This window comes from Phaenicophaeus curvirostris, chromosome 3 (genome assembly GCF_032191515.1).
Source record: "Phaenicophaeus curvirostris isolate KB17595 chromosome 3, BPBGC_Pcur_1.0, whole genome shotgun sequence".
Classification (NCBI taxonomy): domain Eukaryota; kingdom Metazoa; phylum Chordata; class Aves; order Cuculiformes; family Cuculidae; genus Phaenicophaeus; species Phaenicophaeus curvirostris.
The window spans coordinates 74,797,857-74,868,638 of NC_091394.1; the positions used below are offsets into that span (position 1 = coordinate 74,797,857).

At 43.6% G+C, this 70,782-nt stretch overlaps 3 protein-coding genes across 8 annotated transcripts in view; 2 read left to right on the top strand and 1 right to left on the bottom strand.

Moving 5' to 3' along the window:
- NDUFAF6 (NADH:ubiquinone oxidoreductase complex assembly factor 6) overlaps positions 1–9,714 on the top strand; it is an 18,873-nt gene extending 9,159 nt beyond the window's left edge. For 2 of the 3 annotated variants that reach the window (XM_069854381.1, XM_069854379.1), the window contains exons 5-9: positions 292–394; positions 3,367–3,500; positions 5,283–5,384; positions 9,001–9,057; positions 9,569–9,714. In XM_069854381.1, coding sequence (XP_069710482.1) covers positions 292–394; positions 3,367–3,500; positions 5,283–5,384; positions 9,001–9,057; positions 9,569–9,697 — 525 coding nt within the window. In that variant the 3' untranslated portion in view covers positions 9,698–9,714. The remainder of the gene's footprint in view (positions 1–291; positions 395–3,366; positions 3,501–5,282; positions 5,385–9,000; positions 9,058–9,568) is intronic. The other variant, XM_069854380.1, reaches the window with a different exon arrangement.
- An 11,085-nt stretch (positions 9,715–20,799) lies between these two features.
- On the bottom strand, positions 20,800–22,359 carry LOC138718680 (uncharacterized). The gene has a single exon (XM_069853180.1). The coding sequence runs from the start codon at positions 22,357–22,359 to the stop codon at positions 20,800–20,802; it is 1,560 nt and encodes a 519-aa protein (XP_069709281.1).
- Positions 22,360–22,887: 528 nt separating this feature from the next.
- PLEKHF2 (pleckstrin homology and FYVE domain containing 2) lies at positions 22,888–44,915 on the top strand. Of its 4 annotated transcripts, none has more exons than XM_069854393.1 (2): positions 22,888–22,904; positions 41,509–44,915. In XM_069854393.1, exon 2 carries the CDS (start codon positions 41,523–41,525, stop codon positions 42,270–42,272), a length of 750 nt encoding a protein of 249 aa, XP_069710494.1. In that variant the 5' UTR covers positions 22,888–22,904; positions 41,509–41,522; the 3' UTR covers positions 42,273–44,915. The 4 variants fall into 4 exon arrangements, with proteins under 4 accessions (XP_069710494.1, XP_069710493.1, XP_069710495.1 ...); XM_069854392.1 differs by having other exon boundaries at positions 22,903–22,920; XM_069854394.1 differs by lacking the exon at positions 22,888–22,904 and adding an exon at positions 37,014–37,042.
- Positions 44,916–70,782: the final 25,867 nt, after the last annotated feature.

A 70,782-nucleotide genomic window follows, 5' to 3' on the forward strand; every position in this document is an offset into this window, starting at 1 on the left:
TATCACATGATGTTTTGTCTGTATTTATTTTCTGAAGAATTTTGATTTCTTATTATTGCAAAAGGTTATATTTATTCCAGTAACCAAACTTGGCTGCAGTTACTTGTAGTTGTTTGGTTATGTTAGACTTAAATGACTACTTCTATCCAAGTTCATACTCTCTTTCTGTCTCTTAATTTTGTTCTTTTCTTTTTTTCCAACAGCAGATTGAGCTGACATGACTGCAGTAATAAACTTGTACTAATAGCAATTATATTTACATTTTACTGAAGTTCTGTGCTTGTGTTACAGGAGAAGAATTTGGATGACAGAGCATATCATAACATCCAGGAGCTTGAAACGTACTCTGAGAACACTCAGAGTGCTCTTTTGTACCTCACCTTGGAAATGCTGGGTAGGTGTTTTCCCCTTTTTAGACTTTTTTGATGACTTGTTAGTGCAAGTACAATATTTACTGACATTTCAAAAAGCCCACACATTTTCCACTAGAGTTTAATTTCAGTAGAAGTTGTCTCCAATAATACTTCAGATGCCTGCTGAATGCTCAGCCATAAATCTGGTATCTTATTGCACCTGTCATAGGGCTACGTACTTTTCTAAGAAGCTGTTCAGTGGAACGCTCGTTGAAGTGCAGTTTCCTACTCCTCTGTTCTTTCTTTCTTTGTCTTTTCTTGCTCCTATTACAGGGTGTGGTAAACTCAGCTCTTCACCATATCTTCCGATAGTTCCACTGGTCAGAATACAAAGCGTTGTGGTTATTCTGCAGCTGTTGCTTTATATTGCAGTGACGTACACTGGTTATCTTGAAACAGCTGACTTCCAACCTATAAAATTCTCTTGGTAATTTGAATTTGGGTCTGGATCCACTCCTCTTCCTAAAAGCAGGTTAACTATCAATAACTGAATAGCAAGAGAAGGTGCAACAAAGACAATACAATCCTTGTTGTTAAGAGCTAGTAGTATTTGGGTCATGTCTAAGATATTAGAGTCATACATTGGGAAAGAACTGTTCATATGCACTGAAGAAAGGGGTAGTTTTCTTGTAGGTGTCTGTTGCATTATGGAAGTACTCAGATGTAAAAGAAGGGCAAGAATTATTGTTTAGTAATGTTTAGCATCGTAGCAGCAATATTTTCCTCTTGCATATCAGAGTAGTATGATGGAAGGCCAATGAAGAGGTTGAAAGTTTAAAAAGAAAAAAGAGAGAAGTAAAAAGAGAGATAGGGTGAGTAGGAAGAAATGAGGAACCTCTCTTTAACGTGTCATGTTTACTTCCTTGATAGGAAATCAGTGAAATATTGCAAGTGTCTCTGAACTTCTGATTGAAGAAATGTGGTAATATGAGAAATATCTTCCATTCTGAGATATGTCTTTGATCCTGAAGGAGTTCAGTCATGCATGAGTCACTCCTGATATAAGTCAGATGATCCTGTTCTTGAAAATCTGTTACTGGGGGCTCTGGATTTTCCAGGTGCCCTGTTGTTGTGTATAACATCCCTTAAATATACCAGAATGGTCAGGGTTTGAAGGGATGTCTGGAGACCACCTAATCCATCTACCCTGGTAAAATGTTACAGAACAACTCTGCAAGTCTCCTTTGCTGTGTGTTGAAGAGTTATGTGAGTTTTTTCCACAGATGGAGAAATTATTTGAATATAGCCTTTTTCTTGCTATTTCTGATCAGCAGTCTTTTATCTATGATATGGTTTTTTTTTTGATATATTTTTTGATATATTTTTTTCTCTGTTCACCATAAAAAAGATGGTGAAAATGAGTTCTTTCCACTCACTGCAGAAGCAGATAATTTAAAAAAGGGTCATTGGGCACTGGAACAGGCTGCCCAGGGAGGTGGTTGAGTCACCTTCCCTGGAGGTGTTTAAGGCACGGGTGGACGAGGTGCTGAGGGATATGGTTTAGTGTTTGGTAGGAACGGTTGGACTCGGTGATCCGGTGGGTCTCTTCCAACCTGGTTATTCTGTGATTCTGTGATTCATTACCGGTCATATTTGTTAAATTTCTTGTGCTTTTTAGCTTCTTCATTCCTGACCTATATCCAGTTTGTTTATCTCTCCTGGTAGGAGCGCTGCTTTATTCTTACCGATTTGGGGTTACTTCTTTTGTCAAGCTCATTTTGACTGGTAATCTTTTTTCCAAAGTCCAAGTTCTTCTTCCCAGATCCTGTCATTTAAAAATACTAGTGTTGTGCTCTGTGATTCACTGCCTAAGTAGTTAGGAGTCTGGTAGTACTCAATAATTTTGTTAAACCTTTTCAGAACCTCGCTTTTGGGATATATTCCCAGGTTGAGCATGAGTCATTGCCAACTCTTACTCTCTGAACCTTTTTCTTTTTTAATTCCTTGCTATATGTAAAACCTGATCTAACCAGTCAGTATCAGTTAGTTTTATCCATTGATTCCCCCAGGCCACACACTGCCTTCTGCTGCTGTTGCCAAAGTAAGTCCATGCAGTCTACCTGTAGCCACTGTTGCTCAAAGGCATCTCTGAGGCTCATGCAAGGCTTAGGCAGTGAATCTGGTACACCCAGTATCTTTCTCAGGTGTCAGTTAGGCTCTTTTGATCTGCCATTCTTGTATCCTCATTTCTTTCTTTGCACAATGCTGCTTCTGTTAGAGCTTTGTGAATTTTAACTTCCATTTTCCTTTACGTTTTGATTTTGTCTGAGGTCAGACCTGTGAAAGCATTACGGCTTTGTGATCAGCCTAAGCCAACCTTGTACGGTCTTGCCATGAGGGGCAGTGCCCCATTCATCTTCCTCTTCTTTCATTTCTCATAGCCATGTGACCATGCAGTACCTAGAGTTAGTTTTCCTTTGTGTTTGTGATCTGATTCAGTTTGCCGTGTTACTGCCTTCTTGCCCATAGCAGCACAAGGGAGGTGACAGAAACAGGGGTTTAGGGGGAAGTGTAGGACCATTCTCTTTGGCTTCAGTATGCAGCTGATCGTGCTGTAAGCATTAGTGCTTGTCAGGAATCTCACACTTCAATGATTTTTCTGACAGGAAAAACAATTCTTGGAAGACTGTGATCCTGGGAGAGGGCATGCCGATGAAAATAGGTTTGTGTACTGATGTGTTGGGTCTGAATAGGTGCTGTTCCACTAAGCATACCCTTTGCAGAACCTGTGACAAGCTGAGGCATCTTGCTTCTAAATGTAGAAATCAATGAATTTGCCTGCTGCTTTGCACTTCTGAGATGAGATCTCAAGGCAATTTGTGAACATAGATATCTCTATTGTGAACCAATTCACTTAGCTTTGCTTAAATATGACTGATACACATCAGGGAAGTCTGTACCCCTCAAAAGGCCTGACAGAATGTTTCTAAACCTATTATTTCTGCAATTTTAGGTGTGAAGGACATCCATGCTGACCATGCAGCCAGTCACATTGGGAAAGCGCAAGGCATAGTTACATGTCTGAGAGCAACACCGTATCATAGTACAAGACAAAAGGTCTTTCTCCCCATGGACATTTGTATGTTGGTAAGAGAAGCAAATTATCTGGAATTGAACAGTATAGAGTTTCTAACTGCCTCTCAGTGCTAGATATAGGATTGTAATTTATTAGGCCAGAAATTGAACACCTTTTCTGTTTATTTTAACTCTTTCTGCTGTGGCCTAGGGGTATACCATGGTTGTGGTTTTATATCTTTTGCCAGGTGAGAGGAATGAACTTCATAACACTCTTGCATTTCTGGTTGTTGTTGTTATTTTATTAAATGTAGCGGTATTTTAGCTTCCAGGATTTTTTCCATTAATGTGTAGAAATGCACATATGGAATGATGCCTGGGTTTGGGTTTTGTTTCTTGTTTTCCTTTTTTTCTTTGCCTCTCCTCGTAAAGGAAGCACTGTGAGAAACTTTGCTTCTGAAAAACTTCCTTGGATTTCTCTTTAGTACCTCTTCATAAATGTGCTGGTGGGTTTGGTTTTTGGGGTGGGTTTTTTTGTTCAATATTTGATAGCTATAAGCCTGAATTCCGTACATTGCTGCAGGAGATGGTGTAGTCCTTCAGTTTAAACCGAACACCTGATTTGTGCTGGAATTTAGCAGATCTTGCAGTTTGGGTAAAATGGGATTAAAGCTCAAATTTTTTCATTTATGTTCTCTGACTAGATCTGCAGGCATCACAGCTGTTATTCCTTCATCTCCAGTCTTTATTTTTAAATGATAATGCTGCTCTTTTTATACTCAACAAAAATTCATGTAATTATGGTGACGCTTAAGACAGTAGTGTTAGTATTTTCTGAATATCATTTCAATACAATCGAAGGGTTTGATTTGAAGTTTTAATAATTTAGGTAGTTGCAAAAAGCTTAGATATTAATACAGGTCGGGCTTCTAAGACTGCAGAAAGGAGCTGCACCCTGCTTTCAGCTCTTCTGGGACTGGGTGGTATGGGAAGCCTTCCAAGTTTTTGGCTTTTCAAACATAGCCTGAAAATTCACAATCATGCCTTGCCACAGAAAGTGTTTTACAGTGAAACTGTAAAAACAGCTTGTGTCCCGTCTGTGCAGACTGAGCGCCTTGTAAGGATTTTAGCTGCTGGCGAGTACTGCAGAGTTCGACTGGAGTCTCTTATTTTCTGTGAAGCCTGCCTGCTTGGCTTTATACAACTTCCACGTGTCTGAGTGTTGTGGAGAAGAAACGGTGCAATTCTTAATATAGCAAATCATGTCTTACATTAACCACTATAGTCAAAGAATAATTTTGGGTTTGGGGTTTTGGGGTGAGTTTTTTGGTAGTTTTGCTTTTTTCGTTTGATTTTGGGTTTTTGGGGGGGAAGGATAGGAGGCGTTGGTTTGGTTTTTGTTGTTTTTTTTTTCAAGCCTGGTGGTACACAGCAGTCCCAAGATAGTCACTGACTTGATAAGCCAGCATGGCTTCTGTGTTTGCTGCTGCTGTCTTTCTTCTACCTGATATCGATTCTTGAATTATGATTTTTAAAACTGAGTGTCCAACCTGATCTGAATTCCCAAAACTTTAAAATCTGACTCGGTTGTCTGACTGACCACAAAGTCGTTAGGGATTGAGTTCATGCAGAGGGAGTCTGTACCAATGGTTTTCTTTGTTATCTTGAACTTTTTTTCCAAACGACTGACAAAAAGAAGGGAAATAAAAAAGGATGGAGCAGTGGCAAAACATTTAGGCTGCTTCAGTCTTCTCTCATTAGTTTGGTTGCTGGAACAGATTTTTTAAAAGCTGAAATGGAAACTTGATATTTACTGAGGGTTTTTCTCTTTTTGATTTTCCTTCCTACGTCTAGCATGGAGTTTCACAAGAGGATTTCATAAGAGGCAAGCAAGAGAAAAATGTGAGAGATGTAATTTATGACATTGCCAGCCAGGCTCATATACATCTAGAACATGTGAGATTCTTTCCCTTTTATTTATGTATATAAACGTAATTGATGTTAATCTTCACAAAGCGCTGTGCATGTGTTAGAAGGCTTAGAGCTGCATGCTTATTTTTAAATATTTTATCTTTAATTACTTCGGGAGTGTTAATTTAAAAAAAAACAAACACACCACACAAACTCTTTATATATTACAACTACTTCTGTATGAATATTATATTTGTCTATATGTATGGGAAGCAGTTTACTCACAGCCAGATCCAATTGTATGTATGTAAATACTGCCTAAAAGTCTTATTACTGGAAGAGAAACTTCAAGCAGACTTTTATAAATGCGACTATATACCAGCATGGAATCCACACCATAGAAATCACTTCTGCATATGGTACTTCACAGTGGAATAGCTGCCAGGGAAGCAGAGCATGTTGCTCTTAACTGCTGGTTAGTGTGTGTGGGAGGGGGAGATTCGTTCCCTAACATGACCAGCCATGCTCAAAGCTATATTGGGAAAGGTACTTTCTGTTTATTTTGTTTCTGGCTCACAGCCAAATGAATTAGGAAAGACGCTTATTTGCTTGGGATAGTGGATAATAAATCCTGAAGAACGGCAGAGTCCTAGTCTATTTTTCTTTTATGTTCTTATTTTTGCAACACGCTGAATTGCTTGTTGGTACAGAATACAAAAGCAAAAAAATGTTTCATCAGCTGTACTGTGTCTGTCTTTATCTGGAAAACAAAGCTTGCAAGAAGCACTGTACAGAGTTTCTTACATCTACAAGTACATGTACACATATACTTTTGAGTATTGCACCCAATACTTCCAATCAAGGTAGTCTGAAAAGATAACACTTAAAAGTAAAGAAGTGCCAGGTTTATCTCTGCATTTACACCATTAATATAATCCTCAATTACAGTGTTACCTATGATCGCAGTATTTTATGTAGCAGAGATAGAAGAGTCCTTCATTTTTCTGAAGGTAAAATGAGGCATGCCTGGTTTGTTCAGTCAGTGGTTAGTTAGCTGATGAATGTTTCTATTTTCTTTTAATAATATGTAGCCTTGGGCTTTATTTTTAGTACTGACTATTTATAATTTGCATTTAATGCATTCCTGCTCATGTGGTTTTACCTGATGTCTAATTTTTTGTTGTCACACGCCCAAGGAAGCCATTTATTCAATTTATAAGCAGGGAACAGAGACAAAGAAAATGCAAGGTCAAAACTATCTGCTCTGTTTGTTCAAGCTGAAATACTTCGATTTTTCTTTTTTTCATTTCCATAATGCACAGTGTATAAAAGCCATTGACTTTGGTCACAATTGTGTCTTACAAAAATGGCCTGAAATGCCTCGTATCAGGAATGGGAAGCATGAAAAGCAAGCAATGTGTATTTATTGTCCAGCTGTTTAAAATCTGGTTGCTGGTATTGCATGGAAACTTTGGGACAGAAGCAGGAAGACGATTCAGTTTTTCAGAGCCTTTCCAATAATTTGATAATTCTTAGTGCATTGGTCCCTGGCTACCAACATGCCAACTAGCTTCTGAAGAGAAGAGGCAGAACCTTATCCTTGTCTTCCTTTCCCCTCCATTCCTAGAGCCCTGCCCATGGTAGGCACTGGGAGGATCCTATGGAAAATATGCAGTGGGATCGTGTAATTGGAGACCATACAGAAAAGTATAAACACAAGGAAACCAGATTGGGGGCACCATTAGCATTTTATTCAGTTGAATGCTGATCTTGGCATTCCCGCTTCCCCCTTTTTTTTAAAAAACACATGGATTACATCTGAATTCTTGCTTCCGTGCTCCATCATCATAAGTGAAGAATAATTGACAGTGCAGGATCTCTAGAGTGTTGAAATCACTTGAACTGGCAATAACTGGCAGTAATAACAGGGTGTTAGCCTCCTTGATAATCAGATGGTCTTTGTTAATGCAAGGATAAAGATACCTTCTCCCCTAATGGATTAAATGGGCTTTGGCTAGCAATGTTTGCTGGGTATTTCAGGACTTTAGGTGAATGTAATGGGCTGGTGCCTTTAAATGCATCTGTTCTCCTGTATAAAATCACCATTTTGTTTTGCCTGAGGGTCTTTTCAGCCACTTACACTCTGTCTTAGTTGGAATTACAGAGCAGGGTAAAGTTTAAACATGCAGAGGTTTCAACAATCTCAGCATTTGTTACACAAACCACATATTTTGGAGGATGAGGATACCAGTTACTAGTCCTGTTTCACAGTGAGAAGAAACATAATTCTCAAATGCTAAATTAAGTCTCAGTAATATTACATGAACCGTATTGTAATAATGTGGCACTTCATCTTGGGGGAGAAGTTTCTGAAGTGTGGTCCACTCGTCTTGATGCTGCAGGTGATGACCAGCAGAGGGCAAAATAAGTTAATGAAGATAACAGTTTTCTTTAGGAATTGTGTATTTTGTTAGAACAAAAGCATACAATAGGAGTGCTCTGTCAGTCCCACCAGGGAGCCTTTCCAAAGCCTGCAAGTACATTTACATATTCCCCCTCTTTCTCTGAAGCACTCCCTCTCCCATTCCTCCATGAAAAGGTCTCCTTTTGGCTTTTTGCATTACCTTAATTATGCTGGATCATTATGGACTCAGTTTACCAAGGAAGATAGCATGCTTTCTAAATGACATGAAACCCATTCTGGGTTAAGAAGGTCAAGCAGGGTTACTTTGTTTTTCCATTTCGCAATTAATAATAGTGAGGCAGAGCATTAGATCAGAGGAGAGTATTTTAGACACACACACACGTACATCTCAAAGTTTTAAAATAATTTGTGAAAAGCTTCAGTATTTTTCCCTCCTAAAGTTTCAGCCTGATTTTCTCATTTGTCTGGAAAGATCCATGGAAAACTAACTCATGTGTACTCATCAGTATTCCTAAAGGGTGGTTTAGTTGGTTGATTGTTTCTTTTAATCAATAAGAGAAGGCAAACCAAGGAAGGATCATTTATATATGAATAAGCATTACAGGAAAATTTGCTTCAGCTCTGTTAGATGTGCCTGAGTTGTACATAGGTTTAAATTGTGGATTTGATCCAGCCATGATTTAGACTCTGTTTATACATATGTACTCGAGGACTTGAGGCATTAAGATCCTTTCAGAGTCCCATAAATATAAATGGAGCATAACTGGACTACTGGGACTGATGGGAACAGTGGACCAAAAAGATGCACTCAGAGAAATGCATTTCTGGTCTTCCATAATTTCTGTCTCTTGGGACTGGCAGGGAAAAAATGTACTAAACTGTATTCATTAAATCAGATGTAACTTGGAACTTGCTGGAGCAAGGGATGCTAATTTACATTGGTTTATTATATGTGAACTGTAATGTTGTCAAAACATGTAAGAATTTTAGCAGTCTCTCCCAGTGTTACACACTTGCTGTGTAATTAGTTTTGTGAACGGTGAGGGATGGTGCTCGCTTGCACGTAAGGAAAAATTATAGTTTCAAGATGTCAAAATAAAAAGGGACAAAGCTTGTACTATAGTCTGTTGGCTCTAGCCATTATATACAGCACTTGATGTTTAATCTGAAGTGTTAAATTCTTCTGATAAGTATGTTCTTTTTTTTTTCTCCCCCCCTTAACCCATTTACTTTCAGGCTAGATCTTTCCGTAAGAAAGTTCCTGTGAAGGCATACCCTGCTTTTTTCTGTACGGTGGGTGTGATATCACGCACTCCTTAAGTGATGGAGTCATTTCTGTGCTAATATGTTTGTGAAGAGTAGAGTATCAAATTAAGCATGGTCAACTAAAGCTTCGTGTGTCTGTTTTAGGAGGATGTAATACCTAAAAATTGTGAGCATGACTGTTGAACCTCATAGTTTTGATCAACGCTTCTAATCCTTCTTCTTTAACTGTATCATTTGCCTAAGATGCCTGTAAAATAGACTATTGTTCTGATGCAAAGGCCTAAAATCTTTTCTATTTTTATAATTTGCTGTTTGGTCTAGCAAAAGATACTGCTTCTCTTCACAAAAGCTACCTTTTTTATATCTTTTCATTGTGGTGGTTAATAAAAAAAACCTACTTAATAATAATAAAAATCTACTTAATAAAACAGGCAAACTGCCTAGCAGTTCCTCATTCAGTTTCATATATTGCTTTTTAAACTTGATGCCCAATTATTTGTGTGGACCATATGGACTAAGCTTTTTTCTTCTTTTCTAGGTTGCTTTAGATGATTACTTACACAAGATACGAAAAGTGGACTTCAATATATTTCATCCGAGCTTACAAAAGAAGAGGACATTATTGCCATTGCATTTATATACTAGATCTTGGAAAAACACATATTAAAGCTTTTTTTAATATGGGTTTAGAGTGCTGAGTCCTTTTTGTAACACTTTAATTGATAGAATTGTTAAGTATCTAACTTTACGCTTCGGCGAAGTACAGTTCATGGGAAACAGCAGATGTGCATGAACCGTAGCTGTCAGCTTGCTGGCAGTAGTGAAGTTTGTTCTTGGAACATTAGGCTGATATCTCTGCTTCACATGTCTGCCAAGTCATATGTCCTTGTCTGAGATTACTTTTCTTGTCTTTCCTATAATAACAGCAATATGATAGAATTCTTCTTGGGCAAATGTTGTGCTAATGGGTACTTCTGACAGTTTTGACACTTGGCTGAAAAAAAAAAAAGACTACTTTGTGCCCAACAGCAGTTACAATAAATGTGTTATAAATCAGCTAAGCAATTCTGTTTAGTGCAAGGAGCAGACTTCTTGCAAGTACTAATGATGCTTCATAGTTGGAAGAATGAGCACATACATTTGAATGCAAGAAAACTGTCAGCAAAAGCTTTATCTGGTTTAGTTATCTAGTGTTTGTTGGAATTTCAGAATGGTGAGATAGAGCTGTAGTACAGAAATTAACTGCGTGTTGAGATTGAACATTGAAGTGACTACAGGTAGTGGGAAGACAGCTTTGCAACATATGAGGAGAACCTGTATGCAGTTTTTATCTTCAACTCAAACAAAGATTTTTTCACTCAGCTCTCTGCGTGGCTCTATCTTCCTCCTGGCCTCTCATCTCTCTGTTGTTGCCCACAACTGTCATTGCTAGATGGGTTCTGCTGCCCTTTGTTCATATTCACCGTGCCTCTCGGGACCCCTTCCCACGTGGCTTTCCTGAATTCCTTTTCTTCAGTACTGTGAAGAAACATAGTCCTGAATGTTCCAGGTCATTTTAGTCCTCCCTGTCTGTAAAGATACTGCTCTGTTTTTTTTAGTGGGAAATTACCAGGACCTTTGTACTCAACATATCTTAGGATCAAGGTAAATATTTCTGTTTGATTTGTTGTTTGGTAAAATAATGCTTCCTAACATCCAGCTTGATTCAACTGCACAAATCCGGTAGTTTATTCTGTCGTCATCCTTGTTCTATTAAATAGCTGTTTTTTCCAGAGATTTTTTTTTTAATCGGGGTTAATCTCCCCAGATGCTTGGTTGTATAACAGCATCCTGTATTTTAGTGTGCAATGCTACATAATGAATTCCTGAGAACAGAATTCATGGCTTTTTTAATCACAGAAACTGTCAGAATGGTAGAACTCTTAGGACCCCAACATTAAATCCTTCATTTGGTGATTTTATTTTACGTGTTTGAAGTCAGTTTCTGATAACAGGTCTCGGTTAATTCTGCAGTTTCCTATTCCCGAGTAAGACATTTCTCTTTGAATTTGTTCAGCTCAGGAACCTGGTTTCTGTCTTACTAAAGATGTAATAATCAAGGTTGATACAACTCTAGAAAAATCCGTGTATACTGGATCAGGATACTGGCTGTTTTCTAACAGTAAAATCTTAACAGGCCCCATCCACTTCTTGAGTCAGTGGCTGTATCTTATCATGGGTGTTCTTGAATGTGGCAAAGAGGTCTGGTGAAAAGAAAATATTTCCTTCCTATGCAGGCACCACAGCTCTTCCTGCCAAACGAAAAGGAAAGGCTCGGGCTCTGTTGCTGCTCCCAGGCCAGCTGCACATTCTCCCTGTTTATTTTGTATTCTGGAGAAAGCATCACAAATATCTCTTTCTGCAATTGGTCCTCGTTTTGCTCTGAGCGTGCTGAGTCAGGACAATAGTGGCAGCCCTGTCTACCCTCTCAAAGGGGATTGCTTTCCTGTGAAGTTAACATTTGCCAGGAGTGCAGTACAGTAAGGAGGAAGAGAAGAGAAATGGTGCAGTATCACCTGTACCTTGAGTTGCTACAGTGCTATCTTGCTTCCCGGCCACAAGGCTGGTGCTTTGCTTTTTTGCTGGTGTTGGAAGTGGAACAAATCTTGAAAACGTGCTTTCAAAGGCATCAATGGAAGGGCTGATTTGTTCTAGTGTTGAAAAGAAGCTATGTGATGCAGTGAATGCTTAGCATGGTGAGTGGGGTTTATCAGCGAATTAGTGAACAGGATATGGAATAAGAAAATTCAAGTTATGACTTCAGTCACAAGAGAGTTTTAAGTGACCTCAGAAAATATAGCAGCACTTTGAATTGCAAATGACTGGAGGTTGCTTGAATAAGCAATCCATGTCTCCTTTGTATCCCCCAGGGGCTCTCTGGGATGATGGATGCCTTATTCTGCCCTTAGGGACAATGTTGTGAATGGAGGCATTAAATACCTGTCAAACAAGGTAGTCTTAATTTGTCTGCTTTCACTGGTATTCTCATTTTATTTCTTGGTAGCATTTGGTGCCATAGACGAAATTCTGTTAATCGGTTCTGATAATTTATAGTTCTACATCATACAGAAACTTGTCTTATTTCTCCTTTTTAGTGTGGAGGATTTTTTATATATTTTTCTCAGACTGGTGCTAACGTACAGGTTGTTCCTCTCAGAAAAGCAACCAGCAAATCTATTCCTAGCTGCTAATTACATGTTTGAAAATTTCCATGTCTAGTTAGCCTGGTCCATGTAAAGCAGCAGTCTAGCGGGTGTCCTCCTCAGTGACCTTATGTGTTTTGTGTATGTTTGATCTCCGGTCTTACTTGGTTTTGGCTAAGCACAGAATTATATCTCCATCTTACTCTTCAGAGCAGTTCACTGGAGTGTGTTCCAGAGTCTGATTCCACTCAGACTTGCAGGTTTGGGCTAGCAAAACATAAGAATTGTATTAGTCCTGTAACAGATCAATCATATTTTGTCCATGGTCAGTAACAGGTATGGGATTAAAAGTCGTGAATGAATTGAAACATACCAACCATCATTTGCATAGCGATCCTATTGGTTTCCCACTTTGCCATGTTATAGTCTCAGAAAAAGCAAAGAAAATAATTTTCAAGGAAAAATGCAAAAACCTCAACCATCACTTCTGAGAAATGCATCCTCCAGATTGTCCCTGTTTCCCTCACAGTTTAGCCTTTGAATATCTGCATCTTATTTTGGTTCTCTTCAGTGTCAAAATGTTCAGTGGTACGAAAAAGTGCTTCCCAGCCATAAACACAGGAACTGCTATACTGCAGGAGGGGAGGGTCACGCACTTCTGTCTTTGTCTCTTTTAAAAACACATTTGCCTCTGTGTTTTTCAGTGGAAGACACCAGAGGAACCAATTACATTATTATGAGCAGTATGCCATATTAATGAGGATTTTCTTTTCTTATTGCTCTGATGCTGGGATAAGAACTACAAAGGTTCAGTTATAAAAGGATTTAGAAGAGATATGGTGTTATGCAATGTTCTCAGGGCCTATTTTCCATTACGTTTGCTGGTGGTGGTTGTGCATTCTCAGGACTACATTTGTCTTTCTACCTCAAAACATCCCCATCTTTTTTCAGCTTTCACAAGTCTTCCTCTAAATCTGCAGATTATTTTTTTCTGAATGTGGCTGACCCTCAACCACTTTGAATCCACTCACATTAATCCAGTAATAGACTGTGATAACTGACATCTATAGGCACAAATTACAACAAAATATACACAGTTTATGGTTCAGGCTATACATTGGTTGGCATTTGCCTTTATAGATATGCAACAATTTGTAGCTAATAATTCACTGATTTATGTTCTTAGCTGAAGCAAACAGTGTTCAGCATTCTGCTCCAATAGGGGCAAGTTACATATTCAGTGGGTTAACCTATGGATATGTTAGATTCCCTGTGCTAGGATAGGCCCCTCTATATCCAGTCAGAAAAGCAGCATAGATGTGCATTTCTGTTTTGTGGATAAAAACAAGCTTGGAGTCTTTAAAGAAGGATGCTGGTTTTCCTTCTTCATACAAGGGGAAGGACTTCTGAAACCTTTAACTGTGCAGTAGTAAGTGGTGTCAACAGTAGAAGACAACTTGTAAGTAGTAGCTGTTCCTGTATAACCTGCTGTAAGGTCAAGGAACAACTACCCAGGAGCCACTGCCTGGAGTTTAGGATTGTTTTGCTCAGTGCATCTCAGGCTGAGCACAATCCCTTCTTACTCAGGCTATTCAAACTTTCTATTTTATAAATCTGAAGACTCCAAAGGAATAAAAAAAAAGTATGTAAAGCTGTAACTGTTAGTCACTATCCAGAAAGCTGGAATTTGGCTGAAAACAGAAATCTTTTTGGTTTTGTTGTACATAATGCAAAAACCCTGCAGTTTATTTCAAATTGCAGGTAGGCCACATGTGACAAGAGAGGGTGTTTTTGTTAGTTTCGCTCTAATTGATTTGTCCTTTTACTAAATTAGCTCTGTTATGAGCCTGAACGTATTTTCTTTAAGCACTGAATCGGTCTGCTCACTTAACCTTCATGTTCAGTTACGACTTGCTCCAAGAGGTTGAAAGATCTCCTTTTCGCAAATAGCCGCAAATGCACGTCTTCTATTTGCTTTTCCCTATGGGCAGTATCTTAGCAGGAACAAATTAGGTCAATTTGGCATACAGATCTGTTATGCAAACATCTTGATGAATTCACTGAGATATTCAGTACAGCATCATAAAAATAGGACCGAAAGGGACCCTGGGAAGTAAGTAAAGTACCAGACCATCTACTAGAAGAATCAAGTATAGCCGTAGCATTTAGTTACCCACTTTATGGATGAAATGTTATGCATAAATGGATTATGTTGTGCATTAAATAACAGGATTTTTTTTTTTTATTGTCAGAGATTTGGAATTCATAATTTATTATAGTTTAGGAAGATGGCAGAAGGGACTCAAATATTATTTCTCTTTTATGTTTTTCAGGATTTACATCTATTCTCCAGGATTATTTTAAAGCAAAATAAAGGAGAATGTTTTAAATTATATTGAGTTGCCGGTGGAGCAAGAAGGGTAACACATCCACAGGTGATTCAGTCATATAGTGACTGTCACCATGTTTGCTGCCTACTGCTGCTTGGTCTTTAATCTGTGCCAGCGGGGAAGTGCTGTAATAGGGAGGAGAAATTTTGTATGCTGATCTGTCTCGTATTGTTTTCTACATCAGAATCATAGTGCTTTGGAGAATCAAAGCCAAAATGTTGAGGCTAGGATGGGGAGATTGTTTAGGTTTCTCTCAGTGTATAGCTTTTTAAAAAAACAAAATGTAAAACACTTGAAAATTCAGAGCGCGTGTCTGGTTTTGCCAGAGTGTATCTTGATGCCGTCCCTGGACATATTACTGCGTTCTGTGTAATCAGTTAAGGCTGAAGCGTGAAAGCTTAGGTTTTGTAATTTCACACCTTCTATAGTTACCCCAGGCACAGCAAAACATTGTGGTCTAGGACATCCATGCCTATTTAGATTGCCATGCTTCAACAAGCGTTAAATTGAATGAAGAGGAAAGAAAAATAGTTAAGACATAACTCTTGGGCTTCTACAGTGCCAGAAAGACCCTGTTCCTTCAACAAAGTCTGGTGTTCTGGTTTAGAAGAGTGCTCTCAAGTTTTAACCAAAAAGTCCAGGCAAAAGTTGGCTGCTGTTTTCACTATACAAATCTAGAGATGCCCAGATTCAGTCCAACAGATATTTTCACTCTGACTAAAATAAACCTTCAACACCACCACATTCCTCCCATAAACCCCACCCCATACTCCATGAGGCAAAGCTGGGTGTGCGTAACTGGCTTCATAGCTGATGCAGTGTTTCGAAACGAGTGGTCTGAACTGTAGCTGCAGAAGTTGCATGAAATCTGCCTGTCTGCCCACAAACACTGCTTTTTGTGTAGCGTAAGTGAAGGACAGAAACAACTACTCTGACGCAGAGGAGAAATTCACTCCATAAATCTAAATTCACAGTGAAATTAACTCTGCTGCCCAACAGCTGCCACCAATCTTTATGGAGTTCTGCCTTTAAAGTTCTTGAGGTGCCTGCAGCCATGTCTCTGGGCTGGCTCAGAGCTGTCTCAGGAAGGGCTGTTCGATATTTATTTCACTACCACATCATACAGGCTCTGGATACATAGTGTCCCCCTGCTGAGGCCTCTTGATGTGACTGCATGGCTGGGCTTTCACTGAATACAGCCATGGCTGTGGTCCTTCACAGGCACCCCAGGAACTCAGACCCCAGCTCAGCTTCTCTTTAGCTTGTAGCACTTCCGAGGCCTAGCTGAAGGGTGCCGTGTCCACCAGGAGATAGCTGACCTGAAGCTATGGGAGATGCAAATACGCTGCTCTGTGTGACCCAGTTTTTTCCGTGGGAGCTATTGCACAATAGAGCACAGGGTTCATGATGCATTTGGAAAGAGGTGAGAGGAACTGTAACCATACAGGTTTAGTGTTTGTGTTTGTCACCTCTGAGAGGAGAACAAGTGCTGGTGTCTGCTTCTCAGCCTGAGAACTAGGCATTTATGTACCTTTTAGATGTGGATTTGGGCCTCTGTCCTTTGGGAAGCTTCATTGCAAGTGACTCATGGAGGGATAGAGGTCTGACACTCCTTCCCTGTCAGCCCATGGTCAGACACTGTCATCTTTGTTTAAAAATCCCCAGAGGTTCAAATACAGCATGACATCAGTTTGTTGCCTTCTAATGTCACGATACATAAAAGCACTCTAAAGATTTGTCCATCCACATTCTCTTAATTGAGTTATTGGCCTGATTCTGGGCCCCTCGCTATAAGAAGAATGTTGAGGCTCTGGAGCGAGTCCAGAGAAGAGCAACGAAGCTGGTGAAGGGGCTGGAGAACAAGTCTTACGAGGAGCGGCTGAGGGAACTGGGGTTGTTTAGCCTAGAGAAGAGGAGGCTGAGGGGAGACCTCATTGCTCTCTATAACTACCTGAAAGGAGGTTGTAGAGAGGAGGGAGCTGGCTTCTTCTCCCAAGTGACAGGGGACAGGACAAGGGCCTCAAGCTCCACCAGGGGAGGTTCAGACTGGATATCAGGAAAAAAAATTTCACAGAAGGTGTCATTGGGCACTGGCAGAGGCTGCCCAGGGAGGTGGTTGAGTCTCCATCCCTGGAGGTGTTTAAGGGATGGGTGGACAAGGTGCTCAGGGACATAGTTTAGTGGCAGAAAGGAATGGTTGGACTCAATGATCCAATGGATCTTTTTCAACCTGGTGATTTTATGATTATATTGCTCATTACTGCCCAGGTGGAACACTGGAGTTCATCCTCTTAAACCATAGCTCTGACCAGGACAGTTAAAAGACAGAATTCTACATTTTGGTGTATGGTTTATTCAGAAATGAATACACGGGACTCCTGAACTCCTTCAGTGTTTTTTAGAACCCTCCAAAAAGCTGGATTAATATGATTGGCATACTTAGCAAATCCTGCAGCCTAAACTTTTAGTAAGGTAATATGCTTTGAACTGCAAAAATGCTATACCTTTATGGCACTTGGAAAGCCAAAAAGTACAAAATTTAGCATCTATTGAGGATTTTACCTTAAAAAAATCTGGTTTATGAGATTATTTTCCTAATAAGGAGAATCATCTTCCACTGACAATAGTACAAGATCAGAATTCAGCGTTATGGATTATTTAATGAATGATAAACTGAAAAAAGACACAAAAATTGGAAGGGACAGAACGAGACACATCTGTCCCTAGGAAATATAGAGTTATTTCTGGTTCAGTTTCTGAGTCCTTTCTTCTAAGGCTGCTGGCTACCAGTTTGCTTGTGGAAACTGAGGAAAAATAATGCTATTTGGAAGAGAACTTAGTTTCTGCAATGAAAATGGGATGAATACCAAATAAATAGATGGTTGTTCTATGTTTATATGATTTTTTACTACAAACATTATTTCTAGGGAAAGGCCACCCTTATGGCCGCTTCTTTGCCAAGTTCTTTCATACCTTGGGCATACAATGAGTGTGGCCTCTTGGTTGGGATGCAGCCTCTTTCATGGGATGAATTTTCATACCATGAAAACTCAGAGCACAAATGATGAATTTTGTTAGTTTTCCCTTGGCCGAACAGAAAATGCCCTCAAATAGTTCTGAAGTGATTTTGAATACACAGATGCTGAGCAGAAATCCTTAATGTGTCTAAATCAGTGATCCCTTCCTGTCAATGTCAGAGAAGCAATCTATCAGAAAATGAGCTTGTCTTGAGCCTTTATGGCTCCGTTTTTTATTACGATTTGGTGTTAAATGGTTATTGCTGACGGTCATCTGTAGGGTACGTACAGAAGAGGGGCAGAAGGAAAGAATACTGCATTGCAGTCGGCCTTGCTCGCACTTCAAAAATAACCTATCAATATGCAATTCAGTGTTTAAGGTAGGTTAAAATGTTGAACTCCAGTAGTATCTGTATATGGACAGAGCTCACCAAAAACTGAGACAAAACCTGAAGATAGCCATCTGAATTCAAGTTCACAGTTTGGGGCTAAATTTCCAGAACACATTTAAGCAATTTTAACCCAGAGAGGCTAGGAGTCAATCTGTGATCTTGAATTTGGGTCTCCAGGTTTAGTTTCTATTGCACATGTACAGATACTGGGTCTCACAATAATACATCTGTGCAAGCTCTTCATTATGCGACAGTACAAATAATTTTAATGCAGCTCTCAAAACCTCTGCAACTATTTTTCTTGGAAGATATCTAACAGCCAGAAATTCATGTTACTAACAGAAGCTTGACAAGATATTTCAAAATGATTAAAAATTACAGATGGTCCTGCTTTACTAGATATGTTGTTTATAATAAATGAGACAGACAAACATTGTGTTTTTTCACAGAAAAAAAATGCCCAGACATTTATATGTTTTTATTTTAAGGGAAATGCTTAAAACCAATTATCAAATTATGTTCTTTTGGCTGCCACTTTGCATTAATGATAAATGCAAAATAAGAATCATAACATGTATCAACTTTATGAGTATTAAACGCAGCTCCATAAAAATGGTGTTAGAATCTTTATTTCTCACAAGTCTATTTCCATTGCAACTCTGGTCTGTTTGCTACTAACATTTTTTTTTCCTACGCTGATAGTAAAATTCTAACCTCTCCATGGTCCCAATTGACAGTAAAGTACTCATCGACCTGAGTTCTGTCTAGAAAACCAAAGTGTTCAGAGATCACTACCAACAAGTTTCTGTGATTCATCTTTGGCTCTGGTCAGCTGCTTCATCGGCTGTGGGTTTTCCAAGAATTAACTGCTCAAAGGTTAGCAAGCAGGTGTAATCATTTTCTAAGTACACACTATATTCTTAGGTATGCTGGATCCTATAGAATAGCAAGATTTGAGTAATGTCTATTTATAGGTTATATATTTTAATTTGTTTTGAAATATTAATTGAGTCATTCAGTCATTGAGAGATGAATTTTCAAAGAATTGACAAAAATTTTCAAAGAATTTCAAAAATTCGACATGTTATGAAGATGGAAAAAAGGGAATTAGATTTAGGGATTCTTTACCAGCTGCTGTCTACTAAGGAACATATTAATTGCAATGTCTATCACTTGAAGCCCACATTCCTCCCTCCTCCTCAAGAAGAAGACTTATTAGAAGCTCAGTTAATGAGATAAATACGTAATTGCTCTATTTTTACTTGTTTTTCTTAAGCTTCCACTAGTGGTCACTGATGGGGACGGGGCATAAAGTTCCACGGACATCAAACACTGCTTGTGGCTGCTTGTTGAGTTTCAAGAACAGAGTGGTCTCTTTGAGCACTGCAGAACCTTATTTGTTTTATGTTTATTTTTCCTTCTATTTTTGTGATAACAGTGATAAAGAAAACTCAAATATTGTGCAGAAATGCTCTAAAAAAGTAAAAATGTTGACAGATAACATATATGGGCCTACATTAGGGCTTAAAAGCCACCACAATATTGTTCAGATAAAGGAAAAGCATAAATAAAAAATGTTCTTCATGCGTGCTTGGTTTTCTAGCTATTGCCTGCTTTCTGCATAGAATCCAATTGGCTTTCCGTGAGTTTCTTGTCTTGGTGGGACATTTACTGCCCTTCACCAAATGCTTTCTCCTGAGCACTGCTCGTCGGCTCTTTATCGGGTTGGAAAGGGTCAGATCTGTTACTTGCAGAAAGGATGTGGGTTCAGCAGTCCAGCTTGCTTTGGTTCTGCAAATTTACTCATGGAGCTGGAAGCATTTCCAGACTTAGGTTAGTGGTCTTTTACAGTTGTCTGTGTCCCTTGTCACACCCCCACACAGAATCTTTTAAATGTGACCTGTATCGTGACAATTAAAGAGTGCCATTCCTTCATTTCTGTCCTTCAATTAACCCTTCGGGCAGCATTTGGCTCCAGCTGAATGCTGCGTAGATTTGAGGGGAGAAGCAAACAGCCACACCACAGTGCTGTTGGGTGGGAGGACACGGGTGCTCTACCTCATTGACCCAGCTCGGTGATGCGGCTCCCACCTCTCTGTGCCCCTGTCTGATCTGGGAGAACATTCAGATGAAATTCAGAAACTTCAGTGTGTTTGTTGTTACTGCTGGAAAGCCCCACTGCCTAACTACTATTTTTTTACCCAGAAAAGCCAGCCTCATTATTGCCCAATAATGTGAAATTTGTAAAATGAAACCTTGCTGTATTGCATGTAAGTGAAACTTTCTTTAAAAAAGCCCCTCGGGCCATTTTCCAGAGCACAGGCTCTGGCACCCTAGCAGTGCCCAAAATTGCAGTGCCCAGCAGTCCAGTTACCTCTGGAACAGGGAATCTTTACCCCCTTCCCTACCATACCACAGCTCCCCTCCCACTCCAGCAGCACCCATCAACATCTGGAGATCTTGGAAGGGACAGATTAGCTGCGGATCAGCAGGGCAGATTTGGGAAGTATTGCTCTGGATAGGTTGATGTGTAGATAGGAAGAGTGCTCATACAGAGGAGGGAAGGGGCTCATTGCGTGTATGGCTGTGGTGGTGCTCCTGGTGGGAGTCGGACCAGCAGCCCAGGCGTGGTTTCTCTAAGCTGACTGTCAGCTTTGACAACTAAAACATGTTAACAACTCCCTTCTGAGTGCTGAACAAGGTTTATGTAGAGAAAGGCGATGGAAAATGTGACCGTCCTTATTTACTTCAAGAAATTCTTCACAATGAGAGTGGTGATGCACTGCCACTAGTTTCCCAGGGAAGCTGTGGATGCCCTCTCCCTGGAGCTGTTCAAGGCTGGACTGGATGAGCCTTGAGAAGCCTGATGGGAGATGTCTGGTGGGAGATGGTCTGGTGGGAGATGGTCTGGTGGGAGATTGCTGGTAGGAGATGTCTGGTGGGAGATGGTCTGGTGGGAGATGTCTGGTGGGAGACGGTCTGGTGGGAGATGTCTGGTGGGAGATGTCTGGTGGGAGACAGTCTGGTGGGAGATGTCTGGTGGGAGATGTCTGGTGGGAGACGGTCTGGTAGGAGACGGTCTGGTGGGAGACTGCTGGTAGATGCCTGGTGAGAGACGGTCTGGTGGGAGATGGTCTGGTAGGAAATTGCTGGTAGGAGATGTCTGGTGAGAGACGGTCTGGTGGGAGATGGTCTGGTAGGAGATGTCTGGTGGGAGATGGTTTGGTGGGAGATGTCTGGTGGGAGATGTCTGGTGGGAGACGGTCTGGTAGGAGATGGTCTGGTGGGAGACTGCTAGTAGGAGATGTCTGGTGGGAGACGTCTGGTGAGAGATGGTCTGGTGGGAGATGTCTGGTGGGAGACGGTCTGGTAGGAGACGGTCTGGTAGGAGATGGTCTGGTGGGAGATTGCTGGTAGGAGATGACTGGTGGGAGACGGTCTGGTGGGAGATGTCTGGTGGGAGATGGTCTGGTGGGAGATTGCTGGTAGGAGATGTCTGGCGAGAGACGGTCTGGTGGGAGATGGTCTGGTAGGAGGTGTCTGGTGGGAGATGTCTGGTGGGAGATGTCTGGTGGGAGGCGGTCTGTTGGGAGATTGCTGGTAGGAGATGTCTGGCGAGAGACGGTCTGGTGGGAGATGGTCTGGTAGGAGGTGTCTGGTGGGAGATGTCTGGTGGGAGGCAGTCTGTTGGGAGATTGCTGGTAGGAGATGTCTGGCGAGAGACGGTCTGGTGGGAGATGGTCTGGTAGGAGGTGTCTGGTGGGAGGTGTCTGGTGGGAGATGTCTGGTGGGAGATGTCTGGTGGGAGGAGGTCTGTTGGGAGATTGCTGGTAGGAGATGTCTGGTGAGAGACAGTCTGGTGGGAGATGGTCTGGTAGGAGATTGCTGGTAGGAGATGTCTGGTGAGAGACGGTCTGGTGGGAGATGTCTGGTGGGAGATGTCTGGTAGGAGATGGTTTGGTGGGAGATGTCTGGTGGGAGATGATCTGGTGGGAGATGTTTGATGGGAGATGTCTGGTGGGAGATGGTTTGGTGGGAGATGTCTGGTGGGAGACGGTCTGGTAGGAGACGGTCTGGTAGGCGATGGTCTGGTGGGAGATTGCTGGTAGGAGATGTCTGGTGAGAGACGGTCTGGTAGGAGATTGCTGGTAGGAGATGACTGGTGGGAGATGGTCTGGTGGGAGATGGTCTGGTGGGAGATGTCTGGTGGGAGATGTCTGGTGGGAGACAGTCTGGTAGGAGACGGTCTGGTGGGAGATTGCTGGTAGGAGATGTCTGGTGAGAGATGGTCTGGTGAGAGACGGTCTGGTAGGAGATGTCTGGTGGGAGATGTCTGGTGGGAGCCCATCCTGACTCTTGCAGGGGTCTTTGCTTGCCCCTACAGCCTTCCAGCCCCTGGAAGGGCTACAGGGAAGCTAGGGAGGGACTTCTTATAAGGGCGTGAAGTGACAGGACAAGGGGGAATGGCTTTAAAGTGGAAGAGGGAAGCTTTAGGCTGGATATAAGGAGGAAATTGCTCACGATGAGGGCGGTGAGGCACTGGCACAGGTTGCCCAGGGAAGCTGCGGCTCCCTTGAGGCGTGCAAGGCCAGGCTGGACGGGGCTTTGAGCAGCCTGATCCGGTGGGAGGTGTCCCTGCCCAGGGCAGGGGGGGCTGGAACCGGATGATCTCGAAGGTCCCGTCCAAACCTCAACCCCTCACGCTGTGATTCGGCCTCTGGGGGGGGGCGCGCTTGGCGCCACCGCGCTCGGGACGGCGCACAAAGAACGGAAAAGCGTGGTTGGGAAGGGAAAACAACCCAGTGGAGGCTCCACCGCCCCGGCTGCCCTCGCCCCGCCCCGCCCCAACGGGGCGGGGCGGGGCGAGGGCAGCCGGGGCGGCGGCGGCGAGCGGTGCGGAGCGGAGCGGGTGAGCGGGGCGAGAGGGAAACTTTGTTGTGGGGTCCGCGGCCATGTTGGGAGCGGGGCCGGCGGGAGGGAGCCGGGCTGGGGCCGCGGGGAGCGGGCGGCGGGGTTACATAACCACCCCCCCGGCTCTATCCTCAACCAGGGTTCAGGGATCCCTTCATCCACGGGTTACGGTGCTTCGGGAGCCACAGCTTCCCTGGGCAACCTGTGCCAGTGCCTCACCGCCCTCATAGCGAAGAAGTTTCCCCTTAGGTCTAGTCTAAATCTGCCCCTCTCCATTTTATTCCCGTTGCCCCTCATCCTGTCACTACAAGCCTTTGTAAACAATCCCTCTCCAGCTTTCTTGTAGCCCCTTTCAGGCACTGGAAGGTCGCTCTAAGATCTCCTCGGAGCCTTCTCTTCTCCAGGCTGAAAAAGCCCAACTCTCTCAGCCTGTCCTCATATGGTTAAGTGAGGCTAGAATCAAACCCACACGATACCAGTTTAAGAGCTGAGATTCCCGATTCCTCTTTCTCTCCCAAAATAAAGAGAACTTAAATACTCGGCTTTTGAGTTCTAAGAATTGTATATTGAGTTATTTTAGGGATGGCTGTCTGAAAGAAGGGAAGTATTTAAAGGCTGCACTGTAATCGGTGTTAAGATCCTGCAGATTATTTACTCTGTATGCAGTCATCAGCATACAGAGAGGAATCAATTCTTTAGCTCGGAAGGCAATGCTCTTGTTTTTAAACTATAATCTACATACTGTTCACTAACTAAGTGAGAAATAAGAATCCCTGTATAGTTGTGTCGTGTGTATCAGCTCAGTTTAACATTTTCCCAGGCGTTCTAGTGCTGTACTATTTATGTTGAATACAGCTGTGAAAGCAAAGTGTTGTGAGCCCCAGTCCCAAATTCTTGCTTCTGAATGCAAATGGAGCATGTGCCTTTTGGAGTGTCTGAGTTTTGTTCTGCATAGAAACTCACACAGAGGAAGTCCCTTAAATGCTGAATGATAACTGGCAAGTAGAAATTTGGAGCCTGTGAAGCTGGGTCAGTTTTCTCTGTCCTGTCCTCTAAGAAAGAGACAGAGTAGTGTCTTTCCACCTAGAAGCGAGATTTGTCAGATGCAGTGATGAAATAGTTCTTTAGCAAGAGCTGCATTGTTTCCCTTAAATTACGGGCTGGGACTTTAACTCCAGTATTGCATACATCCCTGGACAAACAGGTCTCCTACCCATAACATTCTGAAGCCCTGTAGTTCACAAAAATTATTGTCTGCGGAGTGTTCGTTCCATTCAGATGGCATATGGTGACTTTTAGGTTTCATTGTTGTAGTTAGTGGATATGGGAATGTTTCATCTCCCCTGAGTCAGCCTAGTAAAGAGAGATGAAACTGCAGTTTCAGGTGAGGCATGATGTGGCGGGGCTTGGCGTGCCTTGTTTCCCTTGCCAAGAGTGGGCCGAAGGCCGGGTACAAGCACTGGGTTTGTTATACTTGCAGCATTTTTGGTGACTTGTCTTTACCAAGGAAAGCTGGAGGTGTTAAAGTGAAAGCTTAGAGTCAAGGCATGGCAGGTAGGTGGGGGAGAAGTGAAGGTTTTAATATTTGCAGTTGTAAATCTCTGAAAATGTGTCTCTTGGCTAAAATATTGGAAGTGGTGGTCAAACAAACAAATGGCATGCAAGTTTTTGTTCTTAATTAAACCTTTTTCTGTACCGCTTCAAGTTCTAAAGGTATGTTTATGACTTGTTGCAAGCTCTGTTAATATTCAAGCTTACTTTTCCCTATAAATTATTATTTAAAAAAAAATACAGGTGATGCTTCTGTTTGTATGTTTTGCTACTTTCAAGGATTAATTCAGTAATTTGGTGAAAGTGTGATACTTTGGGGATTGTTCCAAAAGAGAATACATAATGGCAAAACCAGGCTTTTGAAACAGAACGATATATTTAACACTTTCTCCATATGCAGCAAATGCAGAGTTTACCGTTGTAGAATAACTTCTATTTTCGTGATTTAGTGGAGGACATGGTTTTACAGTTAAGGGGGATGTAAAGCTACTCCTTGTGTGGTAAAACGTGTTTGCTATACTAAAGATTATTATAGTATTGTAAGCTATAAGATGTGATGACAACTGTGTTAGCAAGTAGAGTCCTGCAGATTCTGAGCTGCACGAGTAGTCGTGTTGAAATGAATGAATCTGCTCACATGAGAATTGGCTTCATTGAGAGTTGTAGGACAAAGATTCTTGTTTTATGAAAATAAATATTATTGTGCAGAAGTGCTATAGAGCAGAAGGGTACTTCATGTTTTTCAGCCTGCCACTTTGATATGACATAGTCAAAAATACACTCATACGTTTACTCTGGCTTTTTAAAGTTGCAGAAATAAGTAAGAGTGCTGCTGCCTTGGATGTAATGAGGCCTTTGTTTTAGCCTACTAGTGCTTGTAAATAATTTGAGGATTTAAAATTTTTTTTTGGTAGAGAGTGGCTTTTTTTTCTTTGTGTTATTAAAATAAATAATAAATACAATGAAACAGTGTCAAACATATTGTGTATGTAATATGGCAGGGTTTTGTCATTTTGTGTAAATGTAAATGAAGAAAAAACAGTTGAAAGTCCCAGTTTTCCAATATAGTAATGTTCTCTGAACTTCTCCCTTTCCATAACTGAATGTTACAAGGTGACATGCAGGCAATTACTGTGTTCAGCTGTGGCCTCTTGACATGTTGTACTGATTCAATGAGATCGGGGGGGGTTGCTGGATAGTGAAATATCTGATCATTCTATCAGCAGCTTCAGGTTTCACTTGCTACTTCTTGTACCTCGAATGTATTGTCTAGAGGTAACCATTTTGCATTTAAGTACTTAGTATGCCTTCTGCAAAAAGAAAAGTTACAGCATGTGCTTTGATATTTGCATTTCTAAAGTGTACACATAATTTGTTGATGCAAATTAATATTAAAGAGTGTACTGTACACCCTGCTGTTCAGTTCAGGTTGTCAGATAACATCCTTCTTGGAGCAATGAGCTGTGCAGGTTAAATTCAATGCAAACCTTTGTGCAGTTTTCAAAGTTTCCTCTGGATCATTCATCTTTGCTGCAGCAGTAAGGGCCTAAGAGCAAAGGAAAATGGCCTGTTAGATGAGAATCACGTGGATCACGAGCTCCTGCAGTATTCTGGACACTGTTTATTGCACTCAGAGGACTCAGTTATGCTGAGTGCTCTAATGTCTGTGCTCCAAGTGCTTTCCATATAACTTTAAAATGCAACACACACATTTGACAAGCAGTAAAAGGGGAAAAAGGCTGGTGAGTGCATTTCCCAGGAAGGCCACCTACAGTAAGTTGCTGTGATTACGGTGTTCTTTCAGGAAATTACTCTTTTTTTTCCCCTCTTCCTGCTTCTTCTGCTTTAAATTTCTCCTGACTTAGCTGTCAATACTTGGTAATCTAAAACTTCTGAGAGTGATTGTCAGCATACTTCTGTTGCAAAAGCTGTGTGTGACAGTGATTTCCTCATGCTCCCCCCCTGCCCCCCGCCCGAATTCTGAACTACTTTAACAGCATGGAAGAAAGTGAACTGCCCTTTTAAAATGCAGATTATGCTGAAAAGCTGGTTACATTGAAGACTGACAAGTTCTATTTATAGTATTACTGTTAAAACTTTTCTTTTGGCTTTTGTTGATAGTTGTTGGTTTTCTAGGCCTTCACCATTCAGCTATATGTCACCAGGTAGCAGCATTTGGTATAAAGAAGGGCTTATGTCCCTTGCTCAAGAAAGCGCAATTCGATGCTTGGCTTATGTATTTTAAATACTCTTGGATAAATAAATTTTCAATGTTGGCCTGGGGTGACAGGTCCATGATCGCAGCACTTGGTTCTTGTCAAGCTTCCTGAAAGTTGCAACATGTGGTTGGATTCCAAGTCCCAAGCCTTGTTTCAGCTGCCTGTGAGCCCCTAGTTTTGCTGGGCTGGTGATGGTTTGTGGCCTGATGACAGCCCTGCTGTGTGCAGGGTTACCAGAGCTTGAGCCATTTTTGGTGCAAGTTTGAGCAACTTCTCTCAGGAGGTTTAAGTGGTGGGGAAAAGGCTCTCTACAGCCAGCCATTTCTGCCCTTAGTCTGGTTTTGCTGGTGAACTAGTGGTAGGAGTTGTTTGGCCATTTTTTTTCAGGAGTTGAGAATTTTAAGAAACTAAGTATGCCTGAATAATTCTGTTTTTCCGACTGTAATATTGAAAAAGTGCTGCAGCAGTGCTTCATTTGACCCTGTTAGGTGGTGTCCAGCTGCCTGTCCTTCTGAAAGCATTTCTACGCTATAAGATAGTATTAAGGTTGCTTCTTTAAAGTGCAGATTTCCTGACTTAGGTCAAGAGCAGCAGGAAGTTAAGGTGATTGTATCTGGTCAGAGAAGGAGTTTTGAGTGTTGTTTCTTGGCTTATGTCTTGTTTAGTTTCGGGGAAATGCTTGAAATTGCTGAGCTGTTAAAAGAAACCTGTTTATCATGCAGCTTCTTTTCCTATAACAGGATATCAGAATGTACAGGACATGTGCATGTGAAAATAAATTCTGAGACTGTCTGTGAAAACTTTGCTCCATTTTAAAATGTGGCGAAAGTTCTTTTGTATTATAGTAATTTGTAAGAAGTTAATGGCTCTTGCCTGGCTTTGTCTATTTGGTAACTGTCTCTACCACTTGGTCATGCTGTAATCAATTACCTATACTCTAGCCCTCGTTGGACTGTTACTACAATTCAGTAGTTCCTCTCGTATTGATAATAAAAGTAAATTAAAGAAAACTTAAAACTTAAAGCTTTTTGGTTTTAAACACTGACTGTTCTAAGTACCTGTGCATAGTAAAAAGGTATTAACCAGTCAACATTCAGGTGTGTCATAGGTGTAATTAATGAAAAAAGGGGAAATAAGATTCTCTTAACTCAAGGAAGGTCATTTGAACGTGTAGATGTTCTGGTAGCTCTCAAGTGCTAAGACGTGCAGGTGCTCTGAAATCTAGGAGGTGCTGGTTTTAGCCTGTACTTGTGTACAAGAAACACACTTTGGAAATCCTTCTGTAAATGTTCTCTACTTGTAGGTTAAAGATGCTGCAAGAAGCATGCTGGCAAATACTATTTATTTCAGTCCCCAAAGACCAAATCCTTTTTTCCACATTGACTGAGGGGAGGTTTAGCTAGGCCTTAGCAAGTTGCCTCCATGTGTGCACAAAATACAGTAATCCAGAACAACAACAAATCACAGAACCGATCTGGTTTTGGAGAGCTGCTTGCAAGATGAAATTGGCAACACTTCTTTCAGAACAGCTGTATCCAGATCTGTTTTTTCCACACTAATAATACTGTATCCCCTCTGCAAAAGAATTTAAATATGCCTGCCTATTTCAAGATTTAAAAGCTATGTTGATGCTGTGGATTCTCTTCGTTATGCTGGGTTAGGAAAGCTTAAGGCAGGATCTGGCTTGCACAGAAATTGATTGCATCCATCCAGTTGAGTTTTCATGTCCCTCATCCAGTGTCCATTTAATGTTAAATGTGGTAATATTTGTATATGTCAAGTTATTTGCTAGTCCAGATGGATGCCCCACTGCTGCCAGAGGGGTCTGTGGTGGATTGAGCTGTTCCTTCTTCCTTTTGCGGGCAGCGTATCAGAAGGGAAGGGCACGCCCAGCCAACGCCTGTCCAGGCAGCCTGGAAGGGAGGAGTAGATCACAGCTGCCAAACTGGAAAATAATGTTTGCTGGGAGAGACTCTTCAAACAGCTAAACTATTGGAGTAGGGAAAAAAAACGTATTCCAGTGTTTGGCATTGCAGCCTGGTCGAGCAATCCTTTAGGCACTGGCCCAGCACATGGGATTCGTGTCTGCTGGAGCTTTTCAAGCCAGAGCAGGATCCCATGCTTCTGTTCTTCTGGCACGTTTCTAAGGTGTTGGGTCTGTTATTTGCTGTTGTTCTGATTGCCTTTAGCTACTCAAAGCTGCAGAGAACTTTGGGAGGAACTTGAACTTTTTTGGGCTCAGGATCTCTGGAAGCTGGTTTTGAAACCATATTCTATGTTCCCAGTGCTTTAGTTAAGATGAAAGATGCAATTTGCTAGCAGCAGAGGCTAAGCTAACCACTGCCAGTGCTCCTAAAAACATGCAGATATGAAGTTGAAATACCAGTTTTTTTTCCCATAATGTTTTTTTTTCAGTTAATTGTTTGGATAATTTAAAAGTGCATATGTGTTATTTTTGTAAAAACTATACGTATGTGTGTTATATATAAACATACAAAAACTCAGCTATTTTACCTATGCCCATCTCAGTACGCTCACAGCTGCAGGTATTTGATATGTCTGTAGTTGCCCAGATCTTGCTTTCAGTGCTCTGACAGGTGAGCTTGTTGAATTGGAAACACTGTTCATTGTGGGTCAGGCCTACCTTTTCACCTCTGTTTGCGGAACTCGAGCTTTTAGGGTTGTCTGGTTGTGTGGGTTTTTTTGTCTCTTAAAATTGTTTTCTTCATGCCTGTGCTGACTACCTCCTCCTTCATATCTTGGAAGGCCTTGAGAAATTTCTCTGTATAAATGGTGGTAGTTTGGCTGCCAGTACCATGTTTCATGAGTGCTGTTCAGAGCTGTGTAAGCCACTTGGGGAGCGGTCAGCTCATCAGCAGATGGGTAAGGACATAGAGATGAACTGAGTTTAAGAAATTGCTTCCTTTGTTGCCTGGCCTTCCAGGTGGGGGATGGAGAACTGTGTATTTCTTCCCAGCAGCAGCTCTGTCTCTATCATGCCAGGAGATAAAACCGATATCAGCTACCATGGTTTATTATAAATAGAAGCCTGATAATGGTAATAAGCAGCTGATTTCATTAAAAAGCTGGATATCTTACAAGAATGTTGCTCCTGGGCTTCTGCAGTGAGATCTCCTCTCCCATAAAAGGAATTCAGGGCCTTTTTCCAGTGAAGTTGGGTGTGAGGGACAATATAACCACTTTCACTCAGTCTAGGGATGGATTGGGGGTCTCTTGATCATTTTCTTTTCTGTGGTATGAACCCTTCAACATGTTAGCATGTTGTTTGTTAGTGCCAAACAGGAAAAGGTAGTTGGAGCAGCTTTGGGACTCAACAGTTCTGGATTTCATTGTCTCTTTAATGGGTGCCACATGTTTCTTGCTTGGAGCAGGGGTGCTGGTGCATTATGGCGCGTGGCATTATGACCGAGGCGGTTCCTCTCACCCTTTGCATGGTGCATGCTTCAAACTGGCTGAACTTGTCTGGTGGGGCAGCCCCACTTCCGCTTGCCTTTATTTTCCTGAGGTCTCCTCTATGATTATTTAAAATTACGACTCATTTGGGACGAAGGAGCTAGTCTTTCTGTTTACAAGCAGTTTTCATTGGTGATCCCTTTCTGGCTGAGGTTTATTGTGTTAAATACCAAACCTTGTGAGAAGCTAATGTGCAGAACTTGTGTGGTTTTGCCTGCATGCAGCAGCTCAGGCAGTGTGCTAACTGTGCAGCAGAGTAGCTTGGATAGTAAACCAGCATTGCTCTGTTCTTGCTGTGCTAATACGTACGTTGCTTGGCAAGACCCATAGTCTTTTGCTGAAAATAGCTTCCTGTATACCCAAGCTAGCTTCTGAGTAGATTGGGGAATATAAGGTCGTATGTTGTGAAAGGTCTACCTAGAAATGATGTCCATCCCCAAAACTGAGTTGTCCATTCCTAGCTCTGTTGGGTAATGGCTATTGCAAATTTGAAGAGTGATGCACTTGCTATGTAGGTTTGATAATGGAGTGTTTTGTGGTTGTTGTTAATTTAGAATCATTTACATTCTACACAACTGGTCAATTAAAGAGGAACAGCAATCCTTCCTTGGAAGTTGTAAATTAAAATTAACTATAGTATACTGAAAAATTACAGAACTGTAAGATGTTAGGGAGTTAAAATAGGGATTTCTGTGTTCTACCTTCAAGAAGAGTTTTAGTGGGACTAGGCTTTTGACAGTCATTTGCAGCAGTTTAAAAACAAATGTGGAACAGATCTGTCTGAGTTATTATGGTAATTATAGATTTATGATGACATGTAACTAGACAAATGCGTGGATTTGCTTTCATGATGTATGGACATGGCTAAATGCTGGACTGAGAAATAACCTAAAGATTTCTAAAATATTGTCAAGGCAGAGCATTCACAGGTCACATAGTATGGAAGCATGTTAATGTATTGCCAGCATGGTTTCTCTGAGTCTATGGCCGATGCTGGAACATTAGCCAGCAGGCTGAGACAAATGAAAGGTTAAGACTGCTGCTTTGTACTGGATAAACCAGTAAGGAGTGAGTGAGCTCATCTGTGTTTCCCCACGCGGCAGCCATTGCTCCACAGGCTTGCACAATGCAGGAAGCAGTGTCTTCACAGTGGGGGAGAACAAAATAAAAAATCGTGTTCATGTACAAAACGTCACACTGAGAGTCGTAGAAACGAGACTTGGCAGTGGTCTACCGTATCGTCTGTTCCACTTTCCTGCTGGTGTACAATTGATTAATGTTTGCATTGTGTTTTCTTTATAGTGATTGGATGAAAATGTCACAAGCATCTTTGCTTCCTCAAAGTAACCCAAAGCAGCATTGGTATTGTCACTATACTTTTCTGGTGTTTTATCTTGCTTCTTTTTTTTTACGTTTTTATGTGCAAATAATTAATAAGGGTGTGAAAAATGGTGCAAAGAGGCAACAACATGTATTGTCTTAATGAAAAGGTGATTTTTTTTTTGTCTGTAAGCCAAGTCAAAGTTTTTGTCCTGTTATTGGTACCTTGCTGCGTGCAGCCATTAACCAGGTTATTCAGAAGTGATTCTGGATAAAAACTCCGTTGAAGAAGTTCAGAGGGATCTTATTGCCTTCTTTCCTGCTTTCATGTCTGCCTCAGTATAGTCTCTTTAATCTGTTGGTACTCCTTATTTCATTGTGGTATCGTGATGTAGCTTTTGTTATACTTGATATAAATATCTTTCAGATATCTTCAGGTTATCCTCTGCATCCTTACTAGCTGGTTACAGTAGTGATAGTGAGATAGTCTGTTAAATACAACAGTTTTGGAAATACTTTTGTGAAGAGAATTATTGAGAGAGCTGCTTGTTGGAAAGCTGTATTTCTCTTTCACTGGCAGTTGTTGTCTTATGTTTTAAATAGCTTTCAGGACAGTGAGCTCCAGCACAGTACAGTTGGTAGTGTCATGTCATGTTTTAGCAGCGATAAAGACCTGTAGAAAGCATTTGTCATCACCTCTCAACATAATATTTTTTGGAGGTGAAATTTAATTTCAGCTGTCTTTCTACTGTTGGTGAATAATGGAAATGTTTTATATTATAAAAAAGTCCTGCATTGAATTGTTATAGATGTATTTAGGTATCTAAAGTACAGAATGAAATATTAATGAACTCATAAATGGGTTAACAAATACTTAAAACTTCATTTTCCTCAATATTTTATTTTATGTACTGAATGATAGAAGTAAAGTTTAAGTGCCTCTTGCTGGTGTTTCTATATTATCTTTAATCCAGCTCTTGCTATTACCTTTATAGTTCCTGACAGGCAGTGCTGACTTGTGCATGAGCACTTGGATTCTGATTACAGCAAATCAGATCTAAGTGCATAGAAAGCTTAATTTTGACAACAAAGATGATGCGGGGAAACATTCAGGACAAGGGGTGGTATCATCCTTCTCTCTGTGTTGAGGGAGGCTGTGTAGGAAGAGGTGGAGCTGATGAGACCAAAGATCTAAAGATCTAAGATCTAAAATTTATGCTGATTTCAACTCTGTTTTATATCGGAAATGTAGAATATCTGCTGTGCACTTGTTTAGTTCAGCAATTTCCCCCACTAAAACTATTTCCAAAGCATTAGGCATTGATAAGTTTCCTTAAACAGGTTGCTCTTCAGAAATTTATGCTGTGTTTTACTTGGCAGTGGTGTAAAAAGTCAAGTGTTGTTCTGAAGAGCAATACATCTAGTATTACTAGAGATTAGAGTACTGTATTACAGTACTGAGATGCCTTAATAGCTGGAAGTTTGTCCACAAAAAGTAGTGGTATTGCCATTTCAGACAGTACTTTAAATCAGAGGGAGGTGTATGAGGGTTTTGAGTAACCTAATTGTGTTTATTCAACTGTAAGTTAAATTAGCCTGTCTTCCTTGCATAATCAAAGTGCAAGAGGAAAATTGGATAAGTTTGATGTGATAATATAGTGTATAACACTTATTTGAAGCCTATTACTGAAAAAACCTCTTAACTTTATAATACTACATGACTGATTCTGCCTGATGAACTCCTTTTAAGGAGACTGTGATATTTTCCTCTGCAGAGACAGAAGAGGAGTCATCTTACAAACCAGTCATTTAATGCACATTAGATATCTGGTATGCAGATAGTCCTTGTCTGTTGTAGGCTTACAGTTTACCTCTTTCTGTCTTGTAAAAATTTTATTGATCTCCTGTACCTTTTTGGTGTGTTTAACTGATATAATAAGCCAAGATTCATTTTTATTTGAAATCTCTGTTTTATTCAGAGCCTTTGACTTGCTAAGTCAAACGTGATAAAGCCTTTACCGTTTGCCTTTTGATAAGTGACTCTGATCAGAAACTTTTGAGATGTATATGTTGCTCTTAGGCAAGAGGGAAAGTGGGTTAGTTTGAATGTACCTGGTGGGACATAGTTGCTGATACCTCTGCAAGTGCAAATGCAGGTGTGAGAGCAAGGGCTCTGCATGGCTGGAAGTTTATTGGTTTGCAAGTGTTATGTGCTCTCATTTGGTTCTGCTATTTCTACCTTTTCTTTCTTTATTCTATTTCTTTTGTAATCCTCCATTTCCAAGCCTTCTCTTTACTGTTCTTTAATTCACAGCAACAGTATCTATATCTCATTTCATCTGTTGTAACAGTGTGATCAGACACTATGGTTAGTGACACTTTTTTACTGGAGTTGTGTTACTGAATCTGGCTTGGAAACATCCAGGATCATCTGCTGCTGCTTTGGGACTGGGTGGGTCTCTGTGTGGTTAGTTTTGAGTGCTTGTACTTTCAGCAATTTAAGTACACTTTCTTTTCCCTTTTTTTCCTTTAGTGCTGTCACCTTAGCTTTGAATGTACATAGCAATGGATAAGCTGCCTACATCCTGATACCATGGCTCTGAGAAATCTAGACTGCTTGACTTGTATTAATGCAATATGTTAAATGTAATTGTTAGCAGCCTAATTGCAAAGAAAATAGATGAAGCAGTAGTTATGGCAAGGCCAGTGGCATTTTCCTGCCTTGAAGGGGTGTTGAAGAAAAATAATGGTAAAAGGTGCTTGTTAATTAATCATAGCATTATAGAATGGTTTGAATTGGAAGGGACCTTAAAGATCATCCAGTTCCAATCCCCTGCCATGGGCAGGGACACCTCCCACTGGATCAGGCTGCCCAAGGCCCCATCCAACCTGGCCTTGAACACCTCCAGGGATGGGGCATCCACAAAGTCCCTGGGAAATGTGTTCCAGTTCCTCACCACTTCCTCTGTTTCCTCCTTATGTCTAGTCTAAATCTTGACCTCTCAAATTTATGCCATTCCCCCTCATCCTACCACTACAAGCCTTTGTAAAAAGTCCCTTCCCAGCTTTCTTGTAGCCTCTTCAGGTATTGGAAGGTTGCTATAACGCCTCCTTGGGGCCTTCTCTTCTCCAGGTTGAAGAGCCCCAACTCTCTCAGCCTGTCCTCATATGGGAGGTGCTCCAGACCTCTGATCATCTTTGCAGCCCTCCTCTGGACCCGTTCCAACAGCTCCATATCCTTCTTATGCTGAGGATTCCAGATGCTTTTTAGCAAGGACTGTGTACTGGACAAGACTTGTTCTAGCCCAGGCCAAAACACTATAGAGCATTGCTTGTTGTGTGTTGCTGAAGAAACTTGGGAATTCAGGTTGCATCCCTCTTCTGCATACCTTTTTTGCTTGTCCTGCAGTCTAAACAAAGTTCTAGTCGTGATGACAGAACACACTGAGCTGAGTACATGTTTTTGTGCTGAGCTGTATGCCGTTTGCATCACTAGCCACAATAACAATTTTTCACCTCATTTCCCCTCTCCAGCACCTTTGTGTTATCTATGATTCTGCTCTGATGATCATGCCAACTGCTGCAGTGGTCATGTAGTAAGTAGTAGAAGATTTTTCTGACAGTGTTGAATTAGGTGTAGCTATCAGTCAGGGTTGCTTTCTTTTTAGTTGATTCCTGAGGTCTGTCTTAAACTACAGCTCTTCTCTGTACAGTTTAGTCTGGCTTCTATCAAGAGCAGAGCTAGCATATAAAATAAGCATTCTCCTCCTTTAAGTAAGACCTGTAGGAGCATTGAGTCCTTGGATGATTGTCCGTTTGGTCACCAGGATACAGTGACAGAAGAAACAATTATGTGGGAAGTAACTTGTTGGTGTACCGCAACCCTAACAGAATTCTTTTCTTGCTGCAGTAGTCTGGAATGTTAATAACTAATAAATATGTGACTTCCTCAACATGGATTGTGTTTTAGGTAAGTAAGTAACTTGTTAGTTCTTCATCTACATTTGCTCGCTTTTAAGGTGACTGTTTTCACCATCAAGATGCAAATGTAAAACCAGTGAAACAGGGGAGCAAGATGATCTTGATAAAATAATTGTTTTTTCTGTAGAAGCTTCTTGTGAGTAGAAGTAGAAATAACTTAGTGTCAAAGACAGTTCTGCATATAGTAAGAAGAGTTGGGGCTTTCTGTGTGATTAAATATTTTGTCACTTTTAAATAGCATATTATGCTACCGATATGAAAGGCTTTGCCCAGTGTATTTGTTGTAAAAAGGGCACACTAAGAGCATGTGTGTGAGAAGGAAGACAAACCAAAGGCATTGCAGCATTTTGAGAGCTGAGATATATTTATTTGGAAAGGCTGACAGACCCTGCTCATGGTTGCAGCTCTGTAGAGCTAATTTTTATTACAAGGTGATTGTGCAGATTTTGGCTGTCATAGCGTTAATTTTCTTTGTAGTAGCTGGTTTGGGGCTATGTTTTGGATTTGTTCTGAAAACAGTGTTGATAATACTGGGATGTTTTAGTTACTGCTGCAAAGTGCTTACACAGCATCAAGGCCTTTGCTGCTTCTCAGACCACCCCGCCAGCGAGCAGGCTTGTGGTACACAAGAACTTAGGAGGGGACACAGCCAGGACAGCTGATCCCAGCTGATCAAACGGATATCCCATACCATATAATGTCATCCCCAGCATATAAAGCTGGGGGATATCTGGAGTTAAGGCATTTGTCCATGTAAACATTGTGTGATGGATCCCTGCTTTCCTAGAGATGGCTGAATGCCTGCCTACTGATGAGAAGTAGTGAATGTATTTTGCTTTGATTGTGTGCGTGGCTTTTGCTTTACTATTAAACTGTCTTTATCTCAACCCCCACGTTTTCTCACATCTACCCTTCCACCTCTCTCCCACGTCTCATTGTGGGAGTAAGGGTAGGTGAGGGTGTGACTCTGTAGTGCTTAGCTGCCATGTGGGGTTAAACCATGACAGTGTGATCTATTTATTTTTTTGATATTTTGACTAGCAGCTAGTGCCCACTGTAGTCTGGACACAGAAAATTAATCTGATGGGATGGACAGATGGTCCTTATAGACAAATGGAGTTCTCCTTGCTCCTTGCATAAAGGCCTGGGGACCTTTGGGAGTTTGCAAAAAGTGTGGAACTGCAGTCAGACGCGATAAAAGCCTGAATGATAGGTTTGCATTTTTTGTCTTCATAGCATCCATAAACTAAGGCTATATATAAGATGCCCCACTTTCCCTTTATTGGAGCTGTCTAGCCTGTCATTTTGAAGCCCAGGGTTGTGGTTTATTCCTCACTTTGGGGAAGATTTGAGGCATGTTTTCAGCAATTTGCCATCACTCAGGAATTGCTTTGTTTGATCAGGTCTTGAGATGCGGTAATCCAGTATCTGCTTCTCATAGCAGCCAACAGTAGAAACTTCAGAAGGTTTTAGCTGGCAGAGTGGAGGATGCTGCCACCCACTTCCAGGATCTATTATCTTTCATAATATACCTAATACACCTTAAGAAGAGATTGTTGTGGTTTTAAAAGACTGGTAAGTGATAACCTTGCATAGCTTTTTAGACCGTGACATTTCAGGGTTAAAAGTTCCTTTTTGCATCCAGACAATCCTTTAATTTAACACCTCCTTAGTCTGTGTGCTCATGAGCAGAGGTGCACTTTTTCTCCTGAATTTAGCTTGTGACTTAAGGATGGCTCCTCCTCTGTATTCCTGGTGTATTTTTCCATGTTCACTATTATTTGTAATGATGATACTTTCCAGGTAGTTCCTCTTTATACATTTCTGAAGGTAAATGAGCATTACTGTGCATAGGATTTCAGATGGATTTTTTTATTTTCAGTTCTTTAAAAACTTATGAATAAAGTGTCAGAGTGCATATTATAAAAAGCCTAATCTATTTGTGTGTGGAAAATACAATTCATGCCCTGGTGTAATCTGTCAGCTGTCTGTGGCTTTTACAACCTTAATTGAGACTGGTAGGTGAGAATTTATTGAATATTATAGACCAAAGTTTTAATCTATAAGAGATGTGGTTATCTTGTTTATCTTAGTAGTCTTTAACTTGCCTTCAATTCTTGCTTTAAATGCAGTGATTATTTTCACAGCAAAGTGAAAGTCTAGTCTTCAGCACAAGTTCTGGAGTCATGTGTCTCTGTTTCAGGCCATGATGGTTATTAAAGGGTTCTGGTTAGAGTTTTTTTCTCTTAAATCGTCTGAGAGAACAGTTAATTAAAACCTTTAGCCTTTTCTCTCCCTGTTTTCTTCTCCCAGAGACTTGTATTTTGAAAGCTTCCATGATGACCTTGATCTGAGTTTGCTGTTTATTGGCAGGGAGTGCAGAAGCGCCCAGTTGAGGCTGTGGAGCAGCAAGTGCTTCCTACAGGTCGCTGTAACGTAGCACGGAGAGCTTCCTTCACTGAAACTCATCAGTGAGTTTGGGGGACTTTGGGGGAGCGTCCCTCTTGTGGACTAGAAAAAGCAATTAGCTTATTGTAATTTGCAGATAATTGGTATAAAAGTGTATGTTTAGAAGTAGTGCATATTGATTCGGACATGCAGAAAATGGTATTCCTCTGGTTTGTCCTCTGCTGACTGATTTCCTTCCCTGCTTTGTGGGGAACATCTGTTTACTAAATAACTTCAGACTGACCTTATGACTGACTCCTTGCTTTCTAAGTCTGAAGTGGCTATTGGTTCAGCTCTGGCACTTGCAAAGGCTGTTTATTGCTAGTATATTGTTAGGTGGAATGGCTGTTTGGCAGTCAGGCACCTGAATTTGATTTTTTGAGCCTAGAACTACTGCAAATACACATCAAAAAGTACCTAGTTTATCTTTTGTGTTCCTTCCTTAGTGCTTTTTTTGTGGTAGATAGATAATCATAGAATCACCAGGTTGGAAAGACCTATTGGATCATCGAGTCCAACCATTCCTATCTGTCACTGACCCATGTCCCTGAGCGCCTTGTCTACCCGTCTTTTAAATACAGGGATGGTGACTCAACCACCTCCCCGGGCAGCTTGTTCCAGTGCCCAGTGATCCCTTCTGTGAAAAATTTCTTTCTGGTATCTAGTCTGAACCTCCCCTCACACAGCTTGAGGCCATTCCCCCTTGCACTGTCCCCTGTCACTTGGGAGAAGGGGCCAGATGGGTCAATAATATTTGGGTCAAGGCAGCAGTGTTTCTGTGGAGTGGCACATCTGCCTTAGACGAGGCTGTAGTAGAAGTGAAGCTGATCACTTCCTTGAAAAACTCGCTCCCAAGTGCCAGTGTTGTGCCTCCTTGCCATGTGGTATTAGGTAGCTGGAAGCTGTATATTTTAAAAAACAAGTGAGTGGTGGTCAATAGATCTTAATGCTGAATAAAACACATAAAGGTAGGTATTGTGCATCTCCATGTGTACAAGTCAGTATTGGTGCTTGGAATTCTTGAAAGAAATAAGATGTTTGTTGAAAGGTATATTTTAGATATGCCTGTATAGTCTGTCATATCATTAAAAAGTGAATTGTATTGATGTAGTTTGAGTCTTCTTCTCTTCTTTAATACGCTGATACTTCTGTTTGGTGATCAGTTTAAGCTAGGGTGTTGCCTGTGAAGGAGATGGAAACAACTGAGTTTTTCTTGGTTTTCTTCCCCTGCCACTTGGACTCCCACTCTTCTCTCTAGAGATAAGTGACAAGCATTTCAGTCCTCAGAAGGCTTAATAAAGAAGGTAGTGACAGTTATTCTGATTAAAGAATAAAAAGAAATGTTTGTTTTGCAGCAAAGGTGACTTAAGCTTACTGTTAAGAAAACACTTTCTAACTGATCAAATGGGGAGCCAATGTACAGGGTAATGGAGGAGATCAGCCTTTTCCTTGTTTTCTTCTTTCTAAAGTTTGACTGATACCTGGTGGAAGTAGCATAGGTACGTGCTTGTGTGCCTCGATACAGTACAACTAAATCTCTTGGAATCCTTTTTATAAGTCAGTTTGTGTTTTGTCTTGTCCTTCTGCAGATGAAAACACGTTCAGGTCTGGTGGTTTTGCAATTCCACTAACTATAAAACTGATTAACACAATACTGACATTGTAACTAATGCTGTAAGACACATAAATAAAATCCAGAAAAAGTGCTGAGTAATATCTTAATAGATTCTTCTGTCTTCAGTATTAGACTTTGATACAAGATGATGTCGTGTGCAGATCTTCAAAAAAAGGTCAATTTAGTCATATGTGAGTAAGCACTCGTCATTAGTGTGGAACTAATTAAACTCTCAGAGCAGGGACTTACAGATTATTTTTTTAATCACATTTAAAATTGAGCATGTGGATTTGTGTAATCATGGGTAACATACTTATTTAGATGAGGCTGGATGAGAGATTTCTCTGCCACCAAATTTCTATCAAGAAGCTTTATCCCTATTTTGTAAGGCAATATCTGGGCTTTGACATATATAGGAAGAAGGTTGGCTGGATCAAGTTATGTCAGAGTGAGAGAGTCTGAGCAGCATGATAACCTTGTTTCAACCCAGTTTCATCTCGATTATAGGCTGATGCTGTATTGATGCCAGGCAGTGTAGGTCTTAAAAAAGAGGTGGGTGAACATAGAGGGATTCCCAAACTGGGATAGTCTTGGGAAGCACAGGTAGCAGGCACTAAAGTATTTGTGACTCTGCTGTCCTTCAGGCCTGTTCAAAGCAGTGCTTTCTGCCTAAAGGTGTCATAAGCATCAGCCCTGCGGTAGCTGGAAAGGAAGGCACAGGAATGCTGCCTCCTGTGTGCCTAGAGACAGATCTGTCTGTAGTACTTTCCTCTGCCAGCTGCTTCGCTGCCACGTCAAGCACATGGTTCAGGCTCATGGCTGTGCTCAGAAGGACCTTGTGGAGAACAGATTTGGATCAGACTGATAGGAGTTTCCTTTGCCCAACTTCTACCCAGGAAGCTATAGGGTAAAAGATAGGCTAAAGTGTGGTTTGCTGAGGTATGCATCGCTATAGTCACTTCTTATTTTCAGTTCCCCATTGGATGCCTTAGGAATCTTACCCTTATAAGAGAAAATCTTACTTGCTGCTTGGGGAAGGGTGAGGTGGTGGTGGTGGTGGTTTTAGTTGGAATGGAAGTACTCTATAGCTTATCAGCTCTTCCTGCAACTTTCAGCTGGTGCAGGTGACTGGGTCTCTCTTCAGAGCAGTTGCGAGCTATGTGATTTGTCCACTGTGCTTCTTTGTCTGTGTATGTTGTCTGATCGTGATGGATGCAGATGTGATTTGAGTAGACAAGGAAGGAGGGGCTGTGAGGTCCTTGCTAAAAGAAGGCAGCAGCAAACAGGCAATGAGCCACCAGCCATTGACCCCCTCCTTGCTCCTGCCTCCAGAGTTTGCCACGAAAGCAGGTGGTGGGGCTTGCAAGCTGTGGCCTGTACAAAATGTTTCTAGTAGATAGATTCATGAGTTTGACCCATGGCTTAAGGTTTATGTGCTGAAAAAAAAGAGCAATACTGAGCTTGGATGTGGTTTCCTGTGTGAACATCAATTGCATAATTTTTGTTTGTCCTGTTAGCACTAACGTGGGTCTCCAAGCTGCTCGGTTAAGTGGATGTTTCTGTCAGTATTAGAATTTGTGATGATGGGTGATTTCTTTTGCCATCCAGTGAGTAGGTGCGGGAGGCTGTACAGGGAAATATGAGCATTTAAACAGGATGCAATAACCTTACTGGAAGGGAAACCTCCTAGTGTGCTGCCAGAGGCTCTCAGCAGCAGTGCTGTAGGTGCTGTCTGTGTGATAAAGATAGCTGCCAGCTGGGTGGAATGTTTTCACTTTCCAAAAAAAAAAAAAAAAGACTAATCAGTTGCTAAAAATTCCTAATACTTATTTAAATCTAGCTCGAGTTGGTGCCTCTGAGCCAGCGAGTTCTGTGAGATATTTTAGGAAATGCGGGGTTGGTACTTTCCTTGGGGAAGGCTGTTGTGGAATCAGTCCTGTTCTAACAACAAACGTTTTTTTTTTCTTTCTAATTTTAGGATACCTGTGAAAGATGGTGGATCGCTTGGCAAACAGTGAGGCAAATACTAGAAGAATAAGTATAGTGGAAAACTGCTTTGGAGCAGCTGGTCAACCTTTGACTATTCCTGGCCGTGTTCTGATCGGAGAGGGAGTACTAACGAAACTGTGTAGGAAGAAGCCCAAAGCAAGGCAGTTCTTCTTGTTCAATGACATTCTTGTTTATGGTAACATTGTCATCCAGAAGAAGAAATACAATAAACAGCACATAATCCCATTGGAAAACGTCACTATTGATTCCATCCAGGATGAGGGAGACTTACGGAACGGGTGGCTTATCAAGACACCAACAAAGTCTTTTGCAGTTTACGCTGCCACCGCTACGGAGAAATCTGAGTGGATGAACCACATAAATAAGTGTGTTTCCGATTTGCTTTCCAAAAGCGGGAAGACTCCTAGCAATGAACATGCAGCTGTCTGGGTACCAGACTCGGAAGCCACTGTGTGCATGCGTTGTCAGAAAGCAAAATTTACGCCCGTCAACCGTCGTCACCATTGTCGCAAGTGTGGCTTTGTTGTGTGTGGTCCTTGCTCTGAAAAGAGGTTTCTCCTCCCGAGCCAGTCTTCCAAGCCTGTGCGAATTTGCGACTTCTGTTATGATCTTCTTTCTACTGGGGAGATGGCTGCTTGTCAGTCCACTAGATCAGACTCCTACAGCCAGTCACCTAAATCATCTTTAAATGATGTATCTGATGATGATGATGATGAAGACAGTAGTGATTAAGAACCATTTTTCCATGTGTCACAATTTGTGTTTCAAACCATATGGAGCTGCTTTGAGGGAAGTCTGTAGTAAGGTTCCTGAGAGAAATCTTGTTCTAGCCATAAAATATGCCTGAATATCTTCAGTTGTGATGTGCCTCAATCTATGAATTCTCTAGACAATAGTTTTTTCACTCCTCTGCAGGGATAGACTGTTGCAAATGTTATCAGCATATTTTCGAACTTCTTATACTTGAGTTGTGTCTAGGTTAAACTTGTGGAAGATTGGAAAGTAAATGTACTTTCTTAATTTAACAACCCATACTTCCTGATGTTTCATATTGTTATGCTGTGTGGATTTTTTCAGATATGGGGAGAAAAAGTGTAAGGATGCATGGAACAGCGATGTGTTGGTTAATTCCTTAGACCATCTTGTTTTTTTAACCACAGTATATAATAAGTTGGAATGTGACATAGCTTACATACTTAAATGTCACAAAATTTGGAAGTTGTCTTGTTTTGCTCTTATTTATGACTTTCTATGCCAAGCAGTGCCTTGTACCAATTGTGCTGATTCAGGAAGAAACAAACCTGTTCTATGTTGTCTGTATTTGCCCGATGCTGGTATCTGAGATTGTTGGTGCTATTGAAAATAACTGCTGTGTTCAAAGTGGAGCTTTGACAAGGTCATAACTGTACCCTGTGGTGGGTGACAGAGACCCAAATCACGCATCCTCACCTGCGCAGGCAGACCCGGGCACTCTGCAGGCTCCCACAGGCTTCAGCGGGTTTCTTGCAGGAGTTGCATTGCGGGTCGTGATCTTGAGATGAGAAGCTTAGGGTGACTCTTCATGGGGATTTATGCAGTTTCTTTTCAGAACAGTTTCTAAGTTTCAAATTTGGCGAATGTCTACTAAAAATTTTGTTGGGTGATATGGCATTTGGATGTGATAGCTTACATATTTTTTGAAATAACTCCCCAAAATGACACTAAATTGTTTCTTAAGACATTGGTTTCTTAAGACATTTTTTCCCCTCAAGTTTTATTGACTTGTTTAAAAATAGCCTCATATGTTGAACAAAAAGCCTGCAAGTATCTGTATAAATTGGCTTTCCTTTTTACACAGCTGACCTCAGGATAAATGTGAGATGCAAGTTGTTTCATTCTAAATGTATACCCAGGACCAAGAAAGATGTATTTCAGAACTATAACGAAATCATCAGTGCAGAAAATGTCTCTACCACAGTATTCATTTTTTACTTTTAATAAAATTCTTGAATACAGAAATGTCATGTTCCTAAATAAATGTAAAGGTTAGACTTGTAAAGCCATGTAAAGTCCCCAAATGCTATGTTTCTATATTTTTATAATGGTAGCGTCAGTTTTGAAGCAGAAAAACCTCTTAAAAGTAGTCTTACGAATATATTAGCAACCCTCTTTATAGAGAAGAAATGTTAAACTTTTGTATCTCTGAGTGACAATTTCTGCACTGTTTGCCTTGGTTGGCAATAATTGGGTTAAATATTTATTGAATAAACAATCAATGCTGCATATTGCACTAGTCTCCTATTCTGTATGCTGTAAATATCAGTCATAATTGTTTAAAGTAGAAATTAGCAGAGCACTTCAAAGCTGTAGCCCTCTGTGAGATTTCTGGTAACTAACGATGCACTTGCCATCTTTAGGGAGGCACTCTGCATAAATAGGCTGCAGTGCATTGCTTCAGGTGAAAATTGCATTAATACTTTTAGCTTGGGCAATTTCCAAAAGTAAGGTTTCTTTTAAAAGCACTGAAGAGTATTTGAGCTGCTTAGAAATAAACACAAAAAGGGGGAAATGCTTTCTGATGGAGACTAGGGACTGCAAAAATCCTGTAAAGTTACCAGATTAGCAATAAACAATTGTATATACTGAAAAAATAGCTGAAATAAGTAGACAGATATTCCTTGAGAGGTGGGGGAATGGTGACCTGCAGCAGGGGAAAATAGGCTGTTCTGAGAAGGCACTTTTAGTTAGTAGTGCTTACTTTTTGTACCTCTCTTACTCTGTATTTCAGGAATGGAGACTTATCAGCTTCAGTTTTTCTACACAAGTACAAACCTCCCTTGTACATACTTTCTAGTGACTAACAATCATTTTCTTCCTTGTGGAATTGTTTCCCCTTTCTTAAGCTGTCAAATATTAACTTGTCTTGTTAAAAGGGTCCATCTCCTTGTGTACTTTTCCTTGTGTTGCCATATGTTGTGCTTACTTTTCAGCACTTTTTAGGGGGTGGGAAAAGGGTTGCTGAGAGTTAGATCACATCATATATTTTGCAGAATGTTCTTGTACCTACTTCAGATATCTTATCTGTGAATGAATCTTGCACTGTGCCGCACTGATCCCTAAAGCTGTAACCAAACCAATATGTGTGGGGGGGGGATTTTTCACCTGAAATTGATGTATATGGTCCAAGCTTTTTGAGAAAGCATTAGAAGAGGTGGTTTATGGTAATACTCCTATTTGTTTAAAACTTAACAAAATGGACTTAACATTGACTTCTCTTGTACTTACAAATTCCTGAAAGGGCTCATTTCGTACTTTGTAATCTTGTTATGTCAAATTATTTAATTTACAAATATACGGTGTAGCTTCAAGCCTATATGTGTTTAATTTTCTTGAACTGTGGGCCTTCACGGGGGGGCAGAAAATAGGGTGGCTGCTTTTTATCTTAGAAAGTATTTTACCAGCAAGTTTATTTGCTGGATTTAGAAGACGTTTATGCATTTGGGTAACTGTTTAGAACAAGGACGACCAATTGTGTTGCAAAGTTTGGGTTTTGTTGGACAAGTGGCAGGTGAGCTGCTGGAAGGGACTGGAGGGCCCTTTGTGTGCAGCAGGGTGCTGAGCAGCCCAGCCCCAGTGCTGCAGGTCTCTACTCTCGGCCCTGCCAAACCACTGCTGAGGGTGAAACTTCCTGTGGAATCGGACTGGAGAGTAAGTTGGTACTTTTCCCAGAGCTTCTACACTCTTAAGATCTTAAGGTAGTGATTAAATACAGTCAGTCTCTGTGTTTTATATACTTTTCTTTTTGTTTGTGGTAGACTTAGCCTAGTCTTTTTTTTTTTTTTTTTTTAAATAAGCTTTCCAAATCTGGTGGAACAAAGCAACAGTAGTGCTTGCAGTGTCTCTGTTGCAGGGAAGGCTCTGCTGTCAGCTTCTGCTTTGTAGAAGATTATGTATTGGACAACCAAGTACTTTTTTTGCTTTAGCTGAATTCACATTTTGCACCCTTTGCCAGTACTTCACAGTTTGTTTGCTGGAAATACTAAGGGAAGAGGAAAAGTCTCTCTTCTGAAGGCTTTAATTGAAGCCTTCTAATTTTAGCCTCTGCACCTAAACTGCTGTTGTTATCTTAAGATAAATTAGCCTGTTTTCCTTTATGGTTTGATACAGCTGAACTTCCTGTAGCTAATGAGTAATCTGTGAGGGTCAGGGGCTGTTACTCAGTTTAAAATACAGTTTAAAAATTGGGTAGTGGTTTAATGAGTTTTGAGTTTGGAATGGGGCTTTTATGATCTCTGACTGGCAGATTATGAAAATGACATGCAGAAACCTTGTATTTCTGTGGTGCTTTCCCCTAGGGGGATATGCTTTAGCTATTCTCTTAATGTAGATGAAACAGTGATTATTATAGTTGCTGGTTAATGTTTAAGTGGAAGCAGATTATGGATCGTATTGTTTTTCCTTTAATTTCCCTGAACTGATAGATGAACACATGGTTCTCTTAGCAGATACAGCTGGAAAAGTCTGATTCCCACCTCACCATCTCCCTGCCCCCAGCAGAAGATGATTGTAGTAAACATTAGAAAGTCTCTTGGCTGTTTACTGCCTTTCGTTTGATGAAATCTGAACTACTTGTTTGTGCCTGCAGCCAGTATCTTGCCAGCACTGGCTCCCGTGACTCATCGGGTGGCTGATGCTCTTGCTGCAAAGAATCTCTGCTCTGTTCCCTTGCTGTGATCGAGTTTGGAGCTGCTGAGGATTGCAGCACAGCAACGACGGATCTGCTGTTCTTCATGTGTCTGAAAATATTCTTGAGCTCCCTTGGGAATAAGAAGTCTGAATCTAGATCTTCAGGCTGGAGATTTGTTGTTTTCTAAATTATTTTTTGGTTGTCTGAAAAAGCTACCTGTGCCCAGAGCAAAAATCACAACACTTCAACTGCACTTGTACACATTTAGGGTAAAAACTAACAATATAAATTGGTTTGCTGGATAGGGAAATAACCTGCTAAGGAGAAGGAGGCATTCCAGGGTCACTTAGTGCATCTAACTTTCCACTGAGGTGAAGTTTTTACTTTTAAAAACTTGCAGTTACTTGTAGCTAGTATTTTAATAAACATGGTCTTGGGTTAGTTTCTGGAAGCATAAAAGGCTACCAAATAGCTGCAGCAGCAAAACCTGAGGTATGCAAAGAGACCTGATTCCACCCCGCTGTCCTGGGTCATTCTCAGTTACACAGACGTAACTGGATTAAACTGTAAGAACGTATCTAAAAGAAACCATCTTTAGAAATCCTCTTATACAAGGTGATGCCCCTAGCCTAAGTAGTGTTCAGGCAGAAAGCAAAAGCTTGTTTTCTTCAGATGTTCTGAGGCGTAACACTGAGGAGTGCAAGGGCTTAAATCTTTAAACAGTCAGATCTTAAAGAGCATCTGTTGGCATTTAGGTAGTTTTTTTTATTTATTTTTATTTTTTTTATTTATTTGCTGATGAAAAGTAGATATGACGAGGGTTTTGCAGGTGTGAGTGGCTTGCTAGCAATTCATTATAGCTTATGGCTAGACTTACTATTTAGATTTTTCTCTCTCCAAGCTGTTGCCTCTATGCAAATTTAATTGTGGTCTCCATTGTAGTAAGAGTTAGGGCTTTGCGGGCTGCTTTTTATAGAGCCTGGTGCTGCTGTTGGGTGCTTCTGACCTGCGAGGTTGTAATGGGTTTGCATAACACCAGCGGTCTCTCTCGCTGTCTCTGAGAAAGCTGTCTAGAAAGGGAGAGGACCTGCTTGGTCTGCTTGAAACAGCAGTTTGTGGTAGCTGTTTGTCCCAGTCCAGATCTGTGATCTCTCCAGAATGGCAGCTCCAAAATGAGCTGAGACAGCTGTTTCTGCATATATAAATATATAGGTAGAGTGAATTCCTTCCTTCCCCACCTGTCTTGCTTCATACTTGCTTTATTGGGGTTTTACCCTGGAAGAGAAGGTGAATAACTGAAGGCTGAGCCTACTTCTTCTGTCTGATGGGGATGATGTGAGCGCTGTTGCGGTGTTACGATGGTTTGTGGGATGTGTACGTGTGAGCCAGGAACAGGGAAGACAACAGAGCTAATTGCTACGCTGAAAAAATGAGCACGCTAGTAAAGTAGCATTGTCTGGAAGGAAAGACCTGGATTCTCAGTCCATTGTGGGCATGCAAAGTGCTGTGGAAGCAAGGGCAACCAGCTTCAGTGAGAATGGACTTAGAGGGCCTGTAGTCTGTTCTGAGGCTTTTCTTCTGAAGCTGAAGGTTACTAGTTAAAAAAAAAAAGTCATTCTATAATAGCGTTACTCTTTGTGTGCATCTGACCTGACTTTTGTTGTATATCACTTGGCATTCTGAGTAGAGGTTTCTTAATGGTTTGAAGAACCTAGCTGGGTTTTAAACAAGAGAGTTGTGCAAGGTTATTAACAGCACTGAAACAGTAGCATACAAGAGGAGGAAGGCATGAAAAAGCCCATTTTGAATACAATCACCTCTTGGCTTTTGAAATGGTTATAGCTCCTCTCACATGAGATCTCTGGAAGCAGAAGAAAGTTACCCTGTGTTTGTAGTTACCCTAGTGTTTGTAGTGCACATAATAAAGAGGGTTTGTTACCTCTCTTAATGGAAGCTGAATGTGTAAGTCCAAGTAAACCTCTTCTTTTTGCAAATAAACCCATTGTACTTATTGCGGGAAATATTTAACACAATTCAAATGAGTGCAGGGCAGTTCTGCTTGTGCCTAGAATAAAGCAGACCTCGTGTGCTGTGTAGTGGAAGCTGGTGGCTTCAGGCTGTGAGTGATGACAGCAGGTCTTGGGCAGCGAAAGAGTATGATGCCAACGCAGTCCCTGTAACCCTTTGTTTCAAAGGACAGGAACAATTTGGTAAGGAAAAATAGTTAGTTGTTGCTGGTCAGCATGTACAAATTAATGCTGAAAAGTGCAACGTGTGATCCTTGGTGGTGCAAACACCGGCGGCTGCTTTCGTGTGGTCTTGGAGACACATAACTTCCCACCATGCTGTTCCAAAACCACACCTTGGGAAGGAACCATGCCTCATCTGAAACTATGCCTGTCCTCTCTGGAATGAGAAACCTAGTGCTGTTGGCTGCTCTGCAGTAGCTCTTCAAAAACGCTAGGAACTGTTTTGCTCCCTGGCTGTACCTCTGTGAACCCAACCTGCTCAGTAGCATCAAGCATCAGCGTGTCTTGTATATGTTGTTGCCTGGCTCTGGCCAAGTAGGTGGGGCTCAGCAATGAATACCTGGCACTGAAGCTGCTGCCTGAGAAGCTTTATCTGCAGTTTCTGTCTTGGATCCAGCGCTCGTTGGCGGTACCTGTGTTAACAGGCTGTTTCTGTTGTGTCAGAAAAGCATCGGAGGTGCACGTAGCTGTCCTGCTTGTGCAGGTGTCAGTGCCCGGCATAAGGGTGACTGATGCCTGACACCACCGTCCACCTCTGCCAGATTTGTGGCTGATGCTATTCCTCATAGCATTCAGATGCAACCTAAGCAGGGTTGAAATGCAGTTGTCTGCAGTAGCGAGGGACCAACAGTGCCACACAAGGTCCTTTCTGCTCCTCTCTCCTGTAGGCTGACAGACCAGTGATGTGAGTCCAGGACTGACCAGACTGTAGGGAAATCTGGGAGCTGTTCCCTCAGTCTTGCTGCACTTCTGTAAACTGTGAGGGGAAGGAAGACGGTGCCTGTCTGCCTCCTGTATATAGTCACAGGATGGCTGGCTGAGATGAATGCAATCTCTGGAGATCATCTGGTTCAACCTCCTACTAAAGCAGGGTCACCTAGAGCTGGTTGCCCAGGACAGTGTCCAGGAGGCTTTTGGATATTTCCAACAATGGAGACTCCACAATCTCCCCGGAAACTCTGTGCCAGTGCGTGGTCACCCTCACAATGAAAATGTGTTTCCTGATGTTCAAAGGGAACCTCCTGTGTTTCAGTGTGTGTCCATTACTTCTGATCCTGTCACTGGGCACCGCTGAGAAGAGCTTGGCTTCATCTTCTTTGTGCCCTCACTTCAGGTATTTACACACACTGATGAGGTCCTGCTTGAGCAATCTCTTCATGGTGCTGAACATTCCCAGCTCTCTCATCTCTCCTTGTAGGAGTGGTGCTCCAGTCCCGTAATCATCCCTGTAGCCCTTCATTGGACTCTTTCCAGTATGTCCACATCTCTCTTGTACTGAATAAACCAGAACTGGACACAGGACTTCCCAATTGTTGCCTCAGCAGCACCGAGCAGAGGGACAGGGTCACCTCCCTCCACCTGCTGACAAGATTTTTCCCTCTTGCACTCAGGGATACTGGTGCCTTGCTGCAAGGGTGTATTTCTGCCTCATGTAAGGTGGATCATGAGGTGCTGCTTTATGTCTATAAACTTGTGGTAACTTGACTCTTTATTTCACTTTCATTGGTCCTCCTTGTGTTGTTGGGTCTCCCTCCACCTGAAAAAAAAAAGAGAGAAAGAGAAAGCTTACATTTTTATGGTTTTGGAAAGAAGAAGGAAGATATTCTAAAAGTTGCTGGTATTTTCTTTATTTGTACCCAAGTCATTCACACAAGGATGTTCCCCTCCTCCTTTTGCCATCTCTTTGCTCTGCCATGTGTTCTCCCCAATACCGTATTTCTTTCTAGGTGAACTGTTAGCCAACCTCTTAAATACTTTTATTTCCTATTTTCTAGCAGAAGTGCTAACATTGGTTCAATTTGGCCTTGTCAGCGGAGTGCAATGATTTGATTTGCTCCAGCCTGGAGTTCACCAGCCAAACATCTTGGTGTAGCCTGCCGCACTTGGGATGGTTGCATCCCAGATGGCCCTGGGTGCATCTTGCCCCACCTGTGGGTCCGCCTATGACTAAAATAGCACATCTGTGGATGTTAGTACCATGACAGTTTGTGGAAGTGGGAAAAGGACTTTCCTCACCTGGATGTCTCTGTCCTTAATTCCCTAAGCAGTGTAATGATGAGGTCCAGGAATATTCTGCCTGCTGTGGTAACCATAACCGTCTTGGCACGGCTTGCAATGCTGTCATGCTTCTGACCGTCCAGAAGCCGGGGAGAGGATGTGGTGCCTGGAGCAAGGAACTGCTGAGCAAAGCGGGATGGGCATTTACCTTGGCATTACGCACTTGTGTCTGCCCTGGGGAAGCAGTGCGTGCAGCACAGGCGTCACTCAGCTTGTGGGCAGGGAGGCTGGGGTAGCATGAGGTGGTGCTGCTCCTACTCAGCTGTAATGCAAGGCAACACCCTGGCTCTTACAGAAACAGCTCTGCATCCCTGCTGAGCTAAGGGCTCCTTTGTTGCTTCACTTCATATAAATGCCTAGACCTGCCTCCTCTAACAAGTTTGAAAGAAAAAAGGGCAGGTAAAGGGGAAGGGGAGGTGAGTCACAGAGAAACAACTATTTCAGGGCAATGCGAGAGAAGCAGAGTTTGGAGCCTTTGGTGTGCTCCTTTCCTCCTGGCTCCCTTCCTCCGCCATATACGGTGTCCTCTAGTTGATCACAGTGGTCTGGTGAGAAGGCCCAACCTCCCATTTCTCCCAGAAGCAGCACTTTCAGCTGTCTCAGCGAGAGGAATGATGGTGTTGGGGGTTTGGGTGTAAATCCATCTCCCTCCCTGCACCATACCTGTGCACTGGGAACACAGCCCTGCTGTGGCTCCAGGGAAGTTGCACCAGGCTCCTCTTTGCATTAAGTCCTCCACTGTGCAGGGTGCATGACCCGCTCAATGGTGCTGTCTATGTGAAGAGCTGCATTTCAGGGCTATTGGGATGTGGGAAGGATGGAGGCAGTGTGTGTACAGTTTAAAGCAAACTCCTGTAATTGACCAAGCAACCGGGGCTCTCTTTATGCATGGAGAAGCCAAAACAGAATTACATGCACGTTTCACTAGATCCCTGGCATGAGGGCTAGCTGATCTCAGGTTAAATAAGAAAGTAATGATGCAGATGGGATTTTCCACTTGTGATTTCCCTGGCTGTGCCTGCTCTGCCCTGCCCTGGCTGCTAGTGGCCATCAGAGTTTTTTTAGCAGCGGGATGTAGGATGGAGTTTATACACTGTAAAGCTCTAAATGGTCTAAATCCCAGCTGCATCAGAGCCCACCTGCACCCAGATGACACCTGCCTGGTTCAGCCTCCTGTGCAGCAGTGGCCGTGTCTCTGTGCTGAACAGGGGCCACTCCCAGGGATGTGACTGGGATTGTGTGGTGCCTGGTTCACAGTGCAGTGTGTGATGCACCCTTCAGCCAAGCTTTTCAGTGTCTTTGGAACCCCCCAAATCTTTAAGTCCTCTGCTCTTCATTTGTTCATCCTATCGGAGGCACCATTGATCTCTGTCCCCTCGCACACTCTGCAGTCCCCTGCGTGTTAGCTTGGCACTGTCAGTAACTTGAGCCATGCATAATAGATTTCCAGCGCAGCTTGTCTTAAGAAAAAGCTGTGGTAGTGGGGGCTGCAGGAGTTGCTTGGTGGCTGCACTACAGCCCTTTGCTGTCCTCTCCTTGGGCCAAGGTAGGGGCTGTGCGATGCCTCTGCCTTGATGCGTTCTGCTGAGGTGAAGGCATGAAACTCCTTGCACTGCGAGGGAGGACAGATTTTTTCAACTTGGGAAGCAACCGCGGATAAAGAAACACTTACATGTGATGTGGAAATGGAGGCTGCTTCCCGAGGGGTTCCCAGAGGAGCACCTGTGAAAGAAAATTGGCTGCTCACTCCCTAGCGTGTTGCATTGGAATACAGGAAAGGTATGGAGGGGAAGGGAAATGCAGCCTGTTTCTGCTGGTTGCCTGTGAGCTCTGGGCAAGGAGGAAAACTTTACTTTTAAGGTACTGCCAGTTGCTTTTGCAACACAATTCCTAATAGCAGTAACAGTCAAAACCCTTTAAGGGAAACATCCTTGTGGGCGCAAGAGCAAAGGTAGCAGTACAACTGATGTGAACATTTGCTTTAAACTCGTCAGTACTCATACCTTCATCATCAGTACTCTCACCTTCATCAAAGAGGTAAGTGACTGTCAGTCATTACCTGTCCTGTACATGCTACCAGAGCAAATACCAAGCTGTTAGAATAACAGATGGAGAGATAGTCACGGCTGCCTCTAACATTCAGTGGGCAGCGAAAGCTGTGCTTGAGCGGTGCAAGGTTAATTTTACTTTTTTCTTCTGTCTCTCAAGTTTCAACTCTTCACAGGGGAGAAGATTTAAGACTTCTTCCCATCTTAGATTTGCTGCTTGCAACTAAGCACAGCTCTAAATCAACTGCCACTGCTCAGCCTCAAACACTTGCCATTCATGGGTTCAGTTTGCTATCTCCTCACCTGTGTGAGAGGGACTGTAAAGCAATTTTCCAGCAGTTCTGAAGCACTTTGCAAAGTGTGCTGGGTTTTGGTTTGCTTAGGGTGGTGATACCGAGGAAGTTAGGAGTTGTTGAATGTCCGGCTGAGGCTGAGCACAAGCCCTCTCTGCCATTTTCCTTGCAGATGCTTTACACACGGTACTGTGTCCCTCCTTAGGCAAAATGATCCCAGTAATGAGGGGAGGAGAGCTTACCTACCCTATCAGGAGACATTGCCTTGCCCTGTGGAAGGTGCTTCCGACAAGCCCCAGGGGTTTGCAGAAATAGGAGGACATCAGCTTCTAGCTGGTCCTCCAGGGACATCGTGCGTGGGGGCTGGCATCTGCTTCTGCAGGATCCACATCCAAGAAAGAACACGTGCCTTCTGTTCCCTCTTTACTGCCTCAGTTTTGAGCCTGTGCTTTGTAGCCATGGTCTCTCTAGAGTTTTTCTTTAGTTTCAGTCTGAATGTGGCCTTACCACTTGGTGGGGAAGGACACAGAAGGTGGCACCCAGATCCTCTCCTGGCCAGAGACAGCTCAGGCAGCCCACGCCAGCACACCAGGCTGGAGGACAGAGCTTAAAGAGCAAGTGCAGGAGAGGAGCCAATCTTTGGCAGGCATCCAGCTCTTCACCCTCGCGTTAGCACGGTATGCTGGGGAGCAGCTGCCTCGCCTGCTTTTAGTAAAGTACAAAACTGGTAGTTTCTTATTTATCTGATGAGCCGAGGGAAGTGCCAAGTGAGCAATCTTCTCTCCTGCAGGCTGCGTGTGTGGGTTTTTTGTTTTTGAAAAGGAAAGAAGAAAGATTTGAAGATATTTGATCTGCGATCTAGCTCTGAGCTGCTTAAATATTTACGTTGTTGATTGTGCAGTTATTTATTAAAAGCCTTATCGTGGAAGGAAATCAGACAGGAGGCTCCTGCTTCAAACCAAGTACACACCTAGACATGGAGAACATCCCAGGGAGACCATGCTGCAGGCAGAGAAACCTGCTTGTTGCCATAACCTCTCTTACTCTGTGTTTTCTGTGGCACAAAGGGCATCTGCTGATTATTGTGCAGAGTTACTCTACCCTCCTGGGCCTTTCTCCGTTGAACCCTTCAGCTCCAGCCCCCAGTACCTGTTTAGGCAACGGGTAGAGCAGCTGATTGGAAGGTGAAGCTGTGGCTGCAAAGGAGGAGAGAGGTGCTGCACACGGTTCTGAAACACAGTAGCTGCCCACAACAAGAATTTTACAGAAGTGCTGTAAACAGGCAGCTGTGTGAGCCTGGAGAGATGGGTTCCTGGGTGTGTGTTCTGCTGTGGGATTCCCTGATACCTGCTGCAAGCTGACTTGTCTTATTAGCCTGACCTGCCAGCAGGCTGTTGGTAAGATCTTTATTTGCCCTCTCTGTCTTTCACAGGCTTGCAGGCTTCTTTTTTTATTCCTTGTTGAATTATGTTAAAATATGTTGAGCAGGTTCAAATGTTGTTCAGGCACATGTTCGTGATGTAAGAGAGAAGGTTTGCTTTCCTCAGAAGACGTGACTAAAACCATACTGAAACACAAACTGGATGAGAAACGAAGAATGAGAAGAGCCCTTGGAGAAGGCAAGCTGGAGGCCACGTGCACAGAGAATGCTGGAAATGCATTTTTGGGTTCATTTTTGGGTAGCAACATAGCACTGTATTTTCCTAATGTAAAGCAGGGCTTGGTGCCTCTCTGGAGGCTGGCAGGAGGATCCTGTAACATTACCCGGCGTAAGGGTGTCATGCAGCTTCAGCGATTCTTCCCACAAAGTGGTGGGGAGTGAATGATGCTGCTGGCCATTAATTTCTTTCCTAGCCACATTCTGCCCCCTCACGTTTTGCTGTAATATCTAACACAGCTTTCCCCATCAGCAGAGAAGCTGGGACAGTTAATTTGCTCCAGCAGCCTACAGCAGAGGAACCCTCTTGCTGGCTATTAGCATCGCAGCCAGCTGCGGAGGGCTGTGAAAGTGGTGCTGCTGGCTCTTGATATATTTGGTGTTTTTCCAAAGCTCCACATCCCTGGTGTAACATGAAGAACATCAAAATGTCAGGTTTCATTATGCAGTAAATGATTTGGGAGGAAAACTGAAATAGAACCCCAAAGGCTCCCAGTCTGAAGGAGAAATAAGGAGCTGAAGTGTATTATAAGCAAATTTTTGCTTTTTAAGTGTTGATTTGTGATCCTTGAATTCTTGAGAGGGGGCAACTCGGTGCAATGTGCCACCCTGCTCCTGCATTTAGTCATCTTTTCTATTTGGCAGCTTTGGTATCTTTCCTGGTTAGACCATAGCGTATCTAGTGGCTCTGAAACCCTTTCCAAAGCCTGATCCTGCCACTTTGGGTGCATCTCCTCTCTCCCCACCTGTGGTTCTCCCCCCATGGGTCAACCCCTCACCCCTGATCTCTGTAGCAAAAGGCCTAAAAGTATAAACCCTTTAAGCAAGGTGGCTCCTTCTTGCTTAATTATTTAGGAGCGTATTTCTTTGACAAAGCTCTGGCAGCAGAGGGTTGGGGCTGGCCTGGGTAAATCCAGGCTCTCCCTTCAAGCGGTCGCTGGCAGTGTGATCACTACTGGAGGCACCACATGGACTCCTGCCAAGGTACAGAAAGTTTCTTCAGCTGCTGCCTGCTCAGATGCAGACAGGGAATATCTGTGAATGTGCAATACAGCTCCTGAGCCTGCAAGGTAAGAGTTACAAGGGGGCACATGAGGCCATGATAGTCACTGCCGAGAACCAGCAGCTGCATTTAGGGGTGATGGTTTTCCCTGCAATGCTGCAAAAAGTGAGGGGAGGACAGTGAAACAAGGGGCTGCAAAGGGAAAAAATGGAGAGAAAGGGCTGGAAGTGAGATAAGAAAGAGGAAGAGAAGTTAAATTACAGAACATGAAGGTAAAACGAGTGAAAAGAAAAGAAGAAACAGGATTTGAGATGCGGTCAGGCTGGTCTGAGGCAACTCTTGGGCATTTCTGTTGGTGGGATTGTCTCTCCCCTGGGCTGGAGGAAATAAAGCTGTAATTTTGTAGAAAGCACAGTAATAATTTGCTGATAAAAAACACTGTCTGAGAGGGAGGCTGGAGTGGCTCCACTTTTGCTCATCTATTCTAACACAGTGGAGGGTTTGGTGCTCCTCTAGGGCTGGTGCTGATGCAGTCCCTCCGTGCCAGCATGACTGATCTCTGCTCTGGCTGCAGGTTTGGGTGTAGCACGGGGTTCCTAGTGCTGGATCCTGTAAGCTGCCATCCCTCTTTGGTGTCTGGGGACAGGCTGTGGTCCTGCTGCTCTGGGTGCTGCCAGACACAAGGGTCTGCCCAAGCATAAGTGAGTCTCCTTGCTGTGCTCATCCCTGTCTTTCAACGTCCTATTATGTACCTTGAGCACAGCCCAGCACCAGCACAGCTCATTTCAAAAGCCAAAGGCTCCAAGCAGCCTTTTTCCATCTGAACAGCTGAAAAAAACCACTTACACATCCTGAATGAAATAGAAATTTTCTGGGATCTGAGTTTTCTATTTCAAAAGCAGTAAGAACATGCATTTTTCAGGCCACCTGTGGACAGCTGGCCACTCAGATGTGGCTCCTTGCACCCTACGTCACCCCAGTGGGAACCCTCTTGCTCAGGTGAGACATATGCTTTTTAGCCCTTCGCCATGTATAAATTTGGGGTGCGAGCCATCTTGGGCCAGTAGCCGCTGCTCACAACCAGCCCTTTGCTGACTGGGGCGATGGGGAGAGAAAGATAGCTGGGTGATGGATCTGCTGTAGGCTTGTATTACTGATGGACACAGCCCGACCTCAGGGGATGGAGGTTGCTGGAGAGGTGAGCAAATGCTGCCTGCCTCTTGGAGAGGTGCAGGATTGCCTTTGTGCCCTTACCTGTAGGGATAAAATACTGATTTGTTATTTGGTCAATCTGCTGCAAAAACTTGGCTTACAAAAGGGGTCACAAAAGTGAGGTCTCTTCAGAGTCTGCAGCAGAAAATCAGGATAATGTGGTAGAAATTGTATGAAGCTTTTGGTTTCTGTAGCCTAGAAAATGCCCCTTCTTACTCCTCAGCGTAGGGCCAGTCCTCATCTTGCTCTGTTTTGCTGACAAAGAAAAATGGACTTTAGATGAGACCTGTGTCTGGGAAAAGGAGATGTCCAAGTATAACTAAGGTGAAATTAGCTCCCTCTTGGAGAAAGAATCTGATTCTGCATTGGTGTGTGATAAACCACCTCCACCCAATTTAAAACATACCACTCGTGTCTGTGGTTTGCTTTTGCTATTTTTTTTTTAAATAAAGACATGGTTTCTGAGGTGTGGTGAAGCATGCAGGGAATCAACATGCAATTTCTAACATCCAGGCCTGATTTAGCCTCATCTTTGGGGGACTGATTGCTGATAAAGGGCAAGCTGGTGCCTGGCTAAATACCAGATAAACTCACAGCACCCCTCTGAGTGTCCACAGCCTGCTTTGCACAGCTGCTTGCCCAGGTTTCGAGTAGGAAGAAATCAAGTGAAGTAACTGTTTAAGGCCATGGAGCGGCTCTCCTTCTATGAGGCAAATCTACATGTGTCTTGTAATGCCCCAGCAATCCTCTACCTGGTGACAATCCTCCTCTAATCACAAGGAGCATTGACTGAGTGAAACCTGCCTGGATCCAAAAAATAACAACTGGTTGCATAGAACATCTTCCAAAATGCTGTAGAGTGAGGAACTGGCACTGCTGCAAACAGCAGCTCCCCTGGGACTGTCCCCGTGTGCTGCCTTCTGGCAGCATGGCTCATCATCCGACTTCTCATGGGCAGGGTTGGGCTCACCACTGTAGCTACGCAGCTGCAAGGCTTTTAAATTTTGAGTCTGTGGCCAGATGCTCACAAGATGCCCACAGTATGCCCAGGTGGCCAAGAAGGCCAATGGCATCTTGGCTTGTATCAGAAACAGTGTGACCAGCAGGTCCAGGGAGGTTATTCTCCCTCTGTACTCAGCACTGGTGAGACCGCTCCTTGAATACTGTGTTCAGTTCTGGGCCCCTCAACACAAGAAGGATGTTGAGGCTCTGGAGAGAGTCCAGAGAAGAGCAACGAAGCTGGTGAGGGGGCTGGAGAACAGGTCTTACGAGGAGCGGCTGAGGGAGCTGGGGTTGTTTAGCCTGGAGAAGAGGAGGCTGAGGGGTGACCTCATTGCTTTCTATAACTACCTGAAAGGAGGTTGTAGAGAGGAGGGAGCTGGCCTCTTCTCCCAAGTGACAGGGGACAGGACAAGAGGGAATGGCCTCAAGCTCCACCAGGGGAGGTTTAGGCTGGACATTAGGAAAAAAAAATTCACAGAAAGGGTCATTGGGCACTGGCAGAGGCTACCCAGGGAGATGGTTGAGTCACCTTCCCTGGAGGTGTTTAAGGGATGGGTGGATGAGGTGCTGGTGGGCATCCTTTAGTGTTTGATAGGAATGGTTGGACTCGATGATCTGGTGGGTCTTTTCCAACCTAGTGATTCTATGATTCTAAGATTTGCCGTTGCCATGCAGGCAGTGCACCAGCAGCAGTGAGCAAAAGTGGATGGACTGGGACTTGCTTTTGTCTTATGACAGCCAGAAGCACTTGACGTCAATGAGACTGTTCTGCAGGGAAGGAGAGCCAGACCTATCCCAAGGACCTCACAATACCTCCTGCTCCTGGTTCAACTACTTTTCCCTCAGCTTGGCAGCTCAATATCAAGGCATGAAGCGCATTTGGCTGCTGTGAGTTGGGGGATAGAATAGGAATGCTCCAGGACCAGGTGGGGCAGGGGTGGTGCTTCTGTGCAGTGACACAGCCAGACCCAAAGCAAACCCATTGCAGCTTTCCATGGTGCCACAAGCAGTCCCAAGGTTTAGCTGGCTTGAGGGCCACTAATGATCAGGTCTGGATATGCCCTTGACCAGAACCACTAAATTGAGTTCTCTTTCTTTTCCCATTAGCTATTTTTTACTGATGGTTTTAGCAGAAGTGTAGCATCTTTAGCCGTAAGGAAGGACTTGGAAGGAAGGAAGCTATTCTGCATCACGTAGGGGTATTTGTCCACTGTCCACACTTGCACCAGGACAAATCCTTTCAGATTACAGGGGTTCACTGACAAGCAAATCCCCTTGCCAGCCCTGTAAGTGGTTCCTGCTCAGTCACTGGGCAAGTACCCAGCAAGTTCCCTTCCAGGATTTGGCTGGAGCAGCCATTAACACTGCTTCTTCGGCAGCATCTAGCAGCAGGACGGTGAGTTCTGTGGTGGGGTGGACTTTTTGAGGCGGTGGGAGCTTCCCGGAGCCGGGAAAATCCCAGAAAAAATAAAAAACCCAGGCGGGGGTCCTGACAGCCCCCACACGCCGGTCCCGCGCGGTGCCTGACGGGAGGGGGCGGTCCCGGCAGCTACCGCGGGAGATTTAAACTGCGCCCCTGGGAGCACCGCGAAGAGGAGCGTGGCAAAGAGGTGCGGGGCAGTTTGAGCGGCAGTTCGAGAAGGCAGGGCGCAGAGAGGACCTAGAGACTAGAGAGAAGACACCGAAGACCATGGTGGCCACCCGTCAGAAGGCTAAAGCTGCTCCGTGTGCTGCAGCAGGCAGGGTGGATGCTGCCACCCAGACAGAGCCACAGTGGGTGCATGCAGCTACCCAGACCCTGGGCTGCAGGCAGTGCCCCCCTCCCACACCGGCTCGTGCCTCTGGTCCTGGCCCCACTTGTGAAAGCTGCGCTCGAGTGGGGGAACTCCTTCACATGGTGAAGGAGCTAAGAGAGGAGGTGAAGAGACTGAGGACCATCAGGGAGTGTGAGAGGGAGATTGACCAGTGGAGCAGGGCCCTCTCACTAACTCAGCAGCCTGCTGGGGCTGGAGTGTCCGAACATCATCCACCTGCAAGCTGCAAGGTTGGGGTTACAAGAGATGGGGAATGGCAGCAAGTTCCTGCCAGAGGAAGGAAACCTACTCCCCTCACCCATACAGCAAAGCCCCAGATCCCCCTGGTGAACAAGTACCAGGTGCTGCAGGTGGAATCCAGCCCTGAGGATGAGGATGGTGGCTCCCACAGCCTAGAATCCTTCCCTAGGCTGCACCATTCTCAGAAAAAGATAAAAACATCCTCCATCAAGAAGAAGAGGAGGGTGATTGTTGTAGGGGACTCCCTCCTAAAAGGAACGGAGGGACCCATCTGCAGACCGGACCCGCTCCACAGAGAGGTCTGCTGCTTGCCAGGTGCATCAGGGAAGGAGGTAGCTAGAAAACTTCCTTCCCTGGTTCACGAGACGGACTACTATCCTTTGATAGTGGTCCAAACTGGTAATGATGACCTAACAAACAAAAAGGCCAAAGCCATCAAGAATGGCTTCAGGGCAATTGGGAAAGTGATGGAGGGCTCTGGGGCACAAGTAGTATTCTGCTCCATCCCAATGCTAAATAGAGAGGAGGGGGAAGCCAGGAGGAAGAATTCGATTAATACCTGGCTCCGAGCCTGGTGCGAGGAGAGGGGCTTTGTTTTTTTTGATCATGGGGGGGCTCATGCACCCCCAGGCTTTCTCGCTAAGGGCGGGACACATGGGTCTCCTAGGGGGGCTAAAGCCCTTGCCAGAAACCTAGCCAAGCTCATAAATCGAGCTTTAAACTAGATGTGAAGGGGGAGGGGGTTGAGCCCAGGCTAGACAGGAATGAGCCTGGATGTGGGGAATTGGTGATTGGGAGAGGGTGCGCGGGCGAGGACCACCAGTACCTCACCGCACAAAAAGTGGGGGAGAACACACCTCGGGGTGTTAAGGGAGATGCAGGCACTCTGGTGTCAACTGATCCAGTTACCAGGCAGTTGGGAACGAACCCTGTTCCCTCTAGGAGGGCTGAAGGCTCGGCAGCTCAGCTGAAGTGCATTTACACCAATGCACGCAGCATGGGAAATAAGAAGGAAGAGCTGGAAGCTGTCGTAGGGCAAGGGGCCTATGATGTTGTTGCCATCACGGAAACGTGGTGGGACGACTCATATAACTGGAGTACGACTATGGTGGGGTATAAGCTTTTCAGGCGGGACAGGAAGGGTAGGAGAGGAGGTGGGGTAGCCCTCTTTGTAAGGGAGGACTTGGACATCACTGAGATGGATTGTGGAGATGAGGAGGTTGAGTGCCTGTGGGTCAAAATCAGAGAAGCCCACCAGAAGGTAGATTTTGTGATGGGAGTCTGTTACAGACCACCCAACCAAGGAGAAGCAGCTGATGAGCTCTTCTATAAACAGCTGGGGTTAATCTCTAGATCGATGCCTCTCGTTCTGGTGGGAGACTTCAATCTGCCTGATATCTGCTGGGTGTACAACACAGCAGAAAGGAAGCAGTCTAGGAGGTTCCTGGAGTGCGTGGGAGATAACTTCCTTGCACAGTTGGTGAATGAACCAACCAGGGAAGGTGCCCTCCTGGACCTCCTGTTGGTGAACAGAGAAGGCCTTGTAGGGGATGTGGCGGTAGGTGGACGCCTAGGACTAAGCGACCATGAGATTATAAAATTTTCTGTTCTAGGTGAAGTGAAGAGGGTGGTTAGCAAGACGGTAACATTAAATTTCCAGAGGGCAGACTTTGATCTCTTCAGCAGGCTGGTTGGTGAAGTCTCATGGGAGACAGTACTCAAGGGCAAGGGAGCCCAGGAGGGCTGGGAGCTCTTCAAAGGGGTGGTCCTAGCAGCTCAGGAGAAAGCCATCCCCGTGGTCCGGAAAAAAAGCCGGCAGGGGAGAAAGCCAGCTTGGTTGAATAGAGAGGTCTTGAGGGATATCAAGAAGAAAAGAAATGTTTATGGCCTCTGGAAGAAGGGACAGGCCTCTTGGGTGGACTACAGGAGGGAAGTGAGATTGTGTAGGGAAAAAATCAGAAGGGCTAAGGCTCAGCTAGAAATTGGATTGGCCAAGTCAGTGAAAGATAACAAAAAATCTTTCTACAAATATATAAATAATAAAAGGCGGACTAGGGAGACCATACAGTCCCTATTGGACACAGAAGGGACAACAGTAACAGGGGATGAGGAAAAGGCTGAGGTACTTAATGCCTTCTTTGCCTCAGTCTTTAGTCGTAAGGAGGGTCGTTCCGCCTGTGTACAAACCCAGGAGCTAGAGGAGCAAAATGAGGCTCCCATGATCCAAGAGGAGGTGGTCAGAGCCTTGCTAGCCCGACTGGACAGTCACAAGTCTATGGGGCCGGACGGGATTCACCCTAGGGTACTGAAGGAGCTGGCGGATGTGCTGGCCAAACCCCTTTCCATCATCTTCCAACAGTCCTGGAAGACTGGGGAAGTCCCACTGGACTGGAGGCTGGCTGATGTTGTGCCCATCTACAAAAAGGGCCGCAGGGAGGACCCAGGAAACTACAGGCCTGTCAGTCTGACCTCAGTGCCAGGGAAAGTCATGGAACAGGTGATCTTGAGTGCTATCATGAAGCACATGCAAGAGAACCGGGTGATCAGGCCCAGTCAACATGGGTTCACAAAAGGCAGGTCTTGCCAGACTAACCTGATCACCTTCTATGACAAAGTGACCCGGCTACTGGATGAGGGAAAGGCTGTGGATGTGGTCTTCCTGGACTTCAGCAAAGCCTTTGACACAGTTTCTCACAGCGTTCTGCTTGAGAAACTGTCAGCCTCTGGGCTGGACAGGCGCACACTCTCCTGGGTGGAAAACTGGTTGGATGGCCGGGCCCAGAGAGTGGTGGTAAATGGTGTGAAATCCAGCTGGAGGCCAGTGACAAGTGGGGTTCCCCAGGGCTCAGTGCTGGGTCCAGCCCTGTTCAATGTCTTCATCAATGACCTGGATGAAGGCATCGAATGCACCCTTAGCAAGTTTGCGGATGACACTAAGCTGGGTGGAAGTGTCGATCTGCTGGAGGGTCGGGAGGCTCTGCAAAGGGATCTGAACAGGCTGGACCGCTGGGCAGAGTCCAATGGCATGAGGTTTAACAAGGCCAAATGCCGGGTCCTGCACTTGGGGCACAACAACCCTATGCAGTGCTACAGACTGGGAGAAGTCTGTCTAGAAAGCTGCCTGGAGGAGAGGGACCTGGGGGTGTTGGTTGACAGCCGACTGAATATGAGCCAGCAGTGTGCCCAGGTGGCCAAGAAGGCCAATGGCATCTTGGCTTGTATCAGAAACGGCGTGACCAGCAGGTCCAGGGAGGTTATCCTCCCTCTGTACTCGGCACTGGTGAGACCGCTCCTCGAATCCTGTGTTCAGTTCTGGGCCCCTCACCACAAGAAGGATGTTGAGGCTCTGGAGAGAGTCCAGAGAAGAGCAACAAAGCTGGTGAAAGGGCTGGAGAACAGGCCTTATGAGGAGCGGCTGAGAGAGCTGGGGTTGTTTAGCCTGGAGAAGAGGAGGCTGAGGGGTGACCTCATTGCTCTCTACAACTACCTGAAAGGACGTTGTAGAGAGGAGGGTGCTGGCCTCTTCTCCCAAGTGACAGGGGACAGGACAAGAGGGAATGGCCTCAAGCTCCGACAGGGGAGGTTTAGGCTAGACGTTAGGAAAAAATTCTTTACAGAAAGGGTCATTGGGCACTGGAACAGGCTGCCCAGGGAGGTGGTTGAGTCACCTTCCCTGGAGGTGTTTAAGGCACGGGTGGACGAGGTGCTGAGGGATATGGTTTAGTGTTTGGTAGGAACGGTTGGACTCGGTGATCCGGTGGGTCTCTTCCAACCTGGTTATTCTGTGATTCTGTGATTCTGTGAAACATCAGCCCTGGCTTCTTCTCCCAGCCTCGCCATTTCTCTGGCTAACAAATTGAGCCCCCTCATCCAATGTCCCAGCATGAGTCAGCAAAGGCCATGCAGCCTTCATAAGCCAGGTTTTAGCTGAATTCCTGCCATGCTGAGGTGAGGTAGTGCAGAGCTGGGCTGCCTGCGTGGAGCAGGGGCCAACCTCTTGCAGCCCTTTTCCCTTGGCTCCCCATTTTGCCATCAACTCCTGGGGCTGGGTCAGAGCCGGCAGTGCTGCTGGACCGGTCCTCATCACAGGTCCAGCGTCAGCAGGAACCCCAGGAGCACGGGCCATGTGCGTGACCTGAAACAGCTGTAAATATGATGCATAAGCAAGATCATGGCATAGTTTTGTTCCCTAACCCTGCACTGAGTTTTAGGGCAAGGCCTATGAACACATCCCTGGGCTTCAGGTGCTATTAATGTGCCTGATCTGCTCAGTGTCAGGTGGAACTGATGTGTAAATATTTGCTCCACCCACGTTTTCCCTTGATGAAACAGAAACACTGTTTATGGTGGTAAGGGCTTAATCATAACCAACCTGGCCCATTTGTAAAGTATCATCTGTAACCAGAAGCACGTGCCGAGAGAAGGAGGCATTCATGGCTTCTGCGCTGGGAAGGAGTCGGCAGCTATGGAACACCTGTTAGGACAGCAATAAACTGTTTATTAGCTGCTGTGAAAACAGGTTCTCATGTCTGAATCCTGGCCAAATTACAAGCAGCATGATGAATTAGTCCTGGTTATTGTGCTCATCACAACTACTTCAAGGGAAATTACTAGGATTCACAAGTGCACCATTCGTTTAAATATTATTCATTTATTTTAATGTGCCACAAGTGGGCAGATGGGAAGGAATGCAGGGAGTAAACAGTGATTATCACTAATTGGCGTGGCATGTGCTTCACAGACTTCACATTCAGCTGGACCTACAAACACAGGGGACACTGCTGGATGTCAGCTAAGACCCCGTGGTTTCAGCATGAAGGCAGTGGTAATTTTATATATTGTAGCATATGTGACATGGGCCAGCTGAGAGCTGTATCTGCCCACGCGGTTGCATGGTGCCGTGGGGCCAGCCCATACCACTTTTCTGCAGACATTTTGGGGTGAGGAGCTGTGTGGTGTTGTGCCAGGTCCCAATCCTTATCTCATCCCTATGGGACACAGGGATGGTGCTGAGCCCTACGTGGAGCAGGATTGCTGGTCTAGGGTATAGTCTGGCCCTTTGAGCTTGTAATACCGGTGCAATACCCAGATTTTCAGTCTTCGGTCTTTCATGGAACCTACAGAAAACTGGGGCGTTAAACTTATGGCATTGGGAACAGCGGCTGGCTGCAGCATCTTTCTGCAGCTTCTTGCTTCTGCTCCCTGCTGTCTCCTGCCCCCTCCCAAATGAGCTTCTCCTGTGGGGGTAGTTAGGTATCTCCTTTTGACCTGTATGGATACTTGGGCCTCTCTGGACTGACCTCACTTTCAACATGTGTCAAAGACACATCTGATTTTACACTTGTCTCCAAACACATAGACTTTCTTTCCCAATGTTACCCCCTCCAAATCATATCAGCAAAAGAAAAATCAATTCTATAGCTCTTCAAGAGCAATCCGCCCATAGCTGCTCTGCCACGAGCAACGTCCCACACCAACAAAGGCACTGGATTTATAAAAGCTTCAGGGCAGTGCAGGGTACGAGTTGAGGAGCTCGCTGGTAGGGACGAAGCTCAGAGGAATGCTTCTTGTTAACAGTGTCTTTATTTACCCAGGAAATGGGAATCTGAATTCAGCACGTCACATTTCCCTTGCACTCGCCAGTGACCGCCACCCTGCCAAACACCCACAGCGCACACGAGCCATTGCAGAAGCTGTGGTTGAAAGGTACCCCAGAAGGGTTTGAGGCTGAAGCCACAGAAACTCTGCTATTTTAAAGTCGTCTTGAGATGGGAAGGAAACTAAATGAATGATTATTTTTCTTTTGCTACAGCTATTTCCCGGATGAAGAAAGGCAGTAATCATGTCACCAAGCAGAATGGAGCAGCTGAAGCACCAAGGACCACCCTAGTCAGTACCCGTGAGGCTAAGCTTGCTTCAACACACATTTTGGTAAAGATGTGCCTCTCGTTTCTGTGGTGTGTGAAGGGGGATGCTGCCATGCCTGGGGCACCAGTGGAGTCAAGAGTCAAAGGAGTGACATCTGGAAAGTCTGGAATGTGCAAATAGCCTGGAAACACAGGGATGTTTGCTCAGGTGTATTGTGCTAAACTTGCTGCTCTGAAAGAGGCATTGATGAGCACCTTCATCCAGAAGTGGGGCCTGATCCAGCCCAGCATGCAGGTTTCCACAGTTCTAGGGCAACCCGTCTGCAGGTGTTTTAGGTCTGGTGGACAGGGAATGTCTTCCAGAGAAGGGTGCTTCAAGCCCCATGGTGTCAGGTGTGATTTTACACACACCTGCCTTGTTATAAACATGCTATGGCACCAGAGAGGGTTTTCAGCAGCATGATGTTTCAGGCAAGAGCTTAGGTTTTGATTACATTAAAAAAAAAAAAAGCAAGGAAGCAATGAAAATGGTGTTATACAGGCTGTATTACCTGCTGCTGCTGGTTTCTGGCAGTGTCAAGGCACTCCTGGCAGGGGCACATGTAGGATTTAAAGATCCAGGATCTGGCATTTATTTTCTCTTTTAATGGGATATTCACCTCACATTTTTGATCATCCCATTTTTGCTTGCAGCAGGTGTCTCCACCATGCAGTGTAGAGCATCAAAGTAATAATCAAAGATCCATAGCTTGTTAGGGTTTTTGGCTTTTCTCAGTCCTGTAGTACCTGAGTTTTTCCTCTGCAGGATAAGTATTCCCAGTGGGTATCAGAAACAGCTCAAACTGGTACATAAATCACCCAGAATGTTCATAAAAATGCTGTTCCCAAAGTTGCTGCAGTGTCAGTATCTAAGAAAGCAGTGATGGGCAGAACACCCCATAGGCCGTGCATCCTGCTGTATAATGGAGATTTTTCAGTCAAGTTTATGAGGACCCTTCTGTGCAGGTCACATAGAAAATGTACTATTTGGAGACAGCTGTTGAACCAAAGACCAAGAGCAGGAGAAGTGCTCATGAGTGCCGAGAGCAACAGCATCACTTCTGGGGCCCCAGAGAGGAGAAGAGGACAAGGGAGAGCACATGGCTGGCACTGATCATAGGAAGTAAAAATGCATCCTCCCTACTTTGTTTGCAAGGAAAAGAAATTTCTGCCAATTTAAAATTGCAGTGTTCAAAAGTATCCTTTTCTCCCTGTTTGGTGGGATAGAAAGAGCTTGTGCATTGCTCTTCTGCATCTCTACAAGCAACAGCTGGAGGCAGCTCAAAGCTCTCGATGGCTGGGACATGGGAGGGAAGCACCTCTGGACTTGTGCAATGCCATGGTAAAGCATAACCCTGTGTGCTCTCGGGTACTGCTCTTCACTAGCAGTGTGTCTCCAGCTGCTGGAGTGAGGGAAGGGAGCTCTGAGGGGGACTTTGGAAATAGGTGCCTATTTTTGCTTAATTTCCCTTCCTACACCTAAGTGCTTTCAGGGAGCTAGAGAAGTGCAGCTACACTGTCAGTTACTACCTATGCCTTCCCATTTTCTGATAGCCACTGAAATAGAAACAGCTCTACAATGCAGGAAGAAACAGCACATGGTACACAGAATCACAGAATCACAGAATAACCAGATTGGAAGAGACCCACCGGATGTCTCCTCTTCTACCTCTTGAATGAGAGAGCATGATGGTCTTCTAGACCTTACTGCAGATGCTCTGGGCTCTAGTAGTTAAAAAATGAGAAGTGTAGTAAGAAGGTCAAGGGATCACACTATAGACGGAGAGCTTTGCCTAGGATGAGTGGAGGGACATGTTGGCTGGGAGGTGAAAGACTTCAGTGTGGTGAGGAGGTGGCACGTGACAGCCAGCCCTCACCTGAGTGCTTCAGTATTTCACTTACTCCTCCTGAGCTGCTGCTGTGGACATGAAGCTGTTCCTCTTCAGGCCAGTGCTGCTGGCATGGTGGGCCTCTCCAAGAGCGTTTATGTCACCCTTTGCTGTGCTGCATCCACCACTGTCCCATGTGGTTTCCTTTGCAAAAATATTGCCCCAGCCCCTCCCTGTGTTTCCTCTGGTCCCACACTTCCCATGCACGCTTCAATGGTTCTTCTCTGCTATGTGCTACCTCATTAAGCTTTGATTCAGTCTCCCATCTACTACTCGGCTGCTAGCCACGATGTGCGCTCCTTGGTGCCACCTTTCCTCACTGCAGCATCTCTTGTTTCCTCCCACCAAGTGCCTGTGGGTGAAAGAGAGGTTGTTGTGATGGCACAGCTGCCAATAAATTATTTCTGTGTCAAATAAATGGTCTCTCACCTGCCTTATTGCTTGTCTGCTCTGATAAGAGAAAAGTTTGTGTGTTTCAGGCATTTTCACTGACCAGAGGAAACATCTGGAGGTTGATATTTTCTGTTAAAGAGGTGATCCTCTTGCATTTAATATGCATGATGCTTTAAATGAATGTTAAAGAACTACATAAATAGGTCAGATCCTTGCTCCAGACTCTCTCTTTTATGAGACGTATAAATACTGGTTTGGTGAAAGGACATATACATACACCCCAAAGTTTCTCTTTCTTGCTGAATTTTACCCCTCTATGCTTCCCATATTCCCTAGCTACCTTTAAGCATCTCAATTAGTTCAGCAATAACTGATGTAGCCAGGATGTGATGGTTGTTAAACATGTAGCTAAAGCCCCCTGGTTTATAACCAGGTAAAGAAAATGAAAGTCAATTGGATTATTTATGCTACTTTCTTGCCTCTGCAAACACAGTTCCTGAAAAACCTGTTAAACTGGAAAAGTGGTGAGTACTGGAGACATGGATGTTTCAGTGGGCAGAAGTTATCTGTAACGTATCTATATTTATTTCTAAAGGTTAAACATTCTAAAAAGAACAGCTCTATCTGGAATGGTTCTGCCAGTCTTGGATCCAATCAGATGTGTTATATGATTTCTAGAATTTGAAAATGTGGTTTAAAGAATGAAAAGAGGCGAAACTTCAGTAAGACTTTCTCCTTTCCACCATGTGTTGCTACCCTAGAATTTGCCTTTGATACAGTAATAATTCTATAAACCAATCAATGCATTTTAGCATGGGGACAGACTCTAAACCTTTCAGCCTAGGTGTTTTGTATTTTAGCTGTAGGAAGTAATGAATACACGCAAAATCTCCTCTAAAAAGCCAACTGGCTTCAACTCGCCTGAGGGCTCCTTGTAATGCCAAACCACAGTGGTGTAGGGACATCTCCGCAGTCCTTCCATATGGGAGCACAACTATCAGCAGCGGACAGTGGGAAGGGCAGTGCCATGTGGATCCTTGTGTGTGGTCACCCAAGAGAAAGCCCCAGGTTTGCAGCTGGCAGTGATGCTCTGGTGATCACAGTGGACCTGAGCAGCACTAGGCTTAGTGCAGGTGAGGCAGTGTGTCGCCGTGATTTTTCCCCAACACGGTGAAAATAAGTGACAGGGTGAGATCTTGCTTTGCATCTATTTGGTCTCCACTGAGTGCCCTGCTGCAGCACCTCCACTCTGTGCTGCAGCACAGCTGGCTAGATCGCTCCTGAGGCATCATTGTCCAAGGGAGTGGCAGGTTTCATCCCCAGGTTTCAGCTACGCGTCCATCTAACTAACTAAAAAAACTGGTATGGTTTTTATCTTTTAAGATTTGTCATTCTCCCAGATGCTTTCCAGTGCTGACATCAGAGAAATTAAAACCTGTTGCCAAACTGCTTTCCTCTGTTATTTTTTGTGACCTGTCTGAAGGTGGAGGAAGCACACCCTGAAAACTACTGCAGAAAGCAAAGGTGGAGGCAGGTATGAGACATCTGGTTAAAATACAAGCAGCAGTATGTGCACAGCATTTTGCAAAAAGCATTGGGTTTATTTTTTGTTTTTCTTTTTTCGTTTCCATTGAATTAACACAATTCTACATTAAGAAAATCTCCTGAAGCATGACACTTAAACTAGTTTTCTAGTGTCAAAGTCTGGATGACTGTTCTTATATCTGGCACAGAGCTGAAAGGGATGATGGAAAAAATCATCCCAGCTGGTTTGATGTGACCAGCATCCTCTAATCCAAGCAAAGGCACCATCACTTTTCCCCCAGCACACATAAAACCAGTCCTAGTGGGGAACTGTGCCAGAGCCGCTTCACCTTGCCTAGTAAAGTGTTTTAGTGTTCAGGTACACGAGCAGTTTATAGGAAGGCATCAGCCAAATGTCTTCATGTTGCCTTTAATCACTGGCAAATACATATTTTTTTCAGTGTGCAATTACATGAACACCATTTGACTCAGCCCTTATTCTGTTGCAATTTTGGGAGCTGGTTTTGAGAGCAGAAGCCCCCCAGAAGCTAGGAGTGGTGATGGTTGGGGGGATATGTGTGTGCCAGCCCTGCTAAACCCATCAAGAAGTTATAACCATGAAAATTACTGCAGCAAACCTATGGAGCTGTATTAATGGCAGCAGTAAAGTGAAGCTGGCAGACCAGGGGCTCTGGTGCAGTGAGGAAACAGAGCAAGCTGAAGCTTGGGAGCCTCAAAAACCTCATCTAGATGACAAGACCTTTGACTGTTGTTTTTCTGTAATTTGAAAATGTGCTTTAAAAATACGCTTACACAAGGACCAGTCTTCCCTTTGCTGAAGAATAATATCACCCTGGTGGGCAGCCTTTGCAGTGAGCCTATCTAGCGTGTTATCACCGAGATGGCACGGTTATATTTGTGCTGATAATAGCAGTGTTGTTTGCCAGAGACAAGGCAGTTCTGCAAGGGCACAGTTTTTTTTTGCAGGCAGTAGCATCTTATAACCCATTTTCAACTCGTAAGGCATGTGGAGAAATTTGTTCCTTAGAGGTATCTCTCAAACTGAAGTGAAGTCGATGGATTACACACGAATAGCATTTGTTTAAGTGTTATTGGCTAAATTCAGATTTTGTCTCCCCAAGGAAAGTCTGGAATAATCCTACTGAAGAGCTCTGGATTTAAAGTGATGCCTCCCATTGTTGTGTGGCCTTGCCTCTGCTGTCACAGGAGGAAACACCTCTGGTGGGACAGATGGGTGCAGCAGCCATTGCCTGGGTTTACATGGCGT

Coding starts and splice junctions, on each gene's coding strand:
- LOC138718680 (XM_069853180.1), bottom strand. CDS start 22,359: ATGGGCTCCCACCAGACATCTCCCACCAGACATCTCCTACCAGACCGT.
- PLEKHF2 (XM_069854393.1), top strand. CDS start 41,523: ATGGTGGATCGCTTGGCAAACAGTGAGGCAAATACTAGAAGAATAAGT.